The sequence below is a fragment of the Heptranchias perlo genome, chromosome 25 (genome assembly GCF_035084215.1).
Source record: "Heptranchias perlo isolate sHepPer1 chromosome 25, sHepPer1.hap1, whole genome shotgun sequence".
NCBI classification, from domain to species: domain Eukaryota; kingdom Metazoa; phylum Chordata; class Chondrichthyes; order Hexanchiformes; family Hexanchidae; genus Heptranchias; species Heptranchias perlo.
This window is the reverse complement of record NC_090349.1, coordinates 22298552-22370640: the sequence shown is the minus strand read 5'-3', so window position 1 is coordinate 22370640 and position 72089 is coordinate 22298552. Positions and strand designations below refer to the sequence as shown.

Here is a 72089-nt window from a genome sequence, read left to right as displayed (position 1 = left end):
GATAACTGCAAGGGCACATTATAAATTTACTAGTGGAATTTTTTTGTAAATTGAGAAGACTCAACACTAATGAAACAATTTGAAGGAACATGGATTACCTGCAATCCAGAAAAGCACAGTGCAAAGAGGTCTTCCAGAGAGCTGTGTAATATTTGAAAAAACAACTTGTTAAATTATCTTGGTGATAAGCAAGCATGTGTAGAAAGAGGAAGTGCAATGCATCCTTTATTATTTACAATGGAAATTCCAATAACTAGGTAGTATTGGCAAAATTTCTATTTCCACAATCTGTGTCAGCACCAAAGATGATGCCAATGAGAATGTCAAGTTTCAGCCTTAGGCACGAGGGGGCTAAGGCTTTCAGTTTTCATTCTTTCTTTTAATGGACATCTCAGTATCCTGTTATTTATGCTTTCCCAATTTTCTCTTTCTTGTTTTCTACTGGCCATAAATAGTTTCCTTCTCCAGTTGGAGCCGAAGAGTTTTTAAAAAAAATTATGTTTGGCTTATTTGGTCCTCCGGAAAACTCGGCTGTGTCTTAGAGAGTCAGATCGGCCTGGGCATTGATGGCGCCGCTGATGTGCCCTCGCAGCTAGGCAGATGATCCTGCCCTATTCCTGGAATTTGGGACAGAGTTTCTGGCTTTGGATAAGGCCAGGCAGGGGTTCCAGGTCTTAGTTTTAGTCTAGTGGTTATCCGATACCTACACTAAATTTAAACTAGATTTTACGATACTGGCAACTTTCTGGATCACTTCTTCCTGTGACTCAGCAGTACTGATTTTCTGCCATGGAGAGCTTCATGGCTCAGGTCATCCAACCTTTGGTTGAAGGAGCAGGCACGACTGTAAGTGGACACGGAAGGAAGCGTACATTATTCTTTTAAACTCTCAGCATCAGATGAACTCATGCTGTGTTCAGGGTATAATTTGTTAATAGTTGTGCTTCTACATTTCACTTGTATAACAGTCCAAAAACAAGAGAGACGGACTTTACATCCTTGGCTTATTTACGATCCATTGCTAAAACTCCCTCCAAGAAGCTGTTTCCTCTTTTGTAACAAACTCTTGTTTCTCCTATCAATAACTCCCATACCAGCCTCTTCTAATATCTCTCTTGCATTCTAGATGGGGTACAAAAAAAAGTTTGTTGGCCGATAAATGATTCTCCCTAAGGAGCCAATTTCCCTCAGCCCAATGTCCAATGTGTGCCCGTTTCAGAGAGGGGAGGGGGGTGCTAGGATGAGGAAGGAGGGTCCAAGACCTATAATGTCAGGTCTCTGCCGTGTCTGCGCATGACATGCATTTCTGGCGGGTCGGGTGGAAGAAGGTCTCACTTCAAACAGATGGGAGCAGCACTGTAGTAATTAGATGACGTGGGAGCGTCATTCTGATGCCTCCATGTCTTTTACTGCCCTTAATGTCCTGCCCATGGCTACTGAAATCCATGCCTAATACAACTGGCCATCTAGGTTTGCGAGGTAGTGAGCAGCACAGGTAGGCATATGTAAAGGGCCAAAAGGATGATGTTTTTTGCAGCTTTGATGCCATCCTGGCCCTTCATAAGCCTCTTTGTTATTTTTTCTCCTGACATTCAAATTATCATGTGCCTTTGTGCCAATAGTTTGCACTTTTTTTGTCTGCAACACCCTTACTGAAATCAACGGAAATTGCCAATGGTTCATCTTGATATACAAAGACCATTTTTAACTTGTAAAATGATTACCTATCATGATAATCAGGGATTCACCTTACAGATACAGACATATCTAATCTCAGCCTGTTTGATACCTTTCTGGTCAGAAACGATCAAAGCTTGCACCTTGAAGCCTGTGAATAAAATGAATAGGGGTTTGTAAAAATAATTGAGAAGTCACATAAACTTGTGGCGGTTTCAGAATTGGTTTGCTGGCGAACATTCAAGAGGCACATATGACTCATGATTGTATATTTTTGTCAAATGTCAAATTAATCACCAAAACTCAGTTCCACTCAACAGTAAAAATCATTTCTGCCAAGTCTCATGTTTTCTTAACAAATTCACATTGAGCAGAGCGCCTGATTTTAATGGGCAGTGATTTCCTGAAAGATTAAATGATGGCTCATTAACATTGAGCTAATGGAACACTGCAGAACAGATCCGCTACAGAAAATAACATGAGGCACTGTGCTCACTAGAAATGAACCTTTCCTGTTAGATTGCATTACGACTCTAACAGCTTTACAGAGGAGTACAGCTGACTGCAGGTTCATGGGATTCCTCCATCAGGCCCAGATTTCAGAAACTGACAGCATCGCACACCCATGAAAATGTTCACTATTCTGCCATTGAGATAGGGAGCCAGTTTCAGTTATGTGATTTTCTGGTTTTGTTTCTGATTTCCAGCATTTGCAGCTTTTTGCTTTTGTTTTTCTGTGCACAATTCACTTTGGAACAGGTAACGGAAGAGAGACCGATGAGCAGAGACTTTGTAAGGCAGATCTACGTTTTAATGCCCACACTCAATTCAATTGAGTGTGGGCATTAAAACGTAGATCTGCCTTACAAAGTTGGATAGCTAAGCTCTGGACTTGGGGAGTTGCTGGGAGGGTGAGAAAGCAAGGTGGAGGGATGTGACATGGAGTATCTCCAGGAACTGTAATGAAGCATGCATTGGAGTGAGAGACAGACCTGTGGTGCAAAAGACTATACTATTTACCCTGTACAGAGTACATCTTCTCAGGCCTAGGAGTTAGTAGCCAATTGCTGTGTAGAATTGTGCTGCTCTGTATGTGCTGTTACTTGTTAAAATTATCATAAACCTTGCAACTTAATTTCATGGAATCATAGAATGGTTACAGCACAGAAGGAGGCTATTTGGCCCATCGAGCCCTTGCCGGCTCTTTGTAAGAGCAATCCAGTTAGTCCCATTCCCCTGTTCTTTCCCTGTAGCCCTGCAATTTTTTTCCCTTCAAGTATTTATTCAATTCCTTTTTGAAAGCCATGATTGAATCTGCTTCCACCACCCTTTCAGGCAGCACATTCCAGGTCATAACCACTCGCTGCATAAAAAAGTTTATCCTCATGTCGCCTTTGGTTCTTTTGCCAATCACCTTGGCCTCGATTTTAGGAGGGAGGCGGGTTGGCAGCGGGGGGTCGACTGGGCGCGTGGGTAACGCGCCCAGTGAATTCGGAGTGCTCTGCACGCGATCGCAGTCTAATTGAAGGCACTTACCTTGGCTTTCAGGTTTCCTGTCCTAGACCTGCGCAGCGGGCGCACTGCGCAGCCGCATCACAGGCTGTCAGCAGGAGGAGCCCTATTTAAAGGGGCAGTCCTCCAAAGCTCCTCCCGCAGCAAACAACCAATTTAGGAGCATGGAACAGGCCAGAGGCAAGGCTGCTCCAAGGTTTTCTGACTCCTCACTCCAGGTGCTGCTCAATGGGGTGAGGAGGAGGAGGAGGGAAATTTTTTTCCCATCGGATGGGAGGAAGTGTCCTCCCTCCACCACTAAGAAGGCCTGGCTGGAGATGGCCGAGGAGGTCTCCAGCAGTGGCAATGTGTCCCGAACCCGGGTGCAGTGCAGGAAGAGATTTAATGACCTAACCAGGTCAGCCAAAGTGAGTATACTTACGCATTCTCGCACACTCCGTCTTCCACATCACCTCCACCACCACACAACCCCTTCTGCACTGCCACCACAACGCTCTCGCATCACTCCTCACATCCACTCAACTATCATCCTCACCTTGCCTGCACGTACTCACCGCCCCAGTTCCCATTCGAACACTACCACGCAACCCAATCCTCATACAATCTCATGGCTATGTCTCACACGCACCCTCCCATGCATCTCCCTCATGCTCAACCCCACCCACACGAATGCATGCAGTGGGTCACCATGCAACCATCACTCAATCACGCCTCTGTGTTTTGCCTTGATAGGAGAAGAGATGCCAGAATGCCCGGGAGAGGGCAAGGACCGGAGGGGGCCTGCCACGCCAAGTGGCCTTAACAGATGCGGAGCAGCAGGCACTCGAGATAAGCCGCACACTGGAGTGCCTGTTCGTTACGGATGCCGAGACTGGGATCGCACAAGCAGCTGGTGACAGAAATCTAACACTCAGCATTCGTGATAGCAAATGATCTTAGCATCACTTGGCATCTGCAGCACCTCAACATCTGTCCACATACTTAATATTGCTTTCTGTTCTCTTGCAGGCCCATCTGCGACCGCCGTGATTGTAGAGGGCGATTCCTCAGAGGACCTGCCGGCCTCTGAGGGTCCATCGTCACATCTGAGCCATCCATCCACCAGCGCAGATGCACACACCACGGGGGGTCCCCGTCCTCACTTAGTTGGGGTTGCACATGGCGAGTCACCACGCACATGTGAGCACGAGCAGATCCTGGTAGCGGGGGCAGCTGTGCAGAGTACACGTCAGTGGGAGAACTCTTCTCCAGGCTCTGCTCAGCTGGACCCAGATGCTGAACCCTGGGGGCCAGCCGTGAAAAGGAGAGTCATCGAGGGGCAGCAGCACATTGCCAAGGTACTGAAACAGTTGCCACATGCACTCTCCACAATCACGCAGGTGATGGAGGAGTCCAACTCCTGCATGAGTGGAATACTGTCACAGGGACGTGAAGGCATCTCTGAGATAGTGTCGCGGGTAGGTCCAGGAATGTCTGCGATGGAGGAAAGGCTAGCCTCCATCAAGCGTCAAGCACGGCTCAACAATGAGTCCATTCAGGCCCTGACAACGGCTGTTCGGATTCAGGGTGAGCAACATTCTGCCACCTTAAACAGGCTGATAGATACCTTACAACTGGCCTTCCAAGGCTTCACACAAGTCCTCCAAACTGTCGTCCAGCAGAGTGGAAGGAGTGATGTGGGCCTGGGCCAAGAGAGGGATGATGGTGAAAGGGTACATGGAAGTGGGGACGCCACTCAAAGCACTCCCACGTCTCACCCAAAGCCCCCTTCTCAACCAGTACCCGCAATGCTGCCCCCTCTCCAGGTGGCCGAGTCTGCCCCTGCACAGGTGCAGGTGGAGCAGTCTTTGGAGGGGTCCTCACGGTCACCGAAACCCAGAGGGCGTCCGCGCAAAGCATCTCATCGGTCAGGGCATGGACAAGAGCAACCTGCCACTACCTCTGATGAAGCCACAGGGGTAGCACCATGTAGGGGTTCCCGTAAACGTAAGGTGAAGGATTTGTGAGTACAAAGGGGATGCACAGGGGTGAAAGACGAAATGTCATGTTTTTCATTTATTTTCCTTTGTTTTGCAAAAAATCATAAAAATTGTTATCACCACTACTGCCACATCTTTGAAAATCTTGTCTGGTTTGTGCAATAATGCCCTTTCCTGAGGATCACCATGAAGACCCACAACTGATGCCACCCATTGTGTCACTGCAGATTGGGTGTAGGTGTGTTTGCAGGGCTCTTATGTGCAGACAACTGAGAAACGCTGGCCATGTCCCTGGTGGCACCCTGGAAGGATCCAGAGGAGAAGTTGAGGGCAGTAGTGACTTTGACAGCAACAGGTAAGAAGATGGTGCTCGGGCCAGTCGGGAGCAGCTCGGCATGAAGGAGGCTGCAGATGTCTACGACTACATGTCGAGTGACTCTGAGTCTCCGTGTGCACTGCTGCTCAGAGAGGTCCAGGAAGCTGAGCCTCGGTCTGTAGACCCTGTGGTGAGGGTAGTGCCTTCTGCGACGCATCTCTCTCTGCGGTTGCCCTCCCTCCTGCTGTGCAGGTGGATGTGTCACAGCACTATGTTGTGGAGCTCCACGTGTTAGAGGTGGACGGCGTGGCCGGTGAGGCTCGTGATGCTGTTCGTCCTCCAAGGAGGTCATGACTGCAGCTACGGCGGCCCCAATCCGGAAGATGTACGTTTGAGGGGGTCAGCGATGTAGGTAAATGTGTCTGCACACCGGGGTTGAGGTTGCAAGGTTGTGAATTTTATTGTTAGGAGGAGGGTGGTGGAGGCCAAACTTTGTCCAAAGTGACAGATTGGCCTCCTGCAATGAGTCTCCCCTCCCCACCTGTCAAATGGACCTTTGCAGCTGCCACAGGCTGGTGGCTGCAACACATCCATTTCAACTGGGAATGTTTCCCCCAGTACGGGAAACAGTCTCAGTTTAGTTGAAAATCCCACCCCTCCTAAAATATCATGTCAATCAGGTCTGCAAACAACCTGAGTATCTACTTAAGTGGTTTAAGTGGGATCCCACCAGCTTTAATTGCCGGCGGGAGTCCCGCATGCGGGGGCTGCGGCGCATCTAAGCGCGTCACTGGGGAACCCGGAAGTGGGCGTGTTGGATCCGGGCTCCAGACCCGCCCCGGGAATCCCCGATTTTTGGAGCCTCCCTGCCACGAACCTGCCGGCTGGGAGGTCTGAAAATCGAGCCCCTTAATTCTGTGTCCTCTGGTTCTCGACCCTTCCACCAATGGGAACAGTTTCTCTTTATTTACTTTATCTAAACCCATCATGATTTGGAGCATGAAACAAATTTGTGCATGTGTGTTCATGTTTTCGTCTTCTGGAGTGACTAGAAACAAACTAAGTGTGTAAGGTGCACTAGCGCAGTGTTGGCCAATAGAAATTGTTAACTAGCCACAGGTGTGGCTACTGCGACACCCTTTTAGCCACTTGCACTAATGTTAGTAGAAAAATCCTTCCATACATTCACACAATACAAGTAAGTGTACTTCATGTGTATATTCACATAATTAACATCTACCAGCATTCAGTAACCAAGGGAGTAAAGCATTCACAAGATCAAAAAATACCCGCACCCTCTGCTTTTCGTCTTACCATTTTACCAACAAACGCATAAAAAGGTTAAAGTATACATGCATATGCAAATATGAGTATTGGGATCACATGCCTAACAACAATGACTAATACCCATTTATTATTTACTAATCAGAAATGCAATTAGCCAGATTTGGTTTCCCAATTAGCCACATATGGTTAGTGGCTAACGTTTTGGACAGCACTGAGAACTGGGACCTGTGTATGTCCCAAGGGGTGTATGAGAGCTCTTGGGGCAACAATCCAAGGGGCTGCAGCTTCTGAATCGTAGGGCACATGAGGCCTGCTTACAGAGAGCACAGCACTGAAAGGTGGAATGTCTCATGGAAGTGCTCTAAACTCCAATCACACATAATAAAAATTGACCTTCATTAATCCCTTTCAAGTTCATATCAATATTTTCTGTACTTTCTTTCTTAATACTTGCTGCAAAATGTAGATATTAAGTCACATCAATCTACAAATTTTCCCCATCGTATAACTGCAATTTTGACAAAAAGCTGACAGACTGGTTAGAAATCACTCTATATTTACAGGCTGCAAAATTTGTGTTGAGGTGCTCTTAAACGTTTATGCTTAATTTTCATTCGATTTTGTACTGAAAAGTGATCCAGTTACAAAGGAAAAGAATGGTAAATTAGATCACACCTGCTGAGGCATGAACGAGAAGGCGAAGGACTGCATGGAAACCCGAAACATTAGGCGCACTCTGAATTTTAATCATATTTTGTATTTTGTGAAATTCCTCAAAAGAGAAAGCAATACAGATTCTGTTCTGTACATAGCAACTGCACTGTAATGCTTAACTCCTCTTTAATATAATTAGTACCATAATCAATGTCTTATCTCAAATCCTGCCAGTTATATCTATAAAAACATACCATTGCATCTGTGTGTGAATTCCACTGTGATGATGATTTGGTCATTCCCATTTTGAGGAAACATGAATCCTCGTCTCAGTTCCAAAAAAGCCAGAATGCTGATTGCAATGTACTCTGACAGATGAAAGACAAAAGAAACTCCATTGATTCAATTAATATTAAGTGCACCAAGGGAAAACATTAGGAAGGATCACCTACCATTAGAGCACGCACTGAACAAGTCAAAGCATGCATTATTGATAGTTATACAGTTAGAACCCACTTCAAAGGGATGCAATTAAAAGAGATAACCAGTTGATCAGGAAGAATACACGCTTGTTTAATTTTTATATTCCTAAACTCTTTCTGTGGCATAAGTAGAGGCGCAGCCATTAATCTGTGGCTGGAGATGCAAAGATTACATTTCAGAGGCTAACAAACTACTGTCATTTAATGTAGATATCGCCCCTCCCCCACTCCTCAACTCAGCTTATTTTTAATGTCAGCTTTCATTAAATACCAGTCATGCTGAAAGTCCTTCTGCTACATTTTCTTTGTAATTTTGCTTTGTAAATTGAATTTTTTTAACTTGGTTTTATTTTTTAGTAAAAATTAACATTTGAGAACAATTGAACTAGCATTTAGATGAGGAGACTGAGTGTAATATATCCAAGTTTGCTGACAATACAAAGTTGGGTGGGAAAGTAAGTTGTGAGGAGGACGCTAAGAGGCTACAAAGGGATTTAGACATGTTAAGTGATTGGGCAAGAAGGTGGCAGATGGAGTATAATGTGGGGAAATGTGAAATTATCCACATTGGTAGGAAGAACAGAATATTTTTTAAAAGGTGAAAGACTAGTAAATGTTGGTATTCAGAGGAATTTGTACATGGATCACAAGTGAACATGCAGGTACAGCAAGCAATTAGGAATGCAAATGGTATGTTAGCCTTTATTGCAAGGGGATTGGAGTATAAGAGTAAGGAAATCTTGCTGCAATAATATAGGGCTTTGGTGAGACCACTCCTGGAATACTGTGTGCAGTTTTGGTCTCCTTACCCAAGGAAGAATATACTTGCCTTAGAGGGGTTGCAACAAAAGTTCACTCAATTAATTTCTGGGATGAGAGGGTTGTCCTATGAAGAGAGGTTGAGTATAATGGGCTTATATTCTCTAGAGTTTAGATGAATGAGAGATGATCTCATTGAAACATATAAAATTCTTAGAGGACTTGACAAGGTAAATGCTGAGAGGCTGTTTCCCTTGGCAGGAGAGTCTAGAGCTAGGGATCATAGTCTCAGGATAAGGGGTCGGCTACTTAAGACCAAGATGAGGAAAGATTTCTTCCCTCAGAGGGTTATGAATCTTTGGAGTTCTCCACCCCAGAGGGCTGTGGATGTTCAGTCATTGAGTATATTTAAGACTGAGATCGATAGATTTTTGGACACTAAGGGAATCAAGGGATATGGGGATAGGGCGGGAAAGTAGAGTTGAGGTAGAAGATCAGCTTACTGAATGGCGGAGCAGGCTCGAGGGGCAGTATGGCCTACTCCTGCTCCTATTTCTTATGTTCTTATTTATTTGGCACGTCATCATGTCCCCAGAACATCCCTAAGCATGTCATAAACAATGAATGACTTCTGAACTGCAGTCACTGTTATGTGGACAAGCATGTGGACAGCCAAACCCCACAAACAGCAAATCTGGAATCGATATAAAGTGTGCGCTGATGTTAACAAGAATGCAACAAGTTGTCAGTTTAGCAGTGTAAACATTTCCCTTCCTTTAACAGGCAAAAATTCCAGCTGAGGCTGTGCAGCCCTCTTTACACAAAGACTTAGAAGAGTCACTGGATGCTGGGCAGGATAATGATGGGCTCCCACTGTTACTATTATAAGTAATAGTATCTGTGTCATAGATGGAAACATGAGGCATAAGTTGACTTGTTAAATGGATTGCACTATTTAGGAAACACCTTGGGGATAATTTTCAGCGCCTGGGCAGTAACCTGGCAGAGTAAATTGCCCACCTGATTTTCATGCCATTGATTTCGGGCGGGTTCTACGATGGTGGGTGAATCACTCCATTAGATTAAGCCCCCAGACGGTGAATGTGAAAATGATCCACCTTGCATTTTATTTACAACAATATTTAGCATGACACTTAGCTTTTCTATGATTTTTCTTTGAGGATATACTGACCCTGAACCCGAGAATATTACAATTTTTGAGCCCCGACAGGAATGTGTAGATTTTCTGAACCAGAAAACTCAGCTTCTGCAAACTTCACACCCACTGATTTGGGTGGAGGCAGGACATCCATGGCACACTGCATTAACATTAGTAAGTGAAGTCATGGCATGTGTAATGCCCACATGGGGATTTCACGACCCTGTGGGTGCAAAATACAACAAGCTTACAGCCCATAGTGCTTGTGGAGGCAAATTCTGTTTAACTTTACAGTCAGAGCATGAAAGCAACCAATGGAGGAACAGGAAGAGCCCAAAGGTTTTCAGATTCGAGCCTGAGGGTGCTGCTCAAGCAGCATTTGGAATAAAGGGTCCAGACCTCACTGAAGTATAGTGCAAAACACCTAGCAGAAGATGGCAGCATGTGTCAATTTTGACAGCAGCACCCATAGAACATGGCTGCAAGTCAGAAAGAAATTTGGAGACCTCACAAGTTCTGTCCACGCATGTCCAAGAACCACTGCATTCTCTTGAGTGTGGTAACAAAGTAAACGTGCAAATTACACTCTTTCAAAACCCTCATACTATCTGTCATTCATGCCAGGGCTTACCCTGCCAGTCCATTTAACTACTTACAATTGTATCTTCTTTCACAACATTCCTGGGAAGCCGCACTCAACATTCCTTCCTTATCAATGCAACCACATGACACATGCCCACGTACTCACTTCTATTGTTGCCAGCGCCATAGCCCTGACTGATTTCTGTATCTCCCCCAAACAATGTGAACTTCCACTTATGCTTCCCTCCTTGCAAAACAAGAGAGCGCATGGCCGCTGACAGTAGACTAGGAAGGGGGAGGACCACGCAACTACTGGCCCATGAGTTGTTTTGAATAGGTACTCGGGCTACATGACATGACGGCTACAGAAGAAGTGGGGGGGTTGAGGGATGGGGCAATTTGAGGCAGGTGACTGTTTATGCATTGGGGCTACAATGCCGTTTGTATACACCGATGAACCGACAGATGTGTGAGACATTCTGTGTGGGTGTCTGGAAGGATTCTGATGTGTATTGTGGCGCTGGTGACTTTCCAGGTGGAGCATAACTGGAAGTCTGCTTGAAACATGTGATACAGCTCAATCATAGCCTCTGTACTGAAGTGCTGCCTCCAAATGAACTATTTGTTAGGATCTGGAATGCACTACCCGAGGGGGTGGTGGAGGCAGATTCAATAATTGCCTTCAAAAGGGAACTGGATAAGTATTTGAAAGGAAAAAATTTGCAGGGCTATAGGGAAAGGGCGGGGGAGTGGGACCAGCTGGATTGCTCTAGCATAGAGCTGACGTGGACTCGATGGGCTGAGTGGCCTCCTTCCGTGCTGTAACCTTTCTATGATTCTATTCCTCAGAGAAATTTGAGATAGAAAGGCCTCTGCCTATACAAGCAGCTTAGATGGTAGCTGATGGTGCAGTAAATGTACTTGTGCAACTTGAACTGCCAGGCATCCCTCCTTTACTTTTTCTCTTCTTCTTTCAGGAAACAAATGCAGTGGGATTCCCATGAGATGCTTCACGCTGACACTTGAAATCAAAATGCAAATAAATTGGTGCAAACTGCACATGGAATAGCCCTCAGCATAGTTTCAATGTCGTCCTCCCCCCCCCCCCAAAAAAAAAATCACTCCTTGGCACATACCTTCTAAATTAATGCAGTTTACCACTTTAAAATTCAGGACTGCCAAAATGAGGAGTGCAGCTTTAAGAAAAGTCTGCACTCCCTTTATACCTTTAATGTTCTTGGATCTCCAGTCTCAACAAGTATAATTTTAGATATTTAGATACCAAGTATAATTTTAGTGTAAAACATGCTGTCAAGAGCAAGTACTTATTTCGCTCATATTCATATTAAAATTAGCCCTGCACTGGTTTTGGGTAAGTTTATCAAAGACTCATAGAAAGGTTACAGCATGGAAGGAGGTCATTCAGCCATCGAGTCCGTGCTGGTTCTATGCAAGAGCAATCCAGCTAGTCCCACTCCCCTGCCCTAGCCCCGTAGCCCTGCAAACTTTTTCCCTTCAAGTACTTATCCAGTTCCCTTTTGAAGGCCATGATTGAATCTGCCTCCACCACCCCCCCGGCAGTGCATTCCAGATTCTAACCACTCACTGTGTAAAAAAGTTTTTCCTCATGTCAACTTTGGTTCTTTTGCCAGTCACCTTAAATCTATGTCCTCTGGTTCTTGACCCTTCCACCAATGGGAACAGTTTCTCTCTATCTACTTTGTCTAGACCCTTCATGATTTTGAATACCTCTATCAAATCTCCTCTCAATCTTCTCTGTTCCAAGGAGAACAACCCCAGCTTCTCCAGTCTATCCACGTAACTAAAGTCCCCCATCCCTGGAATCAATCTGATAAATCTTTTCAGCACTCTCTCAAAGCCCTTCACATCTTTCCTAAAGTGTGGTGCTCAGAACTGGACACAATACTCCAGTTGTGGTCGAACCAATGTTTTATAAAGGTTCATCATGATTTCCATGCTTTTGTACTCTATGTCTCAATTTATAAAGCCCAGGACCCCGTATGCTTTTTTAACCGTTTTCTCAACCTGCCCTGCCACCTTCAACGATTTGTGCACATATACCCCCAGGTCTCTCAGTTCCTGCACCCCTTTTAGAGTTGTGCCCTCTAGTTTATATTGCCTCTCCTCGTTCTTCCTACCAAAATGTATCACTTTGCATTTTTCTGCGTTAAATTTCATCTGCCACGTGTCCGCCCATTTCACCAGTCTGTCACTATCCTCTGAAGTCTATCATTATCCTCCTCACTGTTCACTGCACTTCCAAGTTTTGTGTCATCTGCAAATTTTGAAATTATGCCCTCTACACCCAAGTCCAAGTCATTAATATATATCAAGAAAAGCAGTGGTCCTAGTACCGACCCCTGGGGAACACCACAGTACACCTCCCTCCAGTCTGAAAAACAACCGTTCACCACTAGTCTCTGCTTCCTGTTACCTAGCCAATTTTGTATCCATGCTGATACTGCCCGCTTTATTCCACGAACTTCAATCTTGATGACAAGCCAATTATGCGGCACTTTATCAAACGCCTTTTAAAAGTCCATATACACAACATCAACTGCATTGCCCTCATCTACCCTCTCTGTTACCTCATCAAAAAACTCTATCAAGTTAGTTAAACACGATCTGCATTGAACAAATCCGTGCAGGCCTTCCCTAATCAACCCACACTTGTCCAAGTGATTGTTAATTCTGTCCCAGATTATCGTTTCCAAAATTTTCCCCACCACCGAGGTTAAACTAACTGGTCTGTAGTTGCTGGGTTTATCCTTACACCCTTTTTTGAACAAGGCTGTAACATTTGCAATTCTCCAGTCCTCTGGCACCACCCCCGTATCTACGAATGTTTGGAAGATTATGGCCAGTACCTCTGCAATTTCCACCCTTACTTCCCTCAGCAACCTAGGATGCATCCCATCCTGACCGGGTAACTTATCTACTTTAAGTACAGCTAGCCTTTCTAGTACCTCCCCTTTATCAATTTTTAGCCCATCCAGTATCTCAACTACATCTTCCTTTACTGAGACTCTGGCAGCATCTACTTCCTTGGTAAAGACAGATGTAAAGTACTCATTTAGTACCTCGGCCATGCCATCTGCCTCCATGAGTAGATCTCCTTTATGGTCCCTAATCGGCCCCACCCCTCCTCTTACTACCCGTTTACTGTTTACATACAGAATAGTGCACATTTAGCCCTACGTCTAAAACCATCTGTGCAAGGAACTTCTGGAGGAAATCGTGAGCATGGCTTATCCAAGCCTATTCATGTTACCTAGTTTTGAAGGTTGGAAAAAGTTCCTACTGAGTGAAACGTATCTCTTTTTATACCCTTTTCTTTGATGTTCTAGTTCCTGCTGGATTCAACATGACCAGGTGTTTTATGACCCTTAGAGCTTTGAACAGATTGCTGGACAGGGATGAGGGGCGCATGTCTTGTCACACCATGCCATTACTTCCTATCATTGCATTTCCCCGAGCCATAGCGTTGTCGGACAAACCTTTGATATTATGATCTATAGTAAAGGGAACCTATTACCTTTTTATATTGCAGTAATCTCCTTCTCTTACACTCTTCCCTGCTGTGATCAAAAGCTCGTGTTTTAAAAGCCAAGTGTTTTAACCTAATAACAGTTTTAGCTCCAACTAGCTTATTTATTTAATAGTCTATATGAGCCTATCCTTACAGTACAATGTCTTCGGCATTGAAATTCATCCTCTCCAATATTACCAGCTTCATTGAGGGGATAAGACGGGATTTGTGAGCACACAGTTTAAACCAATTCTGTCGAGATTAGCTGTTCTGTCATTGTTCTGTATTAGAATAATGTAATAACATATCTATAGTCTTACAGATCCTTCATTTCAACACCTAATATGCTGGAAGTTGTCACAATGCTTTGATACTGCTAAATTCAGTTCTCGCTGGCCTCTTCAGGGAAGAAAGTCACATCAATGGATGGCTTCTGACTGGCAGAGTCTGCCCCCTGCACCGTGGATAATGACCCAAGTAAATTTCATTCATTGCGGTCATTTTTTAAAAGTATTTCTCCGCCCGTCTTATTCAAGTCGAGTACTTTGCCTGAAAAAGAAACTCGCATTTATATAGCACATTATTAAGTCCTCAAAGCACTTTGCACCCAATGAATTAGTCTTTTTAATGGCAGTTACTATTGTTACGTAGGCACCTTCAGCAGCCAATTTGTACATAGCAAGGTCCCATAAATAGCAAATGAGATAAATGACCAGTTTTCTGGTTTTGGTGGTGTTGGTTGAGGGCAGAATATTGGTCAGGACATTAGAACAGTCTTTGTGCTTCTTCAAAAAGTGTGATGGGATCTTTTATGTCCACTTGAACAGGCAGAAAGGGCTTTGGTTTAATATCTCTGCTGAAAGATATTACCTCTGACAATACAACAATCCCTCACTACTGCAGTGAAGTATTAGCCTATATTATGTGCTCAACTCCTGGAGTGGGGCTTGAACCCACAACCTTCTAACTTAGAAGTGAGAGTGCTATCAACTAACCTAAGCTGACACTGAAGCCATCAGAGAGCAATGCCATGGATGGTTAGTAACAAACCACATTGTAAATATTAATTTTCATGGCTCTTGTGTACGGCCCAGTTTGTATTGCAGTTTAGCAAAGCAGAAGTGACTGATTGTTATGTCCTATCTTCTGAAGGGGGTGGTTAAGCATACAACAAACGTAAATCTACAGTGTGTCATTGATACTGTTCACTTATCCATTTACTGGTTAATAAATCTGTTTGGCAATGTATAGCCAATCCACAGTGTAGCAAAATGTTAATTCTACCACTTTGCATAGTCGAGAAAGATCATGTGAGGGCACACAGTAGTCAAAATACTTTAACAAGGGTTTTCTCCTCAAATCCTGGGCTTGCTACAGATTACCTAGATATTTTGGGGCAGTAAAGGCACACTCCAGCTCATGAATATGAGAAAAATACCTAGACTAAAAATGTAACAATAGATGCTATAAAAACTTTAATAAACGTTTTTTAATGTATTAATCTATGAGTGCTGTCACCTCTCCACTTTTGGCCACCAATGTGAGAATAAAGCAAATTTAGATGCAGAGTCCAACTTCCTCTATGCTGCCCCCTACAATATGTTTTTGTTTTATTCTTTGGACTCACAACCACCAGGAACTTGGTTCAGACTGCCCAAACTCACTTCACTTTCCCACGCAACCGCAACAGATGTAACACCTATCCATTTACGTCGTCCCACAACTTTCTACAGGGCCCCTAAAACTCTTGCCGTGTAACAGAGATTTTATGTCTACTGCCTCTAATCTAGTAAACTGTATTTTTGGTCTCCTCTATGTTGAGGAGCCACCAATATTTTGCAGAATACCTTCGTTCGTTCTTATCTGTGTGATCATGACCTTCCTATTGCTCCCCATTTTAATTCCCCCCTCCCCATTCCTACCCTGACCTCTCCATCTTTGGCCTCCTACACTGTTTGAACCAATTGTAAACAATTTTACAACACCAAGTTATAGTCCAACAAATTTATTTTAAATTCCACAAGCTTTCGGAGGCTTCCTCCTTCCTCGGGTGAATGGTGTGGAAATGGTGTTGTAAAATTGTTTACAATTGTCAACCCCAGTCCATCACCGGCATCTCCACATCATGTTTGAACCAAGTTTCAGAAACCCTATCTCATCTTTCCACTGGGCACTCTGGGGTCCCCTGGTGTTAACATTGATTTTATTAACTTCAGATCTTTACAGCAGGGGGTGCTGGGCATGGGAATTGTTCGTTTCTGGGGAGGAAAGGGGGCATGTTGAGAGACAGGCCAGAAGTCCACATTATTGAAGTTTGTGGTGGTACAGCACCTACTAAATGCCAACTTTTCCAGCTGTCTGAAGCAGCTCCTCAGTAGCACAATCTTCAGAGGAGGCTATTCTTGGCTTTGCCGGAAAGGTGCCCGTTTGTTATTGACAGATTTCTTTAAATTACACACTTGTGCAAAAAAAAAAAAATTAAGAAGTACTTTTTCTAAATCGCTTAACACTTTTTTTTTTGTCGGAACACTGTTAGAAAGTAGCTTGCGGTTAATGCTCACCCGCTGCAGGTTTTGCCGGAACTGTTTCTCAGGCAGCGGATTCTAGCCGGAATCATTTTGCGAGGCGTCTGCAGACACTTCCGGCGGGGACATGTGTGTTAAATGAAAAAGTAAAAACAGCTTTGAGCGGAGCCTGGAGTCTGGGATCGGCGGAGAGTTCGCTCCACAACTGGACCGTGTACAGTCCCCCTTACTTCAGATATCAGAGTTTCTCTGTTAATTTTCCAGAATGGGTAAATTGAGGAAAAGGCACAACTGGAAGGCACGACTTCAGGTGAAGACTGTGGAAAACTCTTCAGAACAATCCAGCGATGGTGTTAAGGTTGAGATTGAACTGGAAGGTGAATATGAAAAAAATGCTTCACCCAAGGGTGGAATAAGTACCCTCTCTGACTTGATTTCCATTGAAGAAGTTCTGCTCCTCTCTTTGATAGCAGCTTGAGGAACAGCACCTCGTCTTTCCACTCGGCCCTTTGCAGCCCTCTGGTCTTAACATTGAGTTTAACAACTTCAAACCTTAACTCTAGTTCCCATTTTCTCTCTGGCAGCAAGTGCTGGCAATGTACGATGGGTGTGCTGACATTTCCGAGTTTGTTTGGGGGGGAGGAACGAGGAGCAAGTTGTTGTTGTTTGGAAAAGAGCCCTCCGCCCTCTCTCCCAAATCGTCGGAACACCGGCGTCGACTGCATTTGTTTCCTTCAGCAGACTCCTGGACGAGTGGAGCCTGCTCTGCTTTGCCAGTTTTTCATACTTTCCATTCTACTTAACTAATCCCCTGTAGCTATTCTCACACTCTGTGCCTTGTATGTCTCTTATTTCTTCAATTTCTGTCATTATGCATCCTTTTGTCTCCTGTGCATATCATAGAAGTTACAACATAGAAACAGGCCCTTCGGCCCAACATGTCCATGTCGCCCAGTTTATACCACTAAGCTAGTCCAAATTGCCTGCACTTGGCCCATATCCCTCTATACCCATCTTACCCATGTAACTGTCCAAATGCTTTTTAAAAGACAAAATTGTACCAGCCTCTACTGCTGCCTCTGGCAGCTCGTTCCAGACACTCGCCACCCTTTGAGTGAAAAAATTGCCCCTCTGGACCCTTTTGTATCTCTCCCCTCTCACCTTAAATCTATGTCCCCTCGTTATAGACTCCCCTACCTTTGGGAAAAAGATTTTGACTATCTACCTTATCTATGCCCCTCATTATTTTATAGACTTCTATAAGATCACCCCTTAACCTCCTACTCTCCAGGGAAAAAAGTCCCAGTCTATCTAACCTCTCCCTATAAGTCAAACCATCAAGTCCCGGTAGCATCCTAGTAAATCTTTTCTGCACTCTTTCTAGTTTAATAATATCCTTTCTATAATAGGGTGACCAGAACTGTACACAGTATTCCAAGTGTGGCCTTACTAATGTCTTGTACAACTTCAACAAGACATCCCAACTCCTGTATTCAATGTTCTGACCAATGAAACCAAGCATGCTGAATGCCTTCTTCACCACCCTATCCACCTGTGACTCCACTTTCAAGGAGCTATGAACCTGTACTCCTAGATCTCTTTGTTCTATAACTCTCCCCAACGCCCTACCATTAACGGAGTAGGTCCTGGCCCGATTCGATCTACCAAAATGCATCACCTCACATTTATCTAAATTAAACTCCATCTGCCATTCATCGGGCCACTGGCCCAATTTATCAAGATCCCGTTGCAATCCTAGATAACCTTCTTCACTGTCCACAATGCCACCAATCTTGGTGTCATCTGCCATGAAACCATCTTCTCTACCTAAGCAGCTTACATATGTGGATGTGACAATTTATATTACAAATCTTATCAAAGAATAAACCTTTCAACTATAAAGAACAACTTGCATTTATATAGTGCTTTTAACTATAAATATAATTCTAATAGTTATTGCTGTCGACAAGGATATGTAGCTGAATGACATGTCATCAGTGTAGAGTTGGGATCATACTAAATATAGCCATCAATCCCTTAACCTTCACCTAATGTATGCCAATACAATGAAAATAAACTCATTCAATATGATCTGTAGCCAATGTATTAAAAACATTGATGGACTGGGTGGCTGGATGTCATACCTAGCACAAAGGAAGATGGTAGTGGTTGTTGGAGGCCAATCATCTCAGCCCAGGACATTGCTGCAGGAGTTCCTCAAGGCAGTGTCCTAGGCCCAACCATCTTCAGCTGCTTCATCAATGACCTTCCCTGCATCATAAGGTCAGAAGTGGGACTGTTCGCTCATGATTGCACACTGTTCAGTTCTATTCGCAATCCCTCAGATAATGAAGCAGCCCGTGCCTGCATGCAGCAAGACCTGGAAAACATCCAGGCTTGGGCTGATGTGTGGCGCGAATGTTACTTGCCACTTAAGTGCCAGGTAATGACCATCTCCAACAAGAGAGAGTCTAACCACTTCACCATGACATTCAACGGCATTACCATCGCCGAATCCCCCACCATCAACATCCTGGGGGTCACCAGAAACATAATTGGACCAGCCACATAAATACCGTGGCTACAAGAGCAGGTCAGAGGCTGGGTATTCTGCGGTGAGTGACTCCCCAATGCCTTTCCACCATGTACAAAGCACAAGTCAGGAGTGTGATGGAATACTCTCCACTTGCCTGGATGAATGAAGCTCCAACAACACTCAAGAAGCTTGACGCCATCCGGGACAAAGCAGCCCATTTGATTGCCATCCCATCCACCACTTTAAACATTCACTCCCTCCACCACCGGTGCACCATGGCTGCAGTGTGTGCCATCGACAAAATGCACTGCAGCAACTCGCGAAGGCTTATTCGACAGCACCTCCTAAACCCGCGACCTCTACCACTTAGAAGGACAAGGGCAGCAGGCTCATAGGAACATCAACACCTGCACGTTCCCCCTCCAAGTCACACACCATCCTGACTTGTAAAAATATATTGCCGTTCCTTCATCGTCGCGGGGTCAAATTCCTGGAACTTCCTACCTAACAGCACTGTGGGAGAACCTTCACCACACGGACTGCAGCGGTTCAAGAAGGCGGCTCACCGCCACCTTCTCAAGGGCAATTAGGTATGGGCAATAAATGCTGGCCTTGCCAGCGACGCCCACATCCCATGAATGAATAATAAAAACTAGCAGAAATAAATCTCACTTTGGCCTGCTGCTCAGAAAGGTTATTTTAGTGGGTTTGATCCTGTTTACCCTGTTGCCTAATAGTCTCTACTGTTTGTAGAAATACACTCTTCGTAGTTAAAGTCCGGATCCCAAGAACAAGCTGAAATGCTGCATCTCAATACTTGTATCACAGTCCTTCTAGTAATAGCAATATTGAATACCAATGACACCTACACTCGGATAAACCTCGTATCTCCAATCTCACTATAGTAAAAGTACCAGTGTAGTTTGATATCGTTGGGAGGAGTTACCAAGCCAATGTGTGGGTGGAGCTGAATTTAATTTAAGAAATGGGGGAGAAAACAAGCGGATGCTAGAATATTCTTTGTATCTCTTGCTTAGAGCTTCTTTAATAATTTAAAAGTAACTTGGTGAACAAAGATTTCTTATGTAATGACTGCTAGAAAGATCAGCTGGAACAATTACATGGCACATCTCTAGTTAATTAATAAAATAATGTTTCCATGCACATAGCTATCTGAATTACAGAAGGTATGTGTTTTAATTTGTTTGTGCGTGCAAATAACCTCTGGTTGTTCTCTGTGCTTCCATTACTGTCTTGGTGTTGAACAAATTTGAATGAAGTTTTAAAACCATTTACTCCCGTGCACTGTTGCAGATGGAGTTACACTAAAAGGAGTCGATGAGAGTAATGCGCTGGTTCTACCAGCAAAAAGGGCAAAAAGAAAACAAGTGAAGGAAGATGCTCAAAAACCGAAGCAACCTCTGAGCAAAAAACAGAGAAAACAGCTGGAGAAAATACTAGAGCAGAAAGAAAAGAAAGCTCAGGTTAACTATGAAGTTCACTAATGCACACCGGTATATAGACAACGCCTCATTTAGATAAGGGTGATTTAACACTGATATCTCTTTAAATTTGCATGTTGTTGATTTTTGACGGTAGATTGTTTAAAATGAATAAGGGGCTGAAATTCCAGGGACCCTGCTCCTCTGCCGGAATGGAGGTGGAACAGGACACCCAGCCGCCTGCAGCCATGGACGCTAATCCTGTCCCAAATCCCAGGAATGGGATCATTAGCATGTTCAGGGTGGATACATCAGTGGCACACAGCTGCTCCACTAGAGGTACCTGGAGGCTCTATGTGGGCTAAAAAAAGAGTGGTACTAATGGGAGCTTTACGTCTGGTACGGTAAGGTCATCGATCCCCTCCAGGATTGACTGTCTTACTGTTGCCATGGTTTGGGGCCACAGCAGGCTCATGTCAGCTCTCGTCAGCTAGTATGAGTTCTGCAGAGGCCTTTAAAGGGCGATTTTTGGCTCTCCTTAGCTTGGCCCCTTTGACGTGGGGTCAGGTGGAAGATCTGCCCATGGGCCAAACTCCCTACTGGAAAATTATTGAAAATTCACTCCAGTTGTGCCTTGGCCCAGACTGGAATTAAAGAGAACTTCAGCCCTAAAATTCTATATAAAAAAGCTCTGATCTAACTGTTCAAGTTTGTAGGTTTTTCTAAACGATAGAATGTTTATCTTTATAATAACACACTCAACCCAAAAATACTATTAAACTAGCCTGTTGTTCATAGTAACAAGTGGTGGTCACGGTTCTTTTTCTCCCAAGGCATTGATACAGAGTACAAAAAGCAATAAAATTTTATCTCTCTTACTTAACAAAATGTATATATTTTTCTGTTGCTGAAAACCATTCTCTACTTTTGTTTTCATCTTCCGTCTCAGAGAAAAGATATTCTGAGTAAATTAGCAGAATGCCAGGTCTCAGAATCCGAGATGAAGCTTTTCTACACCACCTCAAAAATAGGCACTGGAGAACGCCTGTACCAAACTAAACCGTATGTCATTTTCTTATCTTGCAAGAGAATTATTTGGCGAATTCATGTTCCATGGTTAGACAGTGCACTGAATGCTTTACATTCACCTCAAGTGCACCATGGAAAGATTCTGGTTGCTGTACAGCTAGAGATAGTTTTTTCATGTATTAGTAATATAGAATATATTTAAATTTAAAAAAAAATTTTGTATTTATTTTTAATTTGTAAACAGAAGTTCCAAACTTGTGCTGGAATTTCCTGGTGGATTTTTGAATTGCGGTTCAGAGAATTAAATGTATTTTATTGGCAACTTTCAATTTGAGATGTTATATATAAAGAAGCTGGCAAAAGCAGCACTTTCCATGGGCTCGAATTTAGCAGGCCTGCGGGTTCCCAGCGGGTGGTCCTCCGGGAGCGTCGAAAACGCGGACGGGTAATTGTGTGCGTCCCCCACGAGATCGCGGGATAATTGGACCCATTAAGGCCTGCTTCCGGGTTCTGCGCTCCCCAGCTGCGTGCCGGCCGGCTGCGCATGCGCAGTACCGTCGACGCGATGTAGGAGCTCCAGTTAAAGGGGCAGTCTCCCAAAGCCCCTCCTGCTGCAAGCAAGAGGTCTGGGAGAATGGCTCAACCAAGGGGAAAGGCTGCGCCCCGTTTTTCAGATCTGGCACTGCAGCTGATGCTGGAGGGCGTGAGGAGGAGGAGGGAAACACTCTTCCCTGAGGATGGGCGCAAGTTCCCTGCCGCCGCAACCAGGAAGGCATGGGCAGAGGTGGCGGCGGAGGTGAGCAGCAGGGGCAACACCCCAAGGACTTGGGAGCAGTGCCGCAAGCGCTTCAATGACCTGACTAGGTCTGGCAAGGTGAGTACACCAACGCACCCTCCCACATCCCGTCCCCACCATCACGCCAAGCAGATCACAACCCCCTCCTGCACAGCCACCACTGCGCTCCATCAGCAATCCTCACAGCCACTCATTCACCATCCTCGCCGTGCACGCAAGTACCCACCGTCCCTGACCCCACCCGAACACTACCACACACCCCAATCCCCATGCAATGGGATGGGCACGTGGCCCACACTTCCTCCCATCCGTTCCGCGCCACGCTCAACCCAACCACACCGATGCTCGATGCGTCTCACGATGCAAGACGCACCCACTCACACATCTGTGTTTTGCCTTCACAGGAGAAGAGGAGCAAGAACAATAGGGAAAGGGCACGCACCGGAGGTGGGCCGCCGCAAGTGGTGGAGCTCACCGACGCAGAGGTGGAGGCGCTCGACCTCGCCCGCACGCGACATTGCCTGTCGGTGGCCGATGGCGAGTGTGTCGCTGCCGAAACGGCTGGTAAGGGAAAGCTGACACTCAACACCCATGATCGCGAGTGACCGTATCATCACCTGCCATCAGGCGCACTGTCAAGTTGGTCCACATGCCTCAAAGTGCCCTCTGTTCTCTTGCAGATGCGTCTTTGGATCAAGCGAGCATGGAGGGCGATTCCTCAGAGGACATGGCGGTCTCTGAGGGTGCATCGTCACATCAGAGCCAACCATCCACCAGCGCAGAGACACGCACCTCGGTGGGTCCCCCTCGCCAACTAGTTGGGGTAGCACTTGGTGAGTCACTGCGCACGAGTGAGCATGAGCAGACCCTGGTGGCAGGGGCAGCCGCGGAGGGTCCGCGACGGAGGGAGCACTCATCTCCAGGCTCTGCTCAGCCGGACCCAGATGCTGAACCCAGGGGGCCACCAGAGAAAAGGAGAGTCGTCGAGGGCCACCAGCTAATTGCTGAGGTGCTGGCAGAGGTGCCGCGCGCATTGTCCACAATAGCGCAGGCGATGGAGGAGTCCACCTCCTGCATGTGGGCATTGGTGGCGCAGGCACAGGAGGGTACCGGCGACACAGTGTCGCGGGTAGGTGCGGGACTGTCTGCGGTGGAGGACAGGCTGGCCTCCCTCGAGCGTCACGCACAGCTCCACTTCGAGTCCTTGCAGGCCCTCACAACGTCTGTACGGATTCAGGGTGAGCAACATTCCGACGCCACCAACAGGCTGAGGGATACAATAGGGGTGGCCTTGCAAGGCCTCACACATGCCATCCAAACTGCCGTCCAGCAGGGTGGAAGGGGTGATGTGGGCCGAGGCCAAGAGAGGGATGATGGTGACCGGGGACATGGAAGCGGGGACGCCTCTCAAGGCGTCCCCACGTCCCACCCGTCGCCCACCTCTCAACCAGTACCCGCAATGGTGCCTCCTCTCCAGGTGGCCGAGTCTGCCCCTGCCCCGGTGCAGGAGGAGCAGTCTGTGGAGGTGCCCTCACGGGCACCGAAACCCAGGGGCCGTCCGCCAAAAGCATCTACCCGGTCAAGGCAAGAAGACGAGCAACCTGCCACTACCTCTGCTGGAGCCACAGGGGTAGCACCACGTAGGGGTTCCCGGAGAAGAATTCCAAAGGCCTTATAATCACAAAGGGAATACACCAGGGTGTTTATTATTTTGTACTTTGTTTCTTAAATGATGTCACATTCCACATATTAAATAGTCTATTCTCACCACTCCTGCCACCTCTCGTCCATTCTTCCGCGGCTTGTGCAGTAGTTGCGTTCCGTGGAGGCCATCATGACGGCGAACACCTGCTGCCACCCATTGGGCACACTGCTGTGGGTGCAGGATTACTGGCAGCACTCTTCAGTGGAGGGGGCTGGTATGGCCGCTCGCATGTGCAGGTGAGGAGATGCGAGCGCCTCGCAGTGTCTGACTCTAGGAGAACCGTTGACGTATGAGTGCGTCCCTGGCCCGGCGACCATCCCGGTGAGTCGCGGCTCGGCGCATGGGTCGTCCAACATCCTCGGGCGCGTCCTCCTCCTCCGCCTCCTCCGCCTCCGCCTCCTCCTCCTCCTCCTCCTCCTCCTCGCCCTCGCCTTCCTCAATGTGGGTGGCGGGTGTGGATGGGGCCTCCTCCAGCGGCACCCCTCTCTGTTGGGCCATGTTGTGCAGGGCACAGCAGACAACTATGATTCGTCCCACTCTGAATGGTGTGTATTGGAGCGCTCCCCCAGAACGATCAAGGCACCTGAAGCGCATCTTGAGAAGCCCGATGGTCTGCTCAATTGTAGACCTGGTAGCAGTGTGGCTGTCATTGTACCGACGCTCCGGCTCGGTGATGGGGTTCCTCAGAGGTGTCATGAGCCACGTGTGGAGGGGATACCCCTTGTCGCCGAGGAGCCAGCCGTTGCCGGCGTTGGGTGCCTGCAGGATGGGCGGGACGGCGGACTCCCTGAGGACGAAGGCATCGTGGCAGCTGCCGGGGTATCTGGCGCACACGTGTAGGAATCTCTGGCGGTGGTCACAGATGAGCTGGGCGTTCATGGAGTGATACCCCTTCCTGTTGATGAACAGCCCTGGCTCATGCGGAGGTGCCCGTATTGCGATGTGGGTGCAGTCGATTACACCCTGCACCCGTGGGAAGCCGGCCATGGCATGGAATCCAACCGCCCTCTCCATCTGGCTGCGCTCGTCCATGGCGAAGTTGATGTAGTGGGAGGCCCTGCGGAACAACCCATCGGTGACCTGCCTTATGCACTTGTGTGCAGAGGACTGACAGACCCCGGTGATGTCCCCGGTGGCACCCTGGAAGGAACCGGATGCGAAGAAGTTGAGGGCAGTGGTGACTTTGACAGCGACAGGTAAGAAGATGCTGCTTGGTCCATCAGGGAGCAGCTCGTCGTTAAGGAGGCTGCAGATGTCGGCGACTACCTGGCGATTGACTCTGAGCCTCCGTATGCACTGCTCCTCGGAGAGGTCCATGAAGCTGAGCCTCGCTCTGTACACCCTGTGCGGAGGGTAGTGCCTCCTGCGACGCATCTCTCTCTGCGGTTGCCCTCCCTCCTGCTGTGCAGGTGGGTGTGCCGCAGCACCGTGTTGGGGGGCCCCACCTCTCCGAGGCGGACGGCGTGGACTGCGAGGCTGCTGGGGCTGGTCATCCTGTTCGTCCTCCGACGATGTAAACGCACCACCCATCTGGCAGGTGTTGGTGTGAGGGGTTGTGCAGGGTAGGTGGGTGGGTCCTCGGACTGGGGCTGCGGTTTCGTGTCGGTCTGTCCTCTGGCTTGGAGGGGGTTGGTGGAGGGCAGGGGTTGCCCTATGTGACGCGGTGGCCTCCTGCGTGGGTGAGGGCGCTCCCCCGTGGAGCGCACCTTGGCACCTGGCACAGGCTGCTGGCTGCAACACGCCTGGTTTGAAGGGTCCTGTTTCCCCCAGTGTGGGAAACTGACTGCTTTGACCGTAAAATCCCACACTTCCTCTTTTGACAGCTGCTTCAGCTCATTAACTGACCACAACGAGCAAGTTAAGTGCTCTCAAGTGGAACCCCGCTGGCTTTAATTGCCTGCGGGATTCCCACCAGCGGGGCTTGCGCGCGCAGCCCCGCACGTCAGCGCGGTACCCGGAAGTGGCCGGGATTTCGTCCGAATCCGGTCACGTGATCGGAGATCGGGATTTTCGGGGCCCCCCCGCTGGAAACCCGCAGGTAACCCGACCCTAAAATCGAGCCCCATATGTCTGCAAGATCTGCAATGACGAGTATTTGTCCAGCTCACCCTCAGATCACTAAATGCCATTTACTTCCGACACTCCGTTTGTGTCATCGAAGAGCAACTTTGGTGCCTGATGTGATTGAAGCAATTTTATTCTAAGGATTAAAGGGTAGTCGAAAATTGGAACTCTCTTCCCCCGGAAAGCTATTGAGGCTAGGTCAATTGAAAATTTCAAAACTGAGATTGATAGGTCTTGGTTAGGCAAGGGTATTAAGGGTCATGGAACCAAGGCGAATATAGGATACAGATCAGCCAAGATCTAATTGAATAGTTGGACAGGCTGGAGGGACTGAACGGCCTATTTCTGTTCCTATGTTCCTGAAGTGGGCAGAGTGGAGATACAAACACATTCGTCCTAAATGGGTGCTGGAAAATACAGTTTTGCTGAAGGAAGAATATTTCAGTTTTTATTTTCCCTTGAATTATTTTCGGCCTAGAGAACTAATCTTCAGGGACTAACAAATTGAAGTCTACCCTGCAGTATGTAAATAGGACACCATATATTCAGTTGGGGAACACCACGTTCCATGCGTGAAGGATGCCTGTATAACTCAGTGACAGTAGTTCATTAGTTTTGCACTCTACCTTACTTATGGAAAAGCATTGCATTAATTGACTAGATATTCAGTATTCTTTTTGATTTGATATAGAGGTTTGACACCTTTTTATATTTTAGGTCTGAACGTGAGGTTGGTGGTGAGTGCAGAATCAGCAGTGTTAGTGGGTCCAATAGGAAAAGACACAGAAGAAATTCTGAGATTGTGGAGAAAGCACCAGAGTCTGAGACTGGCACATCTTCGGCCAGTTCAGATGAGGAAGAACAAGATGATGCAGAAAAGATGGAAAGTGACAGCACAAGGTCAGGTGCGGAAGAGAAGACTGTCAACAGTGAACAAATTCAAAACTCCTCAAACATTACAGAGTCAGTGACTGAGAAACCATCAGCACTGGTGTCTGTTAATAAGAAAACCAGTCAAAATCTGATGCCGCAGCCTTCCTCAGAACCTGCCATCTTCATCCCAGTGGACAGGACCCCAGAGATTCAGGTGCTCAATTGTGGTAAACTGTAAAACATGTTATTCTCATTAGTATTTAACTTCACTCGATTTGTTTGGAATTAGTACTTAAAATTGACTGCACTCCGTAATCTTAAAATGCAATTCTCGTGTTATAGTAACTTCCCCATGTCCAATACCATGCTGTGGGTGGGTAGAAATCATGTCATGCTGCCATCTTGTGTACACACATGTTGCAGATTGGTTGTTATATACATTCCATAGTGACATCTGGTATATGAGAACAGGACAACCTCTACTTGCAACGGAGCAGATGATATTCTTTTCTTTTAGCTTCCCCAATGAGTACGACACCTGTATAAATAATATTTGTCTGCTGTACAAAGGCATGTTGAACACATCAAAATGGATCAGAATGTTTGATTTTTGTAAAAAAAAAGGTGTCTGCCCTAGTCCTGGTGTTTAAGTATTTCCACAATAGTTTCTATGTCTGTTATTGCTGCTAGTTTGAAATGGAACTGTTGAAAGCAAAGTAAGTTGTTTGGAAAAGAGGGATTTTAAAGTAGGGTGTTGTTTGCAGTTGGTGACCTCATTAGTAACTTGAAAACTTGTTACCATTTTAACTGTTTCTATGCCACTCCTGTAGCTACATTTGAATAAATGTCTCCTGAAACAGGCAGTATGACCTGAGGTGTCTAGCTCCAAATTACAAAGCTACAAGTTTAGTCTTGGAGTTTTAGTCAATCAGTGGGTTTCAGCAAATCTTGATACAAGCCATCTCATCTGTGGAAAGGGATACAATGAAAAAGCCCAGTTATTAAAAATCTATCAGCAGACTCATTCCTACACTTGTTTATGTTAATCTACAAGTGTTTTCTTAGCAATTTGTAATTGTGTTAGTGAACCATCTTTAAAGGAGATGTTTGCTGATTGTTCTTCCAGGAAGCTCGTCTGCGGTTACCAATTCTAGCAGAAGAGCAACTTGTCATGGAGGCCATTAAACATAACCCTATGGTGGTTGTGTGTGGTGAGACAGGCAGTGGTAAAACTACACAAGTGCCCCAGTTCCTCTACGAAGCCGGATATGCCAGGTATAATGCACTTTATGCCCAAAAATGGAGTAGCTAGATGCTAGTTTGCATTAAAATGTATTTAATGTTCTTGAAGACAAAAGTATTTGTAAATGAAGTGTTTTTCCCATTTTGAATACTGATGAAAGATGTTTTGTTGCTGAACAGTCATCTAATTTTACTCTACAACGACCATACAATAGAAATTTATAGGAAACCCTTTTTTGCAGATCTAGTTGAGTGTCTGTACCCTGAAAACAGATTACAGCATTCAACACAAGAGTTTAACTGCAAATGCTGGAGTGGATGTGATGCTATTTCCTATTCCACTTGTGTCAGCTCTATGAAGTATTCTTTCAAATAAAGGGAGTTCCAAGATAAGTTTATGTAAAGGAATTCTTGAGGCACACGATTAATTGGATCGGTGCATTACTCCTAGTACGATTTACCATCACGCAGCATTGACGAGACATGTTATGGCTGGGTATCCGTAACCCAGCTCCCTTGCTCATGTCTGTTTCTGTTTGTAATATGGACTGAACTGTTCAGGATGCTTGGCCTTATTCAGAAAGCCTCTGGAGTTATGATTAGCCTAGATAATTATTCAAGTAATGAGGTTTGTTCTTAAGTCCAAACAACCCAGCCCCTCCCCCTTAGAAGCTGAGATCCCCGCTCCATGGCGCAGGTTTTATGCTGCCAGAATGTTTAGTTATTGAATTCAATCCACGCTTATCCCTAATTATTGCTTAGAAAAACATTATCTGAAATGTGAAACTATTTGGTGTTAAGCAGCAGACCATAAATATCTCTGGTTATTGTCCACAGTGGTGATGGAATCATTGGCATTACAGAGCCTAGGCGAGTAGCAGCTATAAGCATGTCCCAGCGAGTTGCAAAAGAAATGAATCTTTCAGACAGGTAAAAATGTTTCTTTCCTTATTGTGAACTGAAATGTGCTTGCACTTAAAAACAGAATGGGGGATGGGCGGGGGGGAAGTCAACTAATCCAGCGATGTTCAAGCTTTTGTCTTATTGGACCACATATGTGCTTACAATGCAGCCTTAGAGACAGTTATAAAGTTTAAATCCATGCTTGCATTAATTTGGATATATCTCAAGTTGCTGATGCCAACAGATCTTTTTTGATTTGGAATTTATCCACCAATGAGGCAACAGTATTAAAAAGCAGCTCTTTGCAAACCTTCAGGCCCACAAAGTTCAAACTATACAAACCAGCATATATGGACCTAGAAACCCTAATCCATAACTAGCCATGACTATAAAATGATTATTTATCCTTTGCAATCATGTATTATTTAAACTTTCTTGCTGGAATCACTTATCAACGAGTAAATTGTAGTCATTTTTAAAACTGGAAATCCAAATAATGTTCTCTGTTATTCAATAGCATGCACCTCTTAGGGGATAGGTGCAGACGATGCCCCAGGCCTTTTCTAGGCTTAGTCTCATGCCAGTTGCTAAGTTGTATGCAAGAGGGGTGTATGACTAAACTAATTTTTGGTTCCGTTTTCTCCCATCACTCTTGGAGATGTTGGCTGGTGCTGAATATGGTGTGGCTACCCTCTGATATATTTTGTAAATGACTGTTCTTTATGTGTGAGCTAGACAGTAGGTGTTGAAGCCTTGTTCTGTCTTCACCTGATATCCCCACTCACAGATTTTTTCAGTAAGGGTCATCTGTTGACAATCAGCTGATACTGTTGGGAACTATAGCAATGCTGAATGTTTCACTTGTTGGTTTTTAAAGGGTGGTTTCATATCAAATTCGCTATGAAGGAAATACAACTGAAAACACGAAAATAAAGTTTATGACAGATGGGGTACTTCTAAAAGAAGTACAGAGGGTGAGTGGAATTTCTTTACCTAATGTCTGAATTAGAAAAGCAACTGATTGCATTTTAAGAACTATTTTTCTTAATGTTTTTTCTGCAACCCCTGCTTTAGCATTGCTAAATTTAATACACCACAATGAATCCAGGACGCATGTCAGGGGTGCATCTGCCAGAGCACGGAATCTGAGTTTTCTGGTCGACTATCCTGTCTGTACAAAACCTCTGGTTCAATTCTGGGTTAGACTGCAGACTGAGAGCCAATGATGCATAGATGGGATGGTGTGAAGTTGCTCACCTTCATGTTGTTGTGATGTGAAGAAAATTGTGGATCACAGTTTTGAAAAAAACAAATTGATAAACGTATATGTGGATAATGTAATTAAAGTGCACTCATTGTAGCTTTTAATACTTTGCTACTGTTTGTAAAAATACAGTGTATTCATTAATGCCTAATTAAGAGCCTTTGAGAAATGTGTCTAAAAAGGCATTCTGAGTTACACACCTGAATTTGGTACTGTCTTGATATAGTATTGGGTTCTACTACAAGCTGCAGGTGTGGGAGTATGTAAACAGCCAAGTGAACTCCTGGGACTACACATCACAGCCTGCCTGGATTATGATAATGTGCGAACGACTGGCTGATTCTCTGTCTCACCACATTGTTATTTGGCACTTAAAAGGTGCGGGTGTATTGTATATAACAAACTCTTTCTGATTTTGTTGAATAAGAGGAACTTGTGTACCATTAAGTTAAGACTAGACTTTTGGTATTCATCAGTTTTGTGTCCATGTTGGCTTCAGTTCTTGCTAGAAATTGTTTTGTGAAAAATGATTTGAATCTTCCAGGATTTCTTGCTCACAAAATACAAAGTGATTGTTATAGATGAAGCTCATGAGCGGAGTGTGTACACTGACATTCTGATTGGCCTGCTATCTCGTATCGTTCCTCTTCGAGAGAAGGTAACAAGCATCGCTGGCTGTTATTAGTCTTTTATTTAGATGTGGTTAAATGTAACTTGTCGATAGTGACATTTTTGCTTCACCAGACTTCCAAAATAAAACAATAGAGCAGTTGAGATATCTCAAGGGAGCAGAATATTGACTCTTATGGATAGTCAGCAGTCCATTTATTTAATGATTTATTTATCTGTAGAATAATGAAGGGCCACTGAGTTGGTCACCAATTATGTACATACAAACCAAAGAACAAGAGAGAGCGCCACCATGCCGCACCATATAATGGTATGATGTGGTTAGCGTTTGTTATTCTTACCGTCCTCCCCATTGCATGTTACCAACCTCAGCCATGCTGTAATAGAGAGGCAGAAAGCAAATACCAGGCACTTCCTTACATGAAGGGAGGTACAATTACTCTGATGCGTCCTCCCAAACCCTAACAACCTTTGGCAACGATGTGGGAGAAAATTGCTTGTCCCTTTTTGCTGTCAGAATTATTTCTGGCATAGAGAAGCTACATTAGTGGAGAGGGGAAAATGCTTTTTAATATAAAATGCATCCCCCCCCCCCCCCCACCACACCTTTGTGATAAGTGCAGTCATGTGGCAGCGGAGTAGGAAGTTTACTGGCGATGAAAGATAATAGATACTGTGTGTAATATTTTGGATACAAAATTACAGAAAAGTATTCTGTATGTGCTGACATTTAGAATATATAGTTTACAGTATTCAATTATATCTGAAAATAGGGTTGAAAGACCTTGTATGCTTTATAATAGGTTAAGATATTGGAGAAACTTTACCAAATTAAACTGTAGCAGTTGGAATTTGTGTAACTCTGATTTTCATATCTGCTTTATCAACATAAAATTAGAGCCATGTTAGCTTTCCAAGTGGTTACTTTATGCTTATAATCCTTTGTCCATGTACTTATGGAATAAGCCCTAATAAATTGCTTGTTCCCAACAGAAAGGGCAGCCAATGAAGCTGATTATAATGTCTGCCACTCTACGTGTGGAGGATTTCACAGAAAACCAGAGACTCTTTCCAACTCCTCCCCCTGTTGTTAAGGTAACGTCACCATGTTAATGTACAGCAGAAAAGTTCACACTGGATATGTCACTTTACGAAGTATGTTGTAAGAAGACTACTCTCAGATTTTATGGCACACATGAGGGTTTTACTTGCATCTACTCACAATCTATATTGTCATTTTGTTGTACAGAAAAAAAGAATTTTCAAACTGAGTACAATGGGATAATCTAATAGTTCCTCTGATGATTCTTTAAGGTGGATGCCAGACAGTTTCCTGTCACTATTCACTTTAACAAGCGGACTCCACTTGATGATTACACAGGAGAGACTTTTAGGAAAGTCAGCAAAATCCATCGGATGTTACCTCCAGGTAAGTCCATTACCCTAACTGCCTTTCTTTCCTTTCACACGTTACTGTTTTCCATTAGATTTTAATTCCATCTTGGTGTTTGAAAGTTATTTTTTTGTAGAGGATGGCTAGAATTCTCTACGTCTCGGGCCATTTGTATGTTTGTATGTGTGCTCAACACTTAGACATCCAAATAAAATACATAGCTTTGCCATTTAAAACACGTTTTTTCACTTAAAATGGATTTGGTCACTTGTTTTAATTGTTTATAAAAAAAAAATCTAATTCTTTCAATACTTGAAAAGTCACTTTGCACAGGATTTGACCCTGAGTGTTAAATTAAAATATCTGACATGGTTTGGACTTTATCTAATTAGGATTAAATTTCTGTTGAATTTTTTTTTGAAAGTTATTACTTGTTGCTTAAGCATTTAAATGCATTCTTATGGAGTTTAATTTTGATTTGTGATTATTTATTTCCCTATAGGAGGTATCTTAGTGTTTCTGACAGGACAGGCCGAGGTGCATTCTATGTGCAGAAGGTTGAGAAGAGCCTTTCCGTACAGGCCTAACAGCACTGTAAAAGGTGAACAGTTTACACTGCAGAGCTCCATCAAACATCTGCTTTTAAATGCCATTGCATAATTTTTGTCAAATGTGTACAATTCAAATAGTGGCCAAATGTGTGTTGACCATTCTTGAAGGAGCCTTTCTTCACAACAGTTTAATTGAGATGTGACAATCTGAGCTATTTTAGCTATTTGGCAATATGCTCTGGGTAGCACAAAAATCTAGATCTTTCATTACTGTAAAGGGATGACAACCTTTAACATGTGGAATGTCATCAGTCTATTTATATGATATTGTCTGATGTTGTATATCCAATCACTTCAGAGCTTAAGTTTTCTGACCAGAAAAGTATTTGCTGAAAGCTTTTTGTTTCTGTTGGTTTCCAGAGGTAGGTGGGGGAGGAGAGAGATTTTTTTCTGCGTGCTATTTGTAGTAAAATCCTAAATGTGTTTGTAAAGGACATGTTCACAATTTTGCTACAAATAGTAAATTGAGGAAATACTCCAGAGTGTAAAAATGATTGGTTGCATGTACAGTATTTCAGTGGTGTCTTGGTTTTGACTACTATCAAATTGTGGTGCCCTCCCTGTTTAGGGGAGGCGTCTGTTGACTGTCCCAGTAGACTTTTCCAAATTCTAACGAGTAGATCTGACCATCTGCATCAAAACCCTTTCCTAAAATGTATACGGTATCTTCTGTCAGAGGACACATTTTTTGATTGTACAAAATGGTATGTTGTGTTGAGGAGAAGCCCTAGGTTTCTGACATTTCTTAAACATGTTATCAGATGTAAAGTGCTCATAATAGTTGTCTAGGCTAGATTTTAAAATTATTGCATGTAAACTGAAAAGAGAATGAATGGTCACATTGGTGCTGGAATTTTGAGTATAAAAATGCCCTCAACAAAGCATGAGTGGTCTACTCCAGAGTCTGATGACAATGGAAATTGGACATGACTCTTGGGGAGACCCATGCTACAGCTGAACAATAGAGTCCCAGTCTTTCTTTCATACTGTTTTTTTTCCTTCAAGTGATAGAAGCTGATGCTGCCACAGATGATTCAGTTGAAGCGATCAAGAGGTTTAAAAAGGCGAAACCGAAATCTGTATGTGTTCTGGTATTTATTTAAACATTAAATACAGTATTGATGTTCAGATTTTCAGACTATGTATCATCTTGCGATAACTACCAGTAAATTCAACTCCATTTCCCGATCGCAAGGATATGACAACAGAAGCTGCTAAGTTGAAGCTGTGTCTATGTTGCAGAACTAATTCGAGAAGGAAGTGCCTGAGGATTTTGGTGCTGTGGAATTTCCCCCTCCCCATTTATTTTATGGGGTGGATTCAACAGCAGCTGAAACAGTAGTTGTTTTTAGACAGCAATTCATCACTGCTCTGGTTGCTCTAACTGCCCAATACAGAAGCACAGGTTGAGCCATTCACCTTGACAGCAACTCAGAATCACACATTCCCATCTTCAGCAGCACTGTTCTCATTGCCTTCGGGGAGAGTGCTGCCCCTGGAGACACCTGCAGGAGGGATGATGAGCCTCCAGAAGCAGCATAAGTACCTAATTTATCTTGCTGCACTTTAAGGCGTCCTTTTTTTTTTCTCATTTAAGTTTTCTTTTTCACTGCAAATTTGAAGTGTTGGTTAGAGCTGTTTACATTTTTTAGTGTCCAAACTGGTTCTTGTCTTGTGCTGGGAGGCAGATAGAAGGATCTAATGCTTTCTTCTGCACAAGATGTTCACTGTTAATACTTAGTGGTAAAGTAGCAACACCAGATAGTGTTGCTGCAAGTCAAGAATTGGTTAGCAGTTTTTTTTTAAATTCTATTTTGTGAACCTTTGAATCAGTTTGAATTGCAAGTCAAATGTCAGTCTCACCCCATCTATTAACTCGTTGAAATGAGCAGTATCAGTTCATGATCGAAACAATTAGTATCATTTGGCAACTTGCAATGCAAACAGTATACTATTCTAGGATTGTCCAAGCTTTTTGTCCTTGTGTATCACTAGGTGCATACCGTGGAGCCTCATATCAAGTTTAAGTTAATGTTCCCAATAAATTGTATGTATTCTGAGCTACAGATACTACTGGTACTTGGTGTTCTGATTTAGGATTTAGTCATCAATAATTAACAGCTCTAAGAATAGGCCCACAGAATTCAAACAGCGAGCAAGAGTAAAAATAGAACTGTGTCTGGGCTTCGTGGATTGATGCGACCCACAGGCTGTAGTTTTGACACTGCTTTACCTAAAAAGTAACTCCAGTTTCTGTGATTTGGATGTCTCCAGGCATATATCCAATTGCTGCACAAGATAGTTTAAGGTTTGGAATCATTTCCATCCCTGTGGTTGGCTACCAGGTTGATTTGGGTTCCTGTGAAAGCTTTGGCCTCTCTGACAGAGTCATGATGTGATTGAGAGTCCTGTGTTCTTCAGCACTAACACTATAATAACTTGTGCTAACTTTTGCTTTTATTTCTGTCTGCAGAATTTACCAAAGATTAATCTTGATAATTACTCTGCAATGCCAGTGGATGAGGGAGATGAAGATCGAGAGGCAGGAATTGATGACTATGAAGTTGGCTCTGATATTGATCTGGATTTGGGGGATGGTGATGATTCTGAAGAAGGTACATGGTTCACGGACTTAGAGTTCTCCCCCCACCCCCACCTTCACACATTGGAACTAAACTACACATTTGGAAGAATATCATTGTTTTGTAAGATGGAGGATGGAAGATGAGACTAACCCAAATTTGGATAACATCGCCATGTTTATAATCAGATTCAAGTACTATTTTACTGAATGCACTGGAACATTGTATGGTTGTCATTTTGGGATTATAATTTTTGAATTGTTCAAGGGGCATAAAATTGGGGTTTAAAATGAAGTTGTTTTCCTTTAGTAGAAGTATGTGGTAGTTATAAAATCAACCGTTGATATATCTTTTTCTTGTATACACAGTTGAGAAGTCCGATCCTTCTATTCCACTGTATGTTCTTCCACTTTATTCATTGCTGGCAGCAGAAAAACAAGCAAAGGTGAGCTTCCTTCACCCTGATCTGAGGTTTAAATGCTGCGTTTTGGGGTGATAGAAAAACATACATATGCACAAACTTTGCAGCTACTTTGACTTACTACGGTATATTTTCTTTTATTCATTCATGGGATGTGGGCGTCGCTGGCAAGGCCAGCATTTATTGCCCATCCCTAATTGCCCTTGAGAAGGTGATGGTGAGCCGCCTTCTTGAACTGCTGCAGTCCATGTGGTGATGGTTCTCCCACAGTGCTGTTAGGTAGGGAGTTCCAGGATTTTGACCCAACGACGATGAAGGAACGGCGATGTATGTTCAAGTCAGGATGGTGTGTGACTTGGAGGGGAACGTGCAGGTGGTGGTGTTCCTATGTGCCTGCTGCCTTTGGTGATAGAGATCGCGGGTTTGGGAGGTGCTGTCGAAGAAGCCTTGGCGAGTTGCTGCAGTGCGTCTTGTAGATGGCACACGCTTCAGCCACGGTTCGCCGGTGGTGAAGGGAGTGAATATTTAAGGTGGTGGATGGGGTCCCAATTAAACGGGCTGCTTTGTCCTGGATGACGTCGAGCTTCTTGCGTGTTGGAGCTGTACTCATCCAGGCAAGTGGAGAGTATTCCATCACACTCCTGACTTGTGCCTTGTAGATGGTGGAAAGGCTTTGGGGAATCAGGAGGTGTCACTCACAGTAGAATACCCAGGCTCTGACCTGTTCTTGTAGTCACAGTATTTATGTGGCTGGTCCAGTTAAGTTTCTGGTTAATGGTGACCCCCAGGATGTTGATGGTGGGGGATTCGGCGATGGTAATACTGTTGAATGTCAAGGGGAGTTGGTTAGACTCTCTCTCGTTGGCGATGGTCATTGCCTGGCACGTGTGTGGTGCGAATGTTACTTGCCACTTATCAGCCCAAGCCTGGATGTTGTCTAGGTCTTGCTGCATGCGGGCATGGACTGCTTCATTGTCTGAGTGGTTGCGAATGGAACTGAACACTGTGCAATCATCAGCAAATATCCCCATTTCTGACCTTATGATGGAGGGAAGGTCATTGACGAAGCAGCTGAAGATGTTGGGCCTAGGACACTCCTGAAGCGACGTCCTAGGGCTGAGACGATTGGCCTCCAACAACCACTGCCATCTTCCTTTGTGCCAGCTATGACTCCAGCCACTGGAGAGTTTTCCCCCTGATTCCCATTGACTTCAATTTTCTAGGGCTCCTTGATGCCACACTTGGTCAAATGCTGCCTTGATGTCAAGGGCAGTCACTCTCACTTCACCTCTAGAATTCAACTCTTTTGTCCATGTTTGGACCAAGGCTGTAATGGGATCTGGAGCCCAGTGGTCCTGGTGGAACCCAAACTAAGCACTGATGATGTCGTTTCTGTGTAATATCAATCATGGAAGTTTTGAAAACTTTAGTATCTGTATAAGAATTTAATTAAAATTTGGAATGTTAGCTTTTTTCGCTGATTTCATACACTACTCGCTAACTGAATTGAAAAAATTATGTAGCATTTTGACTTGAGTTTTAAATTTTCAATTTAAGTTTTATGTGGAAAAAGTAAACATATGTAGTCTGTAAATACTTAATGTCTCTATGTGCCCCATGGTGCTTGGTGTAAAACCAGTCCGGGCAATCATTGCCAATGTTGGACTCGTCTATGGAACGCAGGAGTTCCCCTTTAAGCTGAGCAATAGGATCTATGCTGCATTCCTCCACTAGCTAACATTGAGTTCTGTACGCTGTAGTTATATATACATTCTGACTGGAACGGTCAGTTTATCTGTAAACTAGGCCCTGTATGGTTTTGGTGGCTTTTCTGCAAACCAACAGCAAATTTGATGAGGGCAGTAGCAGTTCATAAATGTCTCATTTTTGCTTGTTGTCTACACTCTATAGTGTAGGCTACTGTTGATTTCAACAAGCTGGTAGAGTGCCAGCATGATAATTTTGAAATAAACAATACTGAAAATTTGAGACTAACCCAGTGGTTTTTAAAATTTTCCATAATGAGGGAACCTTTGCAAGTAAACAAACACTGAATTCTCAAGACAATGTGCCTATAGCAAACTAGATACTTGGTCCTAGGTGGAGAGAAATCAGACAATCGCAGACCCCCCTCTTTCCAAGGATCCCGTTATGGACTCCCCAGGGTCCACTAACCGCAATTTGAAAACCTATGGATTAATCTATTTCTGTACAAAATAAAATTCAAATTACAGTACTTAAAAAAATGGAAGGAAATTATAAACCAGTATTCTGAAATTGCTAATTCTCTATTATTTAGGTATTTCGTCCACCTCCAAATGGCGCACGGTTGTGTGTGGTTGCAACCAACGTAGCTGAAACCTCTCTCACTATCCCAAACATTAAATATGTGGTGGAATGTGGAAAGGTGAAGAAACGCTTTTATGATAAAGTTACTGGAGTCTCGTCATTCAAAATTACCTGGATCTCTCAGGCTTCGGCCAATCAAAGAGCAGGTCGTGCTGGTCGCACAGAGCCGGGTCACTGTTACAGGTCAGTAACTAGACTTAACAGTAAATAATAACCATCCTTAAAGCTAGACCAGCACAGTGGGTCAATATCCTGTTCGCTGGGGTGAAACGGGCGGTTTTGAGCCCATATCTGGAATTCTGCACCTGGTGTGTTCCTAATCTCTCGGAGGTCGAGTACTTTCCCACCGCTGCCAGGAGGGGCAGTTGTCGAGATGATCTCCCATGTGTCGGGAGCATTGTTCCTAATAGATGATTCGGCTATGCATTAGCAGAGATCTTGGGAGCTGGCAGTTACAGAATGTTGTTGAGCACCGGGTGAACCTATAAAAGGGAGAAAAATGTGTTTTTTTTAAATATAGAAAACATGTTGAGTAGTTCTTGTTTCAAAGTAACATTTTACCCATTTTTTATATGAACAAAGTTTTTGAACAAATCGAATGGCTGGCACATTCACTAATGTATTTCAGCCACTGGAGAATGCTGTATGTTTACACATTTTGTATGGAGTCTTTAGTGGCAGAAACTGAAGTATTGAAGCTGTGGTAGGATCCTAGCAAAATCCTTATGTTTTTGCCGTATAGCCTTAATGTTGTAACAGGTCTGATCTTGGACCTGAAACCTTGTAAAAGTCTTTCCAATCTCAATTGAAGAGGATAGGTTATCGCTTCCAGAACAATGAGCTTTTTTGGATTCTCAGCTCCCAGAATGGAGCCACATCACAGGGAGCGTGGCCCTGAAAGTCCTAATTCTCTAGCCCATGTTTCCTGCGAGTGTGCTCCTTGCTGGAAGTTCAGGAGCGTGCTATCACCCCAATAGATTTATTTTAACAGTCTGTGCATTGATGCAGTAAGGTGAATACTTAAATCTAACAAATTGCTCTTAAAAAAAAATGAACGCCGGTCTCAGAATATAGTATTATTGAATGCTGTGTGTCGATTCAGTGATGGAGAGTACTACCCCAGTCTATTGAATTTATTGTCAAACCTGCAACATTTGAATATGTGAAATGTGGTGTTTGTGTGCAGGCTATACTCCTCAGCTGTTTTTGCTGACTTTGAGAAATTCTCTGCAGCTGAGATCACAAGGCGGCCTGTGGATGACCTTGTTCTGCAGATGAAAGACTTGAACATTGAAAAGGTATGTTTGCAGGAGAAGTATTTTCCTTGTTTCACTGCACACAGATCTTGTAATTGAGTTTTAGTTCAGAGTGAGTACATATCCAGTATTAAATAATTCAGGAGGTAAAAGGTCATCAATACTGTTATGCTCATGAAAGATGCACAATTAATTTGATTCTTTATGGCACAGGTAATCAATTTTCCATTCCCAACATCTCCATCGATAGAGTCGCTGATAGCTGCTGAGGAACTGCTCATTTCTCTTGGCGCTTTGGAGGAGCCACCAAAGCACGGAAGGTAAGAGCAGGACTGGGCTGCTTCTAATTCACGTTTTCAAGTAGTATTGCTCATTTTAAAAAATTCTTTCTTTATATTTTAAATTGCCTAAAGCCATGTGCAATTCAGTTATGAACTTATTGCAGAGGTTATTGTCTGTTCTTTCAGGTTTAAGGAATTAGAACGGGCAAAGCTGACCTGTCCTATAACACCCCTGGGTAGAGCTATGGCGTCCTTTCCTGTGGCACCTCGATATGCAAAGATGCTTGCCTTAAGCAAGCAACATGACTGTATGTCATATGTTATTATAATAGTTTCTGCTATGACTGTAAGAGAGCTGTTTGAGCAGTTTGAGAGGTAAGGTTGCCTTTCATATTTAAGATCACAGCACAGTGGAATTTTAATTATCTGTCCTTTGATTATCTGTGAATTTTCATGGAGAATGGGAGACTAGTGGGAGTCTGAATTACAGCATTTATGTTTTATTTCAGAGCAGCAATAACAGCTGGCTGCAACAGTTGATCTAGTGGCTCACAGCTCCCCATGCACCCACCCACTGTTTCAGCCATGACTTGAGACTGGTCCAGGACAACTGACAGACAAGCACCCTCCAATGCTGAATACAGACCTCCACCTACAGACTGAGCACTAAACACATGTGCACTCGCCTCCAGCGATCCCGTTGACAGTCTCTGGAGCCCTGATCTTAATGAAACTACAGACTTAAAAAATCAATACAGTGATGCCTGTTTAAACCCTCTCCTGTCCTTATGATAAACACGTTTAAACAGGCAGGCTCTGAATTGATTTTAAAATTAGCAGCTCTGCTGAGATCATTGCACTGGAGACTGCCAACCAGATGACTTAAGGTTAACATATACGGACTTTAGCGCTCACCACTGTACCTGAGGGTAAGATAAGGGAGGGTGTCCCTGATTGGCAGATCGGTGAGGATTTGTATACCAGCAGATGAGCTGTTGCGGTGCCAGCTGATTCTGAGAGAATTTAAGGTGGTAGGTGGGGAAAGGCAGAGCAAACAACAATGCACAGTATTGTGGGGGTTCACAATGATCAGCTGGGGCCCTTTCCGTTGTGACAAATAATCAAGATTCCATAATGCATGTTTAAGTATTCTGAAAATCGTTACCCAGTATGCGAATATGAAATTGTTAATTTCTTGAACTAGTTCATTCCATACTGCTTCCACTTTTGTGAACTTGGCTGTAGTTTGTTCTGGAATGCACTATGCTTCACCATTGCTGTGATCACAGTTCTAAATCTACTGTAATTGTCCTTCAAAGTTGGTTTTCATATATTCTACAGTAGTTTTGAAAGCACGCTGACTGATCCTATGAATTGATCTAAATAAAATTGAAGCATTAATGCTGATTGTTGAAGTGTTTAGCATTTGTTTGCATAATGATATTTAAATAATGTCAAATAGAAAATGTATAATTAGATTTAGAAATTGTAAAGGGTGTTACTTGAACAAGGTACTGGAGTCCATTGCTGCATATGGACCCTCAAGTTCCCTTTTAACTTAACAGTAAAGCCTACAGTTTTCATCTAGAGGTTTAAATGTTTCTTTTCTCACTAAATGCTGAAACAATCAAATTAACATGTTGTATGATGACCCTGCTTTCTGTTTTGCGTGCTATGTTACTATTTTTATTTTTAAAAACTTTTGTCAAACATTTTTGACTTGCTGTTTGCAGACCAGCCATCAGTGATGAGGAGACAGAAAAGCTGAGAAGGAAAAAGGCCAGAGTCACTCAAATGCGGTGGACCTGGGCTGGACAGGGTCCATCTCTTAAACTTGGAGACGTCATGGTCATGCTTGGTACTGAGAATTATTTAAATAGCTGGAAGCTAAAATCTCTTGACTTGTGGTTTTGTGTCAGACTCTCAAGCAATGTGACCTCCTCCCGATATCCCCACCCTCACAGAAGCTAGTCTTCAGCCAATTTGATTCACACCACGTGATATCAAGAAACTGCTGAGTGCACTGGATACAACAAAGGCTATAGGCCCCGACAACATCCCGGCTGTAGTGCTGAAGACTTGTGCTCCAGAACTAGCCGTGCCTCTAGCCAAACTGTTCCAGTACAGCTACAACACTGATATCTACCCAACAATGTGGAAAATTGCTCAGGTATGTCCTGTCCACAAAAAGCAGGACAAATCCAATCCAGCCGATTACTGCCCCATCTATCCACTTTCAATCATCAACAAAGTGATGGAAAGTGTCGTCGACAGTGCTATCAAGCTGCACTTGCTCACCAATAACCTGCTCACCGATGCTCAGTTTGGATTCTGCCAGCATCACTCGGCTCCAGACCTCATTACAGCCTTGGTCCAAACATGGACAAAAGAGCTGAATTCCAGAGGTGAGGTGAGAGTGACTGCCCTTGACACAAGGCAGCATTTGATCGAGGGTGGCACCAAGGAGCCCTAGTAAAATTGAAGTCAGTGGAATCGGGTGGAAAACTCTCCAGTGGCTGGAGTCATACCTAGCACAAAGGAAGGTGGTAGTGGTTGTTGGAGGCCAGTCATCTCAGTCCCAGGACATTGCTGCAGGAGTTCCTCAGGGCAGTGTCCTCGGCCCAACCATCTTCAGCTGCTTTATCAATGACCTTTCCTCCATCATAAGGTCAGAAATGGGGATGTTCGCTGATGATTGCACAGTGTTCAGCTCCATACGCAACCCCTCAGATAATGAAGCAGTCCGAGCCCGTATGCAGCAAAACCTGGACAACATCCGGGCTTGGGCTCATAAGTGGCAAGTAACATTTGCGCCAGACAAGTGCCAGGCAATGACCATCTCCAACAAGAGAGAGTCTAACCACCTCCCCATGACATCCAATGGCATTACCATTGCCGAATCCCCCACCAACAACATCCAATGGGTCACCATTGACCAGAAACTTAACTGGACCAGTCACACACATACTGTGGCTACAGGAGCAGGTCAGAGGCTGGGTATTCTGTAGTGAGTGACTCACCTCCTGACTCCCCAAAGCCTTTCCACCATCTACAAGGCTCAAGTCAGGATTGTGATGGAATACTCTCCACTTGCCTGGATGAATGCAGCTCCAACAACACTCAAGAAGCTTGACACCATCCAGGACACAGTTGCCTGCTTGATTGGCACCCCATCCACCACCCTAAACATTCACTCCCTTCATCACCCGTGCGCCGTGGCTGCAGTGTGTACTGTCTACGGGATGCACTGCAGCAACTCGCCAAGGTTTCTTCAACAGCACCCCCCCCCCCCCAAACCCGTGACCTCTACCACATAGAAAGACAAGGGCAGCAGGCACATAGGAACAAAACCACCTGCATGTTCCCCTCCAAGTCGCACACCATCCCGACTTGGAAATTTATCGCCGTTCCTTCATCGTCCCTGGGTCAAAATCCTGGAACTCCCTACCGATCAGTACTGTGGGAGAACCTTCACCCCACGGACTACAGCGGTTCAAGAAGGTGGCTCACCACCACCTTCTCGAGGGCAATTAGGGATGGGCAATAAATGCTGGCCTTTCCAATGACGGCCACGTCCTACGAACGAATAAAAAAAAACATGAGTTCAACTCTGTCCCAAGTGATAATTGTGCTTAGGCTCCCATTTTGTGCAAAGGCAATAGTTTGAGGACTACCCAAGAGTAGAGCCCTCCACCCAAAGGGATGGAACAGATACCCGCAGACAGTGGAGTGGTTGTTCTACTTCAGAGAAGTGCATAAGCTCAGGTCATTAATGAGTCTCGGTGGGAAGTAGTTTTATGGACTCTAAAGGGGGAAAATATGGGTATTGGAATGTAACATTATATTCTTAGTGCTGTTTGCAGCAGCCCCATTCTTTCTCCCCTCCCACCTGTCCTCTAAGACCAGCCTTAAAACTCATCTCTTTAACCAAGCTTTTAGTCACCTCTCCTCATATCTCCTTTGGCATGATGTCGATTTTTGTCTAATTTTGCTTCTGTGAAACACCTTCAGACCTTTTACTATGTTAAAGGAGCTATATAAATGCAAGTTGTTCTGTGATCTCCACTCAGCCAATATGTTAGTGGGGTGCTACAATTGTTTTCATTGTTCTTGGGCAACAAAGGAGATTAAAAATCAAGCAGAGTTACTATTTCTGACAACTATCCAATGACACCTGTTGACGATGCACACAGGTAAATGTCAGGTCTTGACGGATTCAGGCTGTAATTGGAGCTCATGGTAACATCTAACAGTTTCTGTCCAGGTGTGTGTATGTAAAATGGGCCAGTAGTTTGTTGGATAAGATATCACAGCACCAATATCCATGGAACTAACCCAGCCATCTTCAGGAAAGGAGGGACAAGGAGAAAAATGTTACTTGTCGCACTTTTTAGGATAACTGTATTGACTTAATGTTCAAGATGGAAAGGGTTGAAACAAAGCCAAATGACTTAATTTCACAGTTTTAAAAATACTTCCAAACATAAAGAACTGAGTAGTGATTGATTTTAAAAATTCTAGGATAAATGTTGTATATGAAATGGCAAAAATAGTGATTGTATTATGACACAACCTTTAAAAATGGCAAACAGCTACATTTTTTAATGCACATATCCATTGCTATTTAAGTAATTACCTTTCTTTATTTCTGCACATTGCTGACCATTCAGGTGCTGTTGGTGCTAGTGAGTATGCAGGATGTACCCCCAGCTTCTGTACAGAAAATGGACTTCGGCATAAGGCGATGGTTGAAATCAGACGATTGCGAGGGCAGCTAACTAACGTTGGTAAGAATTGATGTAGACCATTGGACCAAACTATAATTTTGAGCAATAGAAGAACGTTCCAAAATATAATACAAAACAGAATTGGAGGTAACCTTGTGACATGGCTTGGTAATTGGTTGGGAGGTAGGAAACAGGAAGTAGGGATAAAAGTAATGTACTCTGAGGTATGTGATAAGTGGTGTTCCCCAAGGACCTGTACTGGGGCCTCAGCTTTTCACCATATTTATCAATGCCCTGGATGAAGGAATAGAGAGTTGTGTATCCAAGTTTGCAGACGGCACAAAGTTAGGAGGAACAGTAAGTTGTGTAGATGGGAGCAGGAAGTTAAAATGGGACATAGACAGATTAAGTGACCTAATTGAGGTGTTTAAAATGATAAAAGGATTCCATGGAGTTGATACAGAGAAGCTATTTCCTCTGGGGGCGGGCGGGGAAATCCAGAACAAGGGAACACAGACTTGAATTTAGAGCTAGGCCTTTCAGACGTGAAATCATGAAGCAGTTTTTCACACAGGGTAGTGGAAATCTGGAATTCTCTCCTCCAAAAGGTTGTGGATGCTGGGTTAGTTGAAATTTTCAAGACTCAGATCGACAGATTTTTATTAGGTAAGGGTATTGAGGAATATGGATCAACGGCAGGGAAATGGAGTTGAGGTACAGATCAGCCAGGATCTAATTGAATGATGGAACAGGCTCGAAGGCTGAATGGGCTACTCCTGTTCTTATGTTCCTAAAGTTGAGGAGGAAGGCAATCATCCAGGGTCCCCATTCTTCAGTGTTAAGAGGTGCCTGCAGAACATGTGCGTGTGTGTTTAGGGTCATACCTCTTTGGAAGGGCCACATGCTTGAATAACCTGCCAATACTCACCTAGGTTCACATGATAAATGACCATTTGGCAGAGTACCTGAGCTCTGTTGCTGCCTGTGGAATTACACCCCAGTAGTTGAGGGGTCAAGAACAAGGGGTCATAAATAGAAGATTAAATGTAAGATTTAGAACTGTGGGCAGGAGAAATTTCTTCACAATGTTGTGAGGCTGTGGATTCACTTCCAGGGTTAGGAGTTGAGGCAGAAACTATGTCAACATTCAAGGTTAGATTGAATAGGTAGATGAAGGAAAAGAGGTTGAAAAGATATTGGAACAAATGATTAAATGTGTTTAGAACAGTTTGTTCACATGGAGAGTAAATACTGACATGGTTAGGCCGAATGGCCTGTTTCCATGTTGTAACTTCTATGTATTTCTACACCAGTAAATGTTGTAATTGACCTGGCTGGCTTCAATAGCCACTTGAGATGATGCATGCGTTGCATCAATTCTTTGGCTCTAACATTTTTTCTATATATAAAACCCAAAACCCCATTTGTCCTCTTTACGGCTCTTTCCATTTGCAATGCTGCTTTAAAGATTTGTATATCTGCACTCCGATGACTCTGTTCCTCCACACCACTGAAAATGTTACTATTTAGGGTCCATTTCCATTCTCTGCTTATTTTCAGATAATGACTCCAATGTTTATCTATGTATGACTACATTTGCCACATATCTGTACACTCTCCTAACTTGCCAATGTCCTGCACTCTTCCCCACAGTTTGCCAGTAATAGCACAGTATCAAAGTAATAAACCTTGCACTTAAATTACACAATGCAGTAGACCTTTGCTATATCACTAAATATGTAGTAGAACGTATATGGTTTCTTTGCTGAGGGAGCAATAAGCCATCCATAAGAACATAAGAAATAGGAGCAGGAGTAGGCCATCCAGCCCCTCGAGCCTGCTCCGCCATTCAACAAGATCATGGCTGATCTTCTACCTCTTCCCCATTTTCCTGCTCTATTCCTTGGTTAAAATAAGGGCTCACTTTATGTAAAGTGCACAGTGTAATTATATTATCTATTTATTGGAATATCTCTGCAAACAATTTGAATTTGGTTGTTTCCTGAATGGTTGTTGCCTCTTCCCGTTATTCTACAGTGAATGCTGTCTTCCCAGAAGCTGGCTTGTTTGTTGATCCCAGGATGAAACCACCAACAGAAACTCAGGTCATGTACTTAAGACAGATTGTAATGGCTGGTCTTGGGGACCACATTGCCAGGAAAGTCCAGCCGGAAGAAGTGCTCGATGAAAAATGGAGACATGCTTATAAGGTGAAGTGAATTGAACCTGGGCACTTGGATTTGATATTTGAGTAGTGAGGCTTTCCAATCAGTGTACTGGAATGTGAATGAATGTTTGGGTAGGAAGGATTAGCAAGGGACTATCACAATTAGGAACTTTTGAGTCATGAGTTTCAAGGATACAGCAGTAGATTTTGCTTTTTTAATTTAAAAAGAAAAACTCTTTGGCCATAATACCTTTCACACTCAAAACTTTGGAAGATTTTTTCTGTGCTGTGACTTCTGGTCTTTAGATTTGGTTGAAGAATTGCTTCAGCAAACATTTTCTTTTGAAGACATTTTTTGTTCCATTATATTAAAGGAAAGCATTTTTTCAAAGTGCTCCCTCTTCATAGAAGAAAATGATAATACCATCTTAAATGTTCATTTTTTTTTTAAAAAAGGGTCAACTCTCTTGCTGCCATGAAGATTTTAAAGTAGGTTCTCCCTTGCTGCTAAGTTACTCAACAGCGACAACAACTTGCATTGATATACTCTGGTGACATTGGGTCATGAAATGCATTGGCTGCATCATAGATTTTGGGGGTTGTAACATCACACCACCAGAGAATTTCCCAACCTTGGAAACCACACTGCAGGATCGAAAAACAAATTATTCAGCCTATAACTGCATTTTCCAGGGTTTGGCAGATCAGGAGCAGCTCTCGGGTAACTTGAAGTCACACCTCACTGTATTTGTAATGGAGGCATTCAAGGGCAGATGGGCGCTCTCTTTAATTAATGTCATTGGATTGGTTTAGCAGCATGGGAGACCCTATTCAAAGGTTTCCATGGCAGCAAGAAAGCTGACATTTTTTAAACATATAAAATGGTGGGATTCTCATTTTCTTTTATTAAAAAAAAGGAGAGGGAGTACTTTGAATAAAAATTACACCCCATGAATTTTCCTCCTTCTTTCAAGCACTGGTCTACAGTTTCATTTTTTAAATATCAACTTTCATCTGTTATGCTCCACAGACCCCTCTCATAGATGAGCCAGTATTTATTCATCCAAATTCAGTGCTGTTCAAACATCTTCCTGAGTTTGTGGTTTATCAAGAAATAGTGGAGACTTCCAAGATGTACATGAAAGGTAGGAAGGAACCACCTCTCTCCAAATTAAACTACAAAATCCTTTAACATCACAGTATTTTTCTGGTTCATAAATTAAAGGTATTTTCATTAATGTTGAGGTACTGAAACATGTTTCGTATCTCCTGCATGTGGTTACTTTTTCCTCCTAAGTTTGGAGTACTTATCGTCTTGTGAACAGGAAATTGAGTTATAAAGGAGCTGCGCTCTCTGCCAAGGCCACTATGGCTTTCTTTAAAAAAAAATCAAACGATGGACTGACTTCCTACTGAAATCCTATGGCTTTCAAATGTTGACTCTAAACAAAAGTTACATTTTTTGAATAAGTTCAGTGTGATTTTCACAACTGCATTTTGACCATCTCTTGTATTTCAAATCAGCAGTTGTCACCTCACAACATGGGTTTAAATGCTGACAGCCCTGTTAACCTAAGTGAGGCTTGAAGCAACGTTTTTTAAAAAAAAAACTTTATTTTGCATTCCTGAAGAAGGCAATGTTATTTGCACCTGAAATATCACCACCTGAACTGGACCCATTCAGCCCCATAGCTATAAAGATTCCCAATATACTGACACAAATAAGAAATTAAAACAAGTATTCTGGATCTGTTGGGAAATCTTTCCTTTTGCCATATTATATCTTGTTTTGTAAATGTGCAAGTTTTTTAATTCATTTACTGTCAATCTCACTCCTTTCCCAATTGCTGTATTTTACTTCTATACTGTATCTGCAGTCAGGAGCTTAAAGCATTGCAAAATACTTCCAATGTGAAACATCCCTAACTATACATCAGTTATCAGGGAAAATGTAGATTTTAGTCATAATTAGGGGCCTCGCTTGTTGATTGAGCCTTCAGCAGTGTCTGGGGAGTCTTTCGCAGATCTGAATTTAATTTACGTAGGTAACTTCCTAGGGATCTATATTGGAAATATATTAATAATGAAAGTACTTCAGCTACAGCTACACACTTGGCAAATTCTCTTAAAGAAGATGGCATTATATAAACTCCTTTCAGGTGGGATATACTCAACACACCACTTAAGAAAATCATAGTATGATTATCCTTATATGTTTGTAAATATGAACATTATAACATGACAAGAAGAGTGATTTTCACACATAGCAGTTGATATTGATTTTAATGCCATGCTTCTGGAAGATTACAATGCAGCAATATGGATTTCTTTCTATTTTTTTCTCTCTCTCTCTCTCTCTCTCTCTCTCTCATATCTGTCGTAGAGATATTCATCGAAAGGAGTGTAACTTCATCTAGTTTTGTTAAATTGATACTAAGGTTGGAGCAGTGGCCTGGATCCATATGCCGCAACTAGAGTGAGCAGCATATGATTGACTGAAAAATGTTTTAATCAGAATTATGATTTTTGAGAAAGCTGACAGCATTGTCTGTTTTATTCTCCAACTGCAGATCAATTTGGAGGTGAATGCTTTTCATTAATAGTACTCATCTCGCTCATCAGTGGCTCTGTGAGAGAAGTGGAAGGGATCAAATTGGGTTAGAGCAGTTTTTTGTGTGAGGAGTTACTCGGTCAGCTGGATGAAATTGTGAAATGTGTCACTGTTTGAATGCCTCAGTGATATGGTAGCAATTCCAAATTATGTTGGTGCAACCTTGTTAGAAATATTTATTACAAGCCATATTTTTGACTCTCACCCTGCCTGTCACCTAATACAAGTTTAAGAATTGTGAAATCAAATCCTATATAAATATATCCTTACCAGGGCTGACGGCGATTGAATCTGAATGGATCCCTCTCCTCCTCCCCCAATACAGTCACTATGGAAAACCTCTGGATACACCACCTCCACGTTACTGCTCTGAGACTGGCCGGGTTAAATGTCACAGAGGAAGTACCTTCTGTAAGTTGATGTCTGAGTGTTAATAATTGTGATGTGGAGATGCCAGTGATGGACTGGGGTTGACAACTGTAAACAATTTTACAACACCAAGTTATAGTCCAACAATTTTATTTTAAAATCCACAAGCTTTCGGAGGCTTCCTCCTTCCTCAGGTGAATGTGGAACTGAGGAAGGAGGAAGCCTCCGAAAGCTTGTGGATTTTAAAATAAAATTGTTGGACTATAACTTGGTGTTGTAAAATTGTTTACAATTGTTAATAATTGGAGAATGAATTCCACATAATGGAATTCAGATTTATTTTTCATTTCTTTTTTAACCTTGCTAAACAGAATGCAGGGGAAGGAGTTTAAATCGATGAAATTTACAGAGTACAGCAAAAATGTCCTGAGTTTTTTTTTGGTATAGATTGGTAAGCACTTCATATTCATCAGTCACTTTTTCTCCCTGATTATAGTCAGAGTTGGCTGGCAACTTCCTGCAGTGGAAGTGGACTACCCAGAAGGATTGGACCGATACAAATATTTTGCAAAGTTTTTATTGGAAGGAATGGTGAGTACTTCCTATACTAAAGGAGTGAAATTCTTGCTGTCAATTTTACACCCCAAAGATTCCCATTTTGTTATTGCAACCTTTTTTGCTAATATTATCAATGGGATGATAATTTCTAAATGGTAAAAAGGGTACTTTCTAAATGGTAAAAAGTTAAAAACAGTGGATGTCCAAAGGGACTTAGGGGTTCAGGTTCATAGATCATTGAAGTGTCATTAACAGGTGCAGAAAATAATCAATAAGGCAAATGGAATGCTGGCCTTTATATCTAGAGGACTAGAGTACAAGGGGGCAGAAGTTATGCTGCAGCTATACAAAACCCTGGTTAGACCGCACCTGGAGTACTGAGAGCAGTTCTGGGCACAGCACCTTCGGAAGGACATATTGGCCTTGGAGTGAGTGCAGCGTAGGTTTACTAGAATGATACCCGGACTTCAAAGGTTAAGTTACGAGGAGAGATTACACAAATTGGGGTTGTATTCTCCAGAGTTTAAAAGGTTATGGGGTGATCTGATCGAAGTTTATAAAATATTAAGGGGAACAGATGGGGTGGATAGAGAGAAACTATTTCCGCTGGTTGGGGATTCTAGGAGTAGGGGGCACAGTCTAAAAATTAGAGCCAGACCTTTCAGGAGTGAGTTTAGAAAACACTTCTACACACAAAAGGTGGTAGAAATTTGGAACTCTCTTCTGCAAACGGCAATTGATACTAGCTCAATTGCTAATTTTAAATCCAAGATAGATAGCTTCTTGCCAACCAAAGATATTAAGGGATACGGGCCAAAGGCAGGTATTTGGAGTTAGATCACAGATCAGCCATGATCTTATCAAATGGAGCGGGCTCGAGGGGCTGAATGGCCTACTCCTGTTCCTATGTTCCTAACTTGCCAACTGATGTATGTCGTTAGAGAGATTTAAATTGGTGGGGGAAGAAAATACGGTCTTGTGCCTCACAGTGCCTTTGTAGTTTGTGTTTGTTTGGGTTGGAAGGTGAAAGGATGGTTACTAATCCCTCGAGCTGTATATGTTAATCAATTAAGATGCTAGTCAGGTTAGTTACTAGTTAATAATGCATAATCCATTTTGGAAATAATTGCTCATTTACTTTTCTTTCCTACAATGAAGGTCATTAAAAAATTTGCCTCTTACATCAACTGCCTACTATCCAGTCCATCAACTATGTTGAAGACCTGGGCCAAGTAAGTTTGTACATTTTCATCATCAACCAGGCTTGAATTCACAATGATAAGAGTAGTATTTGGTACTGCAAACCTCACACTGCTTCATATAATAGAAAACATCAGTTGAAATGTCATTAGTTTCTAGTGTTTGAGACAAAAGTGACCTTTTAGTGGATTTGATAAAAGTGCATATGTGCCAGATTTGGAGGTACATCTTGTTGGTGTGCTATACCATGTGGTGATCAACTGTGACTTTGAGCCCTTGTTCCCTTACAAGGAGCGTTCCCAATCTTGGCCAGGCAATTAGTGGAAGTACTGCAAATCCGCACTTAGAAGGGAAATAAAATGGAGAGCTGTTTTTCTTCATTTCCTAGCTGTTTGGCACATCGCCCCTTGCTCAAGAGATGCTTGTTTTTGGAGGTGTGTTTGGTCTTTAAATAACAATAGCCAAATTAGATTAGAAACATTTTCTTGGTGCCATATAAATTTATTTAGCAACAGCATTTCAATACATATTTTGGGGAAAAAGTTAAATTGATTTAATTTTTTTGCAGAGTTACTTTTTGATTTACATGCAAGACCTGTAACTACAAACTTGATGTTTCACAGACTTCAGCCTAGGACAGACGCATTGTTGGCAGCTCTGGTTTCTGAAAATGTGGACAATCGTGATGCGTTACTTGTTGCCTGGAAGAAAAATAGTAAATGTGAGTATGCTCTTTATTGGCCCAGAATTTGGTTTAGCAGAGCATCTAGCAGCGTCTGCCGTTAGTTAGACTTGTCCCTGCACCCTTCAGCTCAAAAAAAACTTTGCCAACAAAGTTGCTGAAAGTGCGATCCGATAACGGTGCAGCGAGGGAAACAAGGCATCTGGGACATGTGAACAGGGCAACCAAGAGGGTATTTCCTGAACCATTGAGATTTAAGGATAGGGAAGTAAACACAGGAAGGCAGGTACAGAAAGAGAAAGGAAGAGAGGGAAAAAAGATTGGATTAAGAGAGAGACAGAAAAATGAATCAGAAAGGAAAAGTAAGACAAAATTTTAAATGTGACGTTTTTAAAATCTCCCCAAAAAATTCAAAACCTGAAGCAACGAAACTCCACACTTGTAATAGTTAATTTTCAGTGCTAGAGAGGTTGATTGGCAGTAATTAACAATTATCACATCATTAAAAGGGTACTTACGCTACTGATTATTAGTCCTTAATATCTGCGACGGTTTTAGTTCGTATCTACCTCGCAAATACAGCAACTTCACGACATTCAATGCATGTCAATGGTGAGGTAGACAGCGAAATGTCATTTTCACAAAGCTAGTGAAGGAGTAACGTAGCTCGAACAGCAACTTTTGGATATTCGCATTAAACTGCCCATCTGCTCCTTGCCTGAAGTTGCTTTTCCATTTATGGATAAATAACGGCGAGCGCCATTAGCTTCACCATTATTTTGACAGCAAAATCTGGCCCATCATGTTTGTCTCGTATTTACCGGTGCTGAGAAACATGATTGCACAATTCAAAGGTTCCTTCGTGAAAATAGGAATACTCCCGTAAAATTATAAGATGCCTGTTTTGCCATTTTTTTTGTAATAAGCTAAAAATATTCGAAAGGTTCAAATGTATAAGCTTAATTTCTTTAAAATTTGCACCAAATTTACTTTTTAGAAATCTCCAGTGTGGGTATAAATTCTTGAAGTTGTTGCTTCCTGGAAATTCAAGATTCCATCACTTTGCTTTTGGGTATTATCTTTAACGATGTGTGTTGTGGGTGGGGGGACGGTTAGCACGTTGTTCTTTCACCAATGCTACCTGGTTCAGGTCTAGTCCAAACTGATGGATTGGTATCCACCCTCTGCTGGCTGTTATACTCCCAAGTGGAAGTTTAGGCAGTTCACAGTTCTCACAATGAGTCATGATGTGGAGATGCCGGTGATGGACTGGGGTTGACAATTGTAAACAATTTTACAACACCAAGTTATAGTCCAGCAATTTTATTTTAAATTCACAAGCTTTCGGAGATTTTCTCCTTCCTCAGGCAAATGTTTCAAGATCTCCTTGAAGCCTACGCATTTATACATATTGAACAATAAAACATGGTGTTTACAGACTGCCCCTGCAACTGCCCGTTGCCAAGGCAATCACCGTGTTCAGACAGAGAGGTGTTACCTGCAGAACCTCCGAATACACATTCAACAAAAAAACAAACAGGGAAAAAAAACAGAGAAAAAAAAACACAGAGAGAGGCAGAAACATCCGGAAGGCAGAGAGAGCCAGCAAATGACCCATTATATTAAAAACAGATAACATTTGTTCGCTGGTGGGGTAACGTGTAGCGTGACATGAACCCAAGATCCCGGTTGAGGCCGTCCTCATGGGTGCGGAACTTGGCTATCAATTTCTGCTCGACAATTTTGCGTTGTCGTGTGTCTCGAAGGCCGCCTTGGAGTACGCTTACCCGAAGGTCGGTGGATGAATGTCCATGACTGCTGAAGTGTTCCCCGACTGGGAGGGAACCCTCCTGTTTGGCGATTGTTGCGCGGTGTCCGTTCATCCGTTGTCGCAGCGTCTGCATGGTCTCGCCAATGTACCATGCTCTGGGGCATCCTTTCCTGCAACGTATGAGGTAGACAACGTTGGCTGAGTCACAGGAGTATGAACCATGCACCTGGTGGGTGGTGTCATCTCGTGTGATGGTGGTATCTGTGTCGATGATCTGGCATGTCTTGCAGAGGTTACCGTGGCAGGGTTGTGTGGCGTCGTGGACGCTGTTCTCTTGAAAGCTAGGTAGTTTGCTGCGAACGATGGTCTGTTTGAGGTTGGGTGGCTGTTTAAAGGCGAGTAGTGGAGGTGTGGGGATGGCCATAGCGAGGTGTTTGTCCTCATTGATGACATGTTGAAGGCTGCGGAGAACATGGCGTAGTTTCTCCGCTCCGGGGAAGTACTGGACGACAAAGGGTACTCTGTTGGTTGCGTCCCGTGTTAGTCTCCTGAGGAGGTCTATGCGATTTTTTGCTGTGGCCCGTCGGAACTGTCGATCGATGAGTCGAGCGTCATATCCCGTTCTTACTAGGGCGTCTTTCAGCGTCTGTAGGTGTCCATCGCGTTCCTCCTCGTCTGAGCAGACCCTGTGTATTCGCAGGGCCTGTCCATAGGGGATGGCCTCTTTGACGTGGTTAGGGTGGAAGCTGGAAAAGTGGAGCATCGTGAGGTTGTCCGTGGGCTTGCGGTAGAGTGAGGTGCTGAGGTGCCCGTCTTTGATGGAGATTCGTGTGTCCAAGAAAGAAACTGATTCTGAGGAGTAGTCCATGGTGAGCTTGATGGTGGGATGGAACTTGTTGATGTTATCGTGTAGTCTCTTTAGTGATTCCTTGCCGTGGGTCCATAGAAAGAAAATGTCGTCGATGTATCTGGTGTATAGTGTTGGTTGACGACATTTTCTTTCTATGGACCCACGGCAAGGAATCACTAAAGAGACTACACGATAACATCAACAAGTTCCATCCCACCATCAAGCTCACCATGGACTACTCCTCAGAATCAGTTTCTTTCTTGGACACACGAATCTCCATCAAAGACGGGCACCTCAGCACCTCACTCTACCGCAAGCCCACGGACAACCTCACGATGCTCCACTTTTCCAGCTTCCACCCTAACCACGTCAAAGAGGCCATCCCCTATGGACAGGCCCTGCGAATACACAGGGTCTGCTCAGACGAGGAGGAACGCGATGGACACCTACAGACGCTGAAAGACGCCCTAGTAAGAACGGGATATGACGCTCGACTCATCGATCGACAGTTCCGACGGGCCACAGCAAAAAATCGCATAGACCTCCTCAGGAGACTAACACGGGACGCAACCAACAGAGTACCCTTTGTCGTCCAGTACTTCCCCGGAGCGGAGAAACTACGCCATGTTCTCCGCAGCCTTCAACATGTCATCAATGAGGACAAACACCTCGCTATGGCCATCCCCACACCTCCACTACTCGCCTTTAAACAGCCACCCAACCTCAAACAGACCATCGTTCGCAGCAAACTACCTAGCTTTCAAGAGAACAGCGTCCACGACGCCACACAACCCTGCCACGGTAACCTCTGCAAGACATGCCAGATCATCGACACAGATACCACCATCACACGAGATGACACCACCCACCAGGTGCATGGTTCATACTCCTGTGACTCAGCCAACGTTGTCTACCTCATACGTTGCAGGAAAGGATGCCCCAGAGCATGGTACATTGGCGAGACCATGCAGACGCTGCGACAACGGATGAACGGACACCGCGCAACAATCGCCAAACAGGAGGGTTCCCTCCCAGTCGGGGAACACTTCAGCAGTCATGGACATTCATCCACCGACCTTCGGGTAAGCGTACTCCAAGGCGGCCTTCGAGACACACGACAACGCAAAATTGTCGAGCAGAAATTGATAGCCAAGTTCCGCACCCATGAGGACGGCCTCAACCGGGATCTTGGGTTCATGTCACGCTACACGTTACCCCACCAGCGAACAAATGTTATCTGTTTTTAATATAATGGGTCATTTGCTGGCTCTCTCTGCCTTCCGGATGTTTCTGCCTCTCTCTGTGTTTTTTTTTCTCTGTTTTTTTTCCCTGTTTGTTTTTTTGTTGAATGTGTATTCGGAGGTTCTGCAGGTAACACCTCTCTGTCTGAACACGGTGATTGCCTTGGCAACGGGCAGTTGCAGGGGCAGTCTGTAAACACCATGTTTTATTGTTCAATATGTATAAATGCGTAGGCTTCAAGGAGATCTTGAAACATTTGCCTGAGGAAGGAGAAAATCTCCGAAAGCTTGTGAATTTAAAATAAAATTGCTGGACTATAACTTGGTGTTGTAAAATTGTTTACAACTCACAATGAGTGTGAGTCGCAAGAAAGGAAAAAGGAAAGAACTTGCATTTATATAGTACCTTTCACAGCCTCAGGGCGTCCCAAATCCAATAGAGTACTAAGAAGTGTAGTTCACTGTTATAATGTAGGAAACAAACCATAACTGTTAAATTGCTCAGCTTTACCCAAAGGGAAGGAAAGCAAGGGTGATATGAAAACTGTAAGGTGTTCTATAGAGATTGGGTTAAGACATTGTAAATGGGGTCTTTTACCTATATCAGCTTAATCTGCAGTAATTAAAAGGGATTGGAGTTTTCATCTTTTTCTGTCATTACTGATTGAACAGTTGATAAATATCTAATAAATGTCACTTAATTGAATGTACAAAATCAGTTAATTGAGAGCAGGTTTGTGTGTTATGTTATATTTGTCATATCTCAGAAGTGGATTTTGTGTCTTTATATAATTTATACTGTTGGTGAACATATTAAGACCTAGTTGTAAGGGGGAGACTTGGTTGAGCAGTGGCTTAAAACACTTTACCCCATGGACTCTGGTTTGACTCCAGCCAAGAGAGATGGAATGAAAGTCTCTGTTTTAAAATCGCTGTGGTGAAATGAGTTTGGGAAATCTCACACCCGAGTGAGGTCTGGCTGGCACTTACACCACTGCTCACAATTTTGATGCAAATTGTCAATCTGTTTACCGAAGGATATACTTTCCTTAGAGAAGGTGCAACAAAGGTTCACTAGATTGATTCCTGGGATGAGAGGTTTGTCCATTGAGGAAAGATTGAGTAGAATGGGCCTATACTCTGGAGTTTAGAAGAATGAGAGGTGATCTCATTGAAACATGTAAGATTCTAAGAGGGCTTCACAAGGTAGAGGCTGAGAGGATGTTTTCCCTTGTCTGGAGAGTCTAGAACTAGGGGACATAGTCTCAGGATAGGGGGTCGGACATTTAGGACTGAGATGAGGAATTTCTTCACTCAGAGAATTGCGAATATTTGGAATTCTCTACCCCAGAGGGCTGTGGATGCTCAGTCATTGAATATATACAAGACTGAGCTCGATAGATTTTTGGACTCCAAGGGAATCGAGGGATACGGGGATCGGGCGGGAAAGTGGAATTGAGGTCGAAGATCAACCATGATCTGATTGGCTGGCGGAGCAGGCTCAAGGGGCCAAATGGCCTATTCCTGCTTCTATTTCTTATGTTCTTTGAGGGGCTACAAGATTACTGTGGAAAATCAAGTGTTATGCATTACATTAAGGGATGATGTTTTGAGTTGAGGCACATTAATCTAGCTTTACATTGCATAATTGTAAGATGCTGTATTTTAAAAGTAATGTTTTAATTTCGCTGTTAGAAGTCTTAGCTAAATTATATCTTGTGTTCTGTGATAGTTAATCTTGTACTGTTACTTTGATTTTTGTTTCTTTTGAACAGATCTGTTATTAGCATACTGTCAATGGCTTCCTGAGGCAATGCATGCTGATGTTTCACAACACTGGCCTCCAACACAAGTATAATGTCCAGTTTGTTAGTTTCTGGTTGAGGTAAATTGTTTTCATCAACAGCAATGAACTCTGCAATACTCGCCATCAATGGAATTAATGATTTTGTGGTTCTGATGAAGAACTGACTTAGCGATGAGAAGTTTTGAAGAAAGAATGAAAAAGGTATGGAGGTGAAATAATATTTTGCGCAAGTATAAGACTGGAAAGGTATAAACTGGTGCATTTGTCTGAGAAGAAAACCAACAATTTGTTGGTTGTTTAACATTGGGAAAATCTGCATTCCAGCTGAAATCCTTGCATCTGGATAACTTGTAATAACTACTCCACAACGGCTTAATTTGATTTCCAGTATTCCCTTTACTGAACCATTTTGCTGTGCTGCAAACATTTGTGAAATTTGAAAAATCAATGCTGCTTGTAGCATTTTTCATTGAACTTGTACTGTAAATTTACTGTAGCAGTAAATGTACTTTATGTGCAGTGCAATTGCCTTGTAAAGTAAGATATGTGGTCTTTATAAGACCTGGGGGGAATGCTTGAGTGTACTATGAGGAGAAAAATCCATTAAACACTTTGTTAAAAATATGTAAATTGTACCTACCAATTCATTCATGTTGGGTAGTTGCACATACAAAAACTGATTAAACTTTTGTAGTTTTTCAAATACAAGTTATACTAGACATAACTGCTTTTGTTCGAGTATTTGTATTTCTTTTGCCTGACACATTGAACTTTTCATTTCGAAAACTGGTAAAAGAAAACTAATTTTCAATACTGCTCTGTCAGTATATAAACTAATAAAAATTGCTTGCCAAAAGTTTAATGTGAAGAGTCTGAGCCTTGTTAATTTTGTTTCCATATAAAGGAGGCATTCTTGTACACGGCAAAATTTAATATATACTTGTCAGGAAAGTTGGAATGTTTGCCTGTTTTGGATCTTAACAACTATTGAGATGTGTTGTAACTTGCCCTACTTTGGTTCAAAAGTAAACGTCCCAGAAAGAATCATTGAATGATTACAGCACAGAAAGAGGCCATTTGGCCCATTGAGCTCATGCCGGCTCTTTATAAGAGCAATCCAGTTAGTCCCATTTCCCCCGCTCTTTCCCTGTAGCCCTGCAAATTTTTTCCCTTCATAGAATCACAGAATGGTTACAAAAATACCCATGGAGATGCCAGGGATTGAATCTAGGGGTCTCATACATGCGCTCTACCACTGAGCTACATCCTGTATAGAAGAGAAAAATGCTTTGCAGATTTACAAAATGAGTTTGAATTGTAAACTGTCTGGTGTCTGATAGGGCAAAGGCACTATTGTGATTTGAGCTTTCCCCTAACACTCTATTCATACTCATGGAAAAATGCAGCTTCCATAGATAGACCTACCCTTTTTAAGATTCAAAACGTATAACCTTATAGGTGGAGTGAATGACTTTAACAATTACCCGTTTACCACTGGATTTCACACTGGATTTTCACATGGGTTTCTCACCATCCTTTCCAAAGGCTAAAAACACCTCACCGTCACACCATATAGTTATAACTAAACCTAGTTGTCAAATCTATTTACAAGATTTATAATTACACAGAAATAGAAGGAATGCAGCAGAATAATCAGCAATACAAATGTTTGATTTACATATTATGTTAAACTGTTTCTAAAATCAAAATGATAAGTATTCAAAATCTTAGTTGCAGTCCTTTTCAGAATTTTTAAAATTGAGATTTAGAAAATCATAACCATAGGTGCTTTTTTGTTCCACGGAATCCCGTCGCATTACCTCGATGTGAAAAACAAACGGCTGACACACAAGAAATGGGAGCTACATAATAAAGAAACCTTTATACTTCTTCATGCAGGCCTTCAGCACTCTAGGTCAAAGGAATTCTTTCACACTGGGCATGTAAAGATGTTTTTAATCGATTTTAGTTGTCAGACCGATAGACTGCCAGCATTTAGATGGATTTTGTTCTTTGCTAACACTTGAGTTGCATGTCAAATAGCTTGGTCTTGAACATTTTTTAATGACTGCTGTACATCTGCAAATATTGCATGTAACCAGAATTTCAGTCAGGAGAGCAGTCCTGATGTAATTAACATGTAAGCTTTGCAATAGTCTCTGCTTTCAGGAGAGAAAGTTAGGGGAGAGAGATTTAATAAGCTTCATCGTAGTCTTATTTTGGCTTTTAATATACAGTATATCAGTATTAAAACAACTCTCAGATGGGCTGAGATAAAATGTACCTCACACCTGAAGTTTTTTCATACTGAGTTTCTAATATCAGCTAAGCAATCTAGGGAGATGATAAACGGAAGAACGCTATATATAATTTAGCTTGCATGAAAGCAAGGAAAACTGCATTTATGCATAGTGAAAATTTGGAATGTTTTTATTTACCAGATGCTAAAGAACTTGCATTTATATAGCACCTTAACACAACCTCAGGACATTTTTTAAAATTCATTCTTGGGGTGTGGGTATTGCTGGCAAGGTTGGCATTTATTGCCCATACCTAGTAGGCTGCTTTCTTGAGCCGCACACAGTTTGATCAAGTGGTATAAGGATGTGGATTAAGCAGTTGGTGATGAGTGAGCTTCTAATGTGGCATTGGACATGACTGTGTCTAAGAGCATAAGAATTAGGAGCAGGAGTAGGCCATACGGCCCCTCGAGCCTGCTCTGCCATTCAGTAAGATAATGGCTGATCTTCTACCTCGACTCCACTTTCCCACCCTATCCCCATATCCCTTGATTCCCTTAGTGTCCAAAATTCTATCGCTCTCAGTCTTGAATATACTCAACGACTGAGCATCCACAGCCCTATGGGGTACAGAATTCCAAATATTCATAACCCTCTGAGTGAAGAAATTTCTCCTGGTCTCACCCCTGGTCAACCTCTTATCTTGAGACTATGCCCCCTAGTTCTAGACTCTCCATCCAGGGGAAACAGCCTCTCAGCATCTACCATGTCAAGCCCTCTAAGAATTTTATGTTTCAATGAGATCACCTCTCATTCTTCTAAACTCGAGAATATAGGCCCATTCTACTCAATCTCCACATAGGACAACGCTCATCCTTGGAATCAATCTAGTGAACCTTTGTTGCACCCCCTCTAAGGCAAGTATATCCTTCCTTGGGTAAGGAGACCAAAACTGTACACAGTACTTCAGGTGCCATCTCACCAGAGCCCTATATAATTGCAGCAAGACCTTCTTACTCTTAGGGGGTGATTTTAAACCCCAAGAATGGGTGGGAGTTGAAAATAGTTGCTTTTTTGGATCACAACCGCAAAGTTTTCCAATTTTGCATTCCCAATGCAAAGCCTGAACTTTTCCGCGCCGACATTAAACCTGGAAATAAAGCCAGGTTGCGGTCGTGACCCAAAAAACTATTTTCAACCCCAACCCACCCGTTCTTGGGGTTTAAAATCACTCCCTTAGACTCCAACCCCTTTGCAATAAAGGCTAACATACCATTTGCCTTCCTAATTGCTTGTTAACTTTCTGTGAATCGTATACAAGGACACCCAAATCCCTCTGAATACCAACATTTCTTATTCTCTCACCTTTTCTAAAAAAAAATTCTGTTTTTCTATTCTTCCTTCCAAAGTGGATAATTTCACATTTGCCCACATTTTACTCCATCTGCCACCTTCTCGCCCACTCACTTAATCTCTCTATATCCCTTTGCAGCCTCTTTGTGTCCTCGTCACAACTTACTTTCCCACCTAGCTTTGTATTGTCAGCAAACTTGGATACAACACACTCGGTCCCCTCATCTAAGTCATTGATATATATTGTAAACAGCTGAGGCCCAAGCACTGATCCTTGCGGCACCCACTAGCTACAACCTACCAACCCGAAAATAACCCGTTTATTCCTACTCTCTGTTTTCTGTCCGTTAACCAATCCTCAATCCATGCTAATATATTACCTCCAATCCCATAAGCCCCTAATCTTGCGTAACAACCTCGTGTGGCACCTTATTGAATGCCTTTTGAAAATCCAAATAAACTACATCCACTGGTTCCCTCTTATCTACCCTGCTAGTTACACCTTCAAAAAACTCTTAATAGATTTGTCAAACACGATTTCCCTTTCATAAAACCGTGTTGACTCTGCCCAGTCATATTATGATTTTCTAAGTGCCCTTTTACTATGCTTTAATAATGGATTCTAGCATTTTCCCTACTACTGATGTCAGGCTAACTGGCCTATAGTTCCCTTTTTTCTCTCCCTCCTTTCTTAAATAGCAGGGTTACGTTTGCTACCTTCCAAGCTACGGGGACCATTCTAGAATCTGGGGAATTCTGGAAGATCAAAACCAATGCATCCACCTCTTTAAAACCCTAGGATGTCGGCTATCAGGTCCAGCGGATTTGTCGGCTTTTAGTCCCATTATTTCTCCAGTACTTTTTCTTTACTAATCTTAATTACTTCAAGTTCCTCACACTCATTAGACCCTTGGTTCCCCACTATTTCCGGTATGTTTTTTGTGTCTTCTACTGTGAAGACAGATACAAAATATTTGTTCAACGTCTCTGCCATTTCCTTATTCCCCATTATAATTTCTCCTATCTCTGCCTCTAAGGGACCCACATTTACTTTCGCTACTCTCTTCCTTTTTACATACTTGTAGAAGTTTTTACGATCTTTTTATATTTCTTGCTAGTTTACGATTATATTAAATTTTTTCCCTCTTTATCAATTTCTTGGTCATCCTTTGCTGATTTCTAAAACCCTCTCAATCCTCAGGCTTACTATTCTTTTTGGCAACAGTGTAAGCCTCTTCTTTTAATCAAATACTACCCTGAACTGCTCTAGTTAGCCACAGTTGGATCATTTTTCCCGTGGAGTTTTTATTCCTCAAGGGAATGTATGTTCGTTAAGAATTATGAATTATTTCTTTAAATGTTTGCATTTGCTTATCTACCATTGTATCTTTTAATCTAATTTCCCATTCTACCCCTCATACCTACATAATTGGCCCTGTTTAAATTTAAGAACCTAGTTTGGGACTTAACTACATCACTCTCAAACTCAATATGAAATTCTATTGTACTATGATCACTTTGCCCCAGATGATCCTTAACTATAAGGTTACTAATTAACCCTGACTCATTACACAACGCTAGATCTAAAATAGCCTGTTCGGTTCAACATATTGTTCTAGAAAACTCTCGGATGCAATCTATGAACTCATCCTCCAAACTACTTTTATCAATTTGGTTTGCCCAGACTATATGAAGATTAAAGTCCCCCATGATTATTCCAATATCCTTGTTACATGCTCCTCTAATTTCCTGATTTATACTCTGTCCAACGCTATAACTACTGTTTGGTGGGAGTAGTTTACAGGCCACCTGTGTTTTCTGCCCCTTGTTATTTCTTAGCTCCACTTATACTGATTCTACATCCTGATTTTCTGAGGTAAGATCCTTTCTCACTACTCTCTTTATCTCATCCTTTATTATCAAGGCTACCCCATCCTCCTTCTCCATTTTGCCTATCTTTTCTAAAAGTCAAATATCCTGGAATGTTTAGTTCTCAACCTTGGTCACCCTGCAACCACATCTTACTAATGGCTACTAGATCAATCCCATTTACCTCTATTTGTGCCACTAGTTCACCTATCTTGTTATGAATGTTTTATACTCTGATTGTTTTACCCAAATCACTACTTTGCTCCACAGCCTTGACTTTTCTCTTTAGACTTATAAATTTACCCTTACCTGAACCCCCCCCCCCGACCCCCGCTATTAGATTAAAGTCCTATTTACCACCCTAGTTAATCGATTCACCAGGATTGCCAAGAACATCAAGGTAATTGGAACAATGTAAGCTGCTCTTGTTGTTGCTTACATCACGCTGAAGGAAAATGTTGGTCATATAGCTGATGAGGAAACTCATAGTTGGGGCAATAGCTGCCGGAAGGCATTACAGGGAAGATGGGTATATAAACATGCACTCGTATTTCCAGGGCTTATTGTCTTCCTTGGGTTGCAGTGAGGCAAGCAGCTACTACTGAAGCCACGCCACTCCAACTGATAGAATTACCATTGTGAGGTATGATATTATCTATGCTGTGATCAGGAGGATGACGACAATACACTCACTAATTCAATGTGTTGTGCTGTTCATCATGACATTCCTGAGGAACTCCAAGAATCTGCTGTACAAGTGAGGGCTCAAACCAGTGCTTGTCAATCAACCGACTAGTGATTATTCCATTGGGTGTGTGGTGGGGGTGGTCGTGTGGAGGAAAGTAGGTGTCGGCTCATTGGGCTTACCGTGGTTCCAAGATAATGTGCCTTTCTACGGAAGACTGGAACCAAGTCAACCCTCTGGCAAACTTCTTAATTCATTACCTGAGCCAGCTCGGTCCTCACTACTCCAGGGCACTGTTGATGGTGGGGCAAATTAAGACCCTACAGCTGGATTTAAATTTCTTGGTAGTTGGAGATTCATAAGCCTGGTGACGGGTTTCTGCTCACGTCAGATACTCAGCTGTACATAAGAAACAAGGGCCCAATAGTACTCCTCTCAGCACTCTCTTCTCCCCCCCCCCCTCCCCCAAGACTGTCAATACTGCTTTTGAGTACTGTTTCTTAATTTTTATACCATTTCTTATTAGTCCCAAATTTTACATTGAATTCCCCTGGATTAATGGGTCCAAAGTTACCTGGATCAGATTTGTCCACTTTTTAAAAACACACATTACGTTTGATTACTTCTAATGCTGTTTAACCTCTTCAATACCCAATGAATTTTTCATTACTAGAGAGATAGGTATTAGTAAAGTCACCCTAGATATTGGAAGAATATTCTAGTAGAGGGTATACTTGGATTTCATTGAGAATTAAGTATGGTTATGGAGAGAAGAGGGGGCATTAAACCCTTGTCTCATCATTCCAACGGTGCCATGTACTTCAGCATTGTATCACCAACTGCTCTTTAAAACTAAACTAACATCCGAAAATGCTGGAATTACTACAACCAGTCAGATACCATCTGCCACAAGAAAAGATGAGTTAAGCTGGGATACTGTTGTATTCTCCCTTTACCAGTGTTTTGTACTTTCAGTTTTTCAGAATTTACAACTTTTTTTCTCTTTATTACATCAAAACTTAAGTTCTGTAGAGATGTTTACATAATGATTACTCTACACTGACATGTAAGCGTAAAACTTCTAATACCATTTTATATAATACAAATTCCCTATTTTCGAAAAAAAACCCGTGGAGATGCCGGGGATTGAACCCGGGGCCTCATACATGCAAAGCATGCGCTCTACCACTGAGCTACATCCCCTACTGTAGTAACATTAATGGCAACGTTACTTTTTAAAATAGATTCATTAAAATTAACTTTTTGCATTTTAACCAGTCTTTAATTTGTCCGCTGGCAACCCGGTCGTACAAAGTTACTTAATATATTTTCTACATAACGTGACTGACTCAAAGAACGTTTTCCAAAGCAACATTACTCGTCTGTAATGAATATTTTACCAATTGCCGCGTCATGAGTTAAATTAATGCTCCAGAAAAGCCTTCAATTAAATTTGTTTTTCTTTTTGTTAAAACCACAGATACTGGGATTCTACTTCCCTACACATCGATACCTTGTTGCTACTTTTACCCGAACAATGCTTTGAAGTGTCCACTTTGCGACAATCTCTGTAACCACCAATTACATGTTTTCCCCCTCGTGAATGCGTTGAAGCTTTGAAAACAGGAACCCAAATTCAACCAATTCTCGAATGAGAGCACGATTTTTAATTAATAGGTGACCTCGTTTAACTCAACGCCAAAGAAGGAAGTGTATTATGTCAATTTATATTACCAGCTCTCCGTAGCAAACGAGAATTCCTAAACTACAAGTATATAAGATAACAAAGATAATAAAATACCCTAGAACAAAAAAATGATACTGGAGAAAAAAAAAATTTTGGCTTCTCCCCGTCGGGGAATTGAACCCCGGTCTCCCGCGTGACAGGCGGGGATACTTACCACTATACTAACGAGGACTTAGCACAACAGCCGTTAGCATATCACCACTCTTATAGTCATAAAACAAGTGCATTTACTGTGATAGTATTTGTCAGGCTATTGCCTTTATAGCCATAGTCTGTACCACTATGCTAATGAGGAGCTGGCAACGGCATATCAACCATCATACTGCCCTTACAGCCAGGGCGTGTTCAATAGTAGTAATACTGGAATTAAAGCAGCTAATATTGTGCAGTTTACCAATATAGAGCACTGCTTGTGCAACTAAAATCACTGAGCATTGGCTAGCAGGTAAGGAGGAGGTACTTAAAAGATTGCCAATACTCAAAGTGGAAAAGTCTCCTAGGTTACTGAGGGATGCATTCTTGGTTACTGAGGAAAGTAAGGGTGGAAATTGCAGAGGTTCTGGCCACAATCTTCCAATCCTCCTTTGATATGAGGATGGTGCTGGAGGACTGGAAGATTGCAAATACTACACCCTTGTTCAAAAAAGGGGAGAGGGATAAACCCGGCAAATACAGGCCAGACAGTCTAATATCGGTGGTGGGGAAACTTTTAGAGACAATAATCAGGGACAAAATTAATTGGCATTTGAAAAAGTATGGGCTAATAAATGAAAATCAGCAGGGATTTGTTATAGGAAAATCGTGTTTGACTAACTTCCTTGAGTTCTTTGATAAAGTAATGGAGAAGGTTGATGAGGGTATTGCGGTTGATGTGTATATGGACTTTCAAAAAGCATTTGATAAAGTACCACATAATAGACTTGTTAGCAAAATTAAAGCCCTTTGGATTAAAGGGACAGTGGCAGCGTGGATGCAAAATTGGCTAGGGGACAGAAAGCAGAGAGTAGTGATGAATGGTTGTTTTTCAGACTGGAGGGAAGTATACAGTGGTGTTCCCCAGAAGTAAGTATTAGGACCACTGCTCTTTTTGATATATATTAATGACCTGGACTTGGGTATAGAGGGTAGAATTTCAAAGTTTGCAGATGACACAAAACTCAGAAACGTAGTAAACAATGTGGAGGATAGTAACAGGCTTCAGGAGGTCATAGGCAGACTTGTGAAATGGGCAGACACATGGCAGATGAAATTTATCATAGAGATGTGTGAAGTGATCCATTTTGGTAGGAAGAATAAGGAGAGGCAATATAAACTAAATGGTACAATTTTAAAGGGGGTGCAGGAATAGAGAGACCTGGGGGTGCACATACACAAATCTTTGAAGGTGGCAGGACAAGTTGAGAAGGCTGTTAAAAAAGCATATGGGATCCTTGGCTTTATTAATAGAGGCATAGAGTACAAAAGCAAGGACATTATGCTAAACCTTTATAAAACACTGATTAGACCTCAGCTGGAGTATTGTGTTCAATTCTGGGCACCACACTTTAGGAAGGATGTCAAGGCCTTAGAGAGGGTGCAGAAGAGATTTACTAGGGTGGCACCAGGGATGAGGGACTTCAGTTATGTGGAGAGGCTGGGGTTGTTTTCCTTAGAACAGAGAAGGTTAAGGGGAGATTTGATAGAGGTGTTCAAAATCATGAACGGTTTTGACAGAGTAAATAAGGAGAAACTGTTTCCAGTGGCAGAAGGGTCGGTAATCAGACGACACAGATTTAAGGTGATCAGCAAAAGAGCCAGAGGCGGCATGAGGAAACATTTTTTTACGCTGCAAGTTATAATGATCTGGAATGCACTGCTTGAAAGGCTGGTGGAAGCAGATTCAATAGTAAAATAGTAACTTTCAAAAGGCTATTGGATAAATACTTGAAGGGAAAACATTCACAGGGCAATGGGGAAAGAGCAGAGGAATGGTACTAATTGCTCTTTCAAAGAGCCAGCACAGGCAAGATGGGCTGAATGGCCTCCTCCTGTGCTGTACCTACTATGATAATATGATATTGGGGGCCAAATAGAAAGAAATCCAGTGCCCAGGAGCAGGTTAGTCCCCCTGGTCTCATCAATGAGCCAGGTTGGCTTGCTGGCAAGAACAAACTGAGTCTGCCATATTCAACTTGAGTTCCAAACTCTCATTGCCACGCATATCATCTTAAAACAAACTTGACCCATAAGAGAATTGTTTACATCTACCCCATCCACCCCTACGAAGGTAGTCAATAGTGGTCTTTAGCCAACCAATAAATATCCTCTCCAAAATAAAAGCATCAAGGCAACATTCAGGCATGGCCGCCAATGGTGGGGTGAAGGAAGTAGGGGATGTGTAAGAGACTAAAGTTGGAGGAATGCAGAGTTCTTGGAGGGTTGTAAGGCTGGAGGAGGTTACGGAGATAGGGAGTAGATGGAAGTATTTAGGATATATTGAAGTAGGACAAGGAGATACAGGTAATTTTAGGACTGACGTCAGAAAGTTCTTCATGCACTCAAGGGCAATTAGGGATGGGCAATAAATGCCGGCCGCGCCAGCGACGCCCACATCCCATGAACGAATAAAAAAAAACTTAGAACGGACTTCTGAGCAGAGGTCAAAACGAAAACCTTGGGATAATTTAAGAAATAATTATATACAACAGTGGTGGGAGTGTAGGGCTATTTTGGATTGATGAATTAAAATTGGCTGAACAATCTTCCTCATCTGTAACTATCTTATGATCTATAGCCTCAGGTGAGACAGAGCAGAACACAGACTCTGAAGTTACACCATTGACACACACCAACTAATACAGTTGAAATGGAAAATGTATTTTGCCTCTCACCGGAGAATACATGGCTCTGTGTAATCGTGATGCATAAGGCATCCCGACTCTGTGCGACAGGCTAGATGAACTAGCTGGTCTTTTCTTTGACATTTTCGTATCTTCGTACTTTGCCAAATAATGAGTAACAGACAAACAGCCCTTTCTGTATGACTGATTTGTTTATCTTTTCACTGAACATTATACTCTTATTTTCCAAGGGGTATGTGACCACCTTATTATTCCTACCAAAATGTACCACCTCATACTTTCTATATTGAAATTCATTTACCAATTACATGCCCATTCTGCAAGTTTATTAATGTCTTCCTGTATTTTGTCGCAGTACCCCTCTGTATTAACTATACCCACCTCTTGAACAGAATGTAATTAAAAAATGTAAGAAATAGGCTTCAGCATCACATTTCGCCTCAAATGTTCCCCCATCCAGAGGAGGCAGCTGTTTGCAGGGTCTCGACCTGTAAATCAATGTATTTTTCACTCCTCCCATAGCATGCACTGATCTTGCAAAGTCATTAATAACGCCCTCTATGACTTCGATTGTGGCTGTCCTTCCTTATCCTTTATCTCTCCACTGCCTTTAATACTATTGATCTTTCTATCTTCCAACGTCTCTTCTCAACAGTCTGCCTACATGGTGCTATTCTCTCTTGGTTCTGTTCTTGCCTGTCTCAAAAAGTGATTTGCATATCTTCCAGTAGTTTCTGTTCCCCTGCCAGCACAGTCACCATAGGTGTACCCCAGGTTTCCATCCTTGGTCTCCGTTGTGTTCTTAGGCTTTTATTCTTCTTCAAACCCTCTTGTAAGGTCCCATAGTGCTCCTACGTCCCATAGTGCTTTTACTTGCCCAGCTAACTAGGTAGTTTATAGAACGTTGAGCAATCGAGTAGAGAACCCTCTCCAATGTAATCTTGGCTTTCTGGTTTTATCGTGATGTGGAGATGCCGGTGATGGACTGGGGTTGACAATTGTGAACAATTTTACAACACCAAGTTATAGCCCAACAATTTTTATTTGAAATCAATAAGCTTTCGGAGGCTTCCTCCTTTACCTGACGAAGGAGGAAGCCTCCGAAAGCTTGTAGATTTCAAATAAAAATTGTTGACTATAACTTGGTTTTATTGTGCCCTTGAGTGATCTTCCTTGACGTTGGAAGGCAGCATAATAACACTACAGTAGACCATGACTTAAGCTTTAACTGCCAAACATTTATTGAACAGTAACAATCACACAACATAGATTTTTACTGTAGTTATTAAATGTAACTATCTCCTTGAGCAAGTAGAAAATAATATTGTGACTGCTGCACCAAAATATGTATTAAGTGGCAGTTCATTTTGCTTTTCTGTCTTCATGGAAGCTAACTCAGGATATGTTCTGTGGTTGCAGCTGGTTTTTAACCCCGTGTACTTTGAAAGAAAGAAGCTAATGCCATGATATATAAGAAATAGGAGTAGGTGTAGGCCATCCGGCCCCTCAAGACGGCTCTGCCATGTCTGATCTTCGACCTCAACTCCACTTTCCCGCTAGATCCCCATATCCCTTAATTCCCCTAGTGTCCAAAAATCTATCCATCTCGGCCTTGAATATACTCAATGACAGAGCATCCACAGCCCTATGGGGTAGAGAATTCCAAAGATTCACATTCCTCTGAGTGAAGAAATTTCTCCTCATCTCAGTCTTAAATGGCCGACCCCTTGAGGTCGAAGATCAGCCATGAGACTATTACCCTCTAGTTCTAGACCCCCCAGCCAGGGGAAACAGTCTCTCAGCTTCTACCCTGTCAAGCCCTCTTAGAATCTTGTATGTTTCAATGAGATCACCTCTCATTCTTCTAAACTCCAGAGAGAAACTGTTCCCATTGGTGGAAGGGCCAAGAACCAGAGGACATAGATTTAAGGTGATTGGCAAAAGAACCAAAGGTGACAGGAGGAAAAACTTTTTCACACAGTGAGTGGTTAGGATCTGGAATGCACTGCTAGAGGGGGTGGTGGAGGCAGGTTCAATCATGGCTTTCAAAAGGGAACTGGATAAGTATTTGAAAGGAAACATTTTGCAGGGCTACTAGGTTAGGGTGGATGAGTGAGACTGGCTGAATTGCTCTTGCATAGAGCAGGCACGGGCTCAATGGGCCGAATGGCCTCATTCTGTGCTGTAACCTTTCTATGATGGGCATAGATTTTTTTAATGGTTTTCATTAAAGCATCTGCACAGGCAGGGGATGTAGCTCAGTGGTAGAGCGCATGCTTTGCATGTATGAGGCCCCGGGTTCAATCCCCGGCATCTCCACTATTTTGTTACCTAAGAACGCAGGAAGATTCTATACTGGAGAATTTAATAAATGAATCGATCGTCCGAATCACCAGATTTTTAACATTTATTTTCCATCTGCTTAGTCCAAGTTTGTTTATTAAAAAGGATACATGCATCTAGAAATAACTGGTGGCGTGCTCACTCTAATGATGTTCCAAGTCTTGGCATCATCACATGCATTTAGCGTAATATATTTTACCATACAAAATTAATTTTAAAACAATGGACCACAGACTACAGCGCAAACTTATCCAATGTATCAGATTTCCGGCACGTGACGCTCCCGGAACATAGTCAAATTGGTTGCGAACAACCACATTTGCTTTTGATTGCCCAAGGTGGTGCATACGATGCCATAATGTCACATTATTTGCTTTTGTCAGGTTGATTGTAAACAAGAAAATAAATGACACAGTCCCTTTAAGAAAAAATGTGCAGTAATACAGAAAAACGTGGCTGCACTGCAGGCCCCCACTGTTCTTCATGCAAAGGGGTTCCCAATTGGAGAAATTATCAAGAGCTAGTGCCAAGCACTTCAAAACAACCTAAGTGTATATTTCCAAGCCTTTATACGTTAAAAATGATATATGATAGTTGCATGACTTTAAGTCGGGCAAAATTGTGATCTGTTACACGGTGGCTGTTGCTGTTCAATTGGCAAAGTTGCACAGCTATCTGGTTCCCTGGACTATGCGATATGTGACTCCTGGGATCTGCAGCGTTCCTTGGATGCTGGACACACCTCGGTGGTTTTGCTCGGAGTGCTGCAGCAGTTCTTTTGGCGACGGGTCTGAGTTGTTGGTGCCTCCTTTTGACGCCCCTTGCTCCATCAGACTTAGTTAAGAGTCTGTTCCAATTGACCAGCCCGTTGACCGCTGTTTCATCATTCGAGTTAACTTTTGAAAACAGTTTGCGTACTAGCTATTTCAGCTATGTTGTAATTAAGCTATTAATTCTGCTTCGGTGGAGTTCCATTTTAAAGCCTACTTATTCCAGGTACGGGCCCACACCACGTTTTCTAACGCTATTTAAAAATAAACAGACTGCTTTGCTCTAAGTTTTAAATTTGGCAAGAAAACGGGTTTGTACCAACCACCTTCCATCAAGTGAGTTCCGCCGCCACCATGTGGCCCTGTTGAACAGAGGCTGCTCTCATGCACGCCGTAATGG

At 43.0% G+C, this 72089-nt stretch overlaps 1 protein-coding gene and 3 non-coding genes across 5 annotated transcripts; 2 read left to right on the top strand and 2 right to left on the bottom strand.

The window, feature by feature from the left end:
• The first annotated feature begins 16595 nt into the window (after positions 1–16595).
• Positions 16596–58466, top strand: dhx37 (DEAH (Asp-Glu-Ala-His) box polypeptide 37). Of its 2 annotated transcripts, none has more exons than XM_068005751.1 (27): positions 16596–16859; positions 20333–20502; positions 21410–21522; positions 26772–27141; positions 28054–28202; positions 29007–29099; positions 29950–30046; positions 30881–30994; positions 31960–32061; positions 32281–32395; positions 32862–32960; positions 33982–34049; positions 35444–35585; positions 35921–35997; positions 38273–38505; positions 39509–39620; positions 39792–39898; positions 40046–40234; positions 41593–41717; positions 44530–44646; positions 46624–46796; positions 47784–47898; positions 49638–49775; positions 50230–50324; positions 51450–51523; positions 52115–52212; positions 57811–58466. In XM_068005751.1, the coding sequence occupies exons 1-27, from the start codon at positions 16748–16750 to the stop codon at positions 57891–57893; spliced, it is 3480 nt and encodes a 1159-aa protein (XP_067861852.1). In that variant the 5' UTR covers positions 16596–16747; the 3' UTR covers positions 57894–58466. The 2 variants fall into 2 exon arrangements, with proteins under 2 accessions (XP_067861852.1, XP_067861851.1); XM_068005750.1 differs by having other exon boundaries at positions 33976–34049.
• Positions 58467–65120: 6654 nt separating this feature from the next.
• On the bottom strand, positions 65121–65192 carry trnaa-ugc (transfer RNA alanine (anticodon UGC)). Its single transcript has one exon. It is a non-coding gene; the product is annotated as a tRNA-Ala (tRNA).
• A 643-nt stretch (positions 65193–65835) lies between these two features.
• trnad-guc (transfer RNA aspartic acid (anticodon GUC)) lies at positions 65836–65907 on the bottom strand. Its single transcript has one exon. It is a non-coding gene; the product is annotated as a tRNA-Asp (tRNA).
• A 4916-nt stretch (positions 65908–70823) lies between these two features.
• Positions 70824–70895, top strand: trnaa-ugc (transfer RNA alanine (anticodon UGC)). Its single transcript has one exon. It is a non-coding gene; the product is annotated as a tRNA-Ala (tRNA).
• The last annotated feature ends 1194 nt before the right edge of the window (positions 70896–72089 follow it).

Coding starts and splice junctions, on each gene's coding strand:
- dhx37 (XM_068005750.1), top strand. CDS start 16,748: ATGGGTAAATTGAGGAAAAGGCACAACTGGAAGGCACGACTTCAGGTG. Junction 44,647..46,623: donor AGGGCAGCTAACTAACGTTG/GTAAGAATTGAT, acceptor GTTATTCTACAG/TGAATGCTGTCTTCCCAGAA. Junction 49,776..50,229: donor TCACAGAGGAAGTACCTTCT/GTAAGTTGATGT, acceptor CCCTGATTATAG/TCAGAGTTGGCTGGCAACTT.